Source organism: Arachis stenosperma, chromosome 3 (assembly GCF_014773155.1).
Source record: "Arachis stenosperma cultivar V10309 chromosome 3, arast.V10309.gnm1.PFL2, whole genome shotgun sequence".
Lineage (NCBI taxonomy): Eukaryota > Viridiplantae > Streptophyta > Magnoliopsida > Fabales > Fabaceae > Arachis > Arachis stenosperma.
Window position 1 is genome coordinate 12,937,433 of NC_080379.1, and position 72,089 is coordinate 13,009,521.

General features: G+C 35.3%; 2 protein-coding genes, 1 non-coding gene and 1 pseudogene across 4 annotated transcripts; 2 read left to right on the top strand and 2 right to left on the bottom strand.

Moving 5' to 3' along the window:
- The first annotated feature begins 18,129 nt into the window (after positions 1–18,129).
- TRNAN-GUU (transfer RNA asparagine (anticodon GUU)) lies at positions 18,130–18,203 on the top strand. Its single transcript has one exon. It is a non-coding gene; the product is annotated as a tRNA-Asn (tRNA).
- Positions 18,204–21,197: 2,994 nt separating this feature from the next.
- Positions 21,198–24,084, bottom strand: LOC130970420 (transcription factor MYB101). 2 transcript variants are annotated; one of them, XM_057896504.1, is made up of 4 exons: positions 23,614–24,084; positions 22,471–23,337; positions 22,314–22,385; positions 21,305–21,630 (listed from the first exon to the last, which is right to left on the bottom strand). In XM_057896504.1, exons 1-4 carry the CDS (start codon positions 23,971–23,973, stop codon positions 21,463–21,465), a joined length of 1,467 nt encoding a protein of 488 aa, XP_057752487.1. In that variant the 5' UTR covers positions 23,974–24,084; the 3' UTR covers positions 21,305–21,462. The 2 variants fall into 2 exon arrangements, with proteins under 2 accessions (XP_057752486.1, XP_057752487.1); XM_057896503.1 differs by having other exon boundaries at positions 21,198–21,630; positions 22,314–23,337.
- Positions 24,085–31,632: 7,548 nt separating this feature from the next.
- Positions 31,633–35,985, top strand: LOC130965512 (uncharacterized; annotated as a pseudogene).
- Positions 35,986–37,613: 1,628 nt separating this feature from the next.
- On the bottom strand, positions 37,614–39,314 carry LOC130970758 (membrane metalloprotease ARASP, chloroplastic). Its single transcript, XM_057896936.1, has one exon. The coding sequence runs from the start codon at positions 39,210–39,212 to the stop codon at positions 37,842–37,844; it is 1,371 nt and encodes a 456-aa protein (XP_057752919.1). The 5' UTR covers positions 39,213–39,314; the 3' UTR covers positions 37,614–37,841.
- Positions 39,315–72,089: the final 32,775 nt, after the last annotated feature.

Sequence of the window (72,089 nt, forward strand, 5' to 3'; positions counted from 1 at the left end):
AAATAAATTCTCCAAGACAAACATGAATTAAATTCCACTAATTTAAATTATACAATAAAAAGCAAGTAAACTTGTAAGAAGATAGCTAATGAAAGCAGGGAACATAAAATTAAGTACTAAACTCTCACTGGTAGTGTATATCACTCTAGTCTCTCAAGTGTATAGGGTACTTCACTATAATCTTCTCTAATCATGCTTTCTAAACTTTGTTCTTCAGCTAACCGATCAACAAATATTTAGTATACCAATGCAAACATCATGAGGTCTTTTCAAGGTTGTAATGGGGCCAAGGCAGGGGTGAGGATATATGTATGGCTAAGTGAGCTATAAATTGAATCATTGAATAGCCTAAGCTCTCACATAAACACACACACACACTCTGTATAACTCCAAATTCATGTCTGACTACCCATAATTTCCACTTTTGTATCACATACTCATGTACCAAACTTTTGATATTTCTGTACTTTTATCACATGTGCATTGATCTTTCTATTAAAGCTTAACATTGGGGTAATTTTGTCCCCTTATTTATTGAATATTTTTTTTTGAATCATAAAAATAAACATAACATTGTCAATGCACATGGATTTTTTTTATTGTTTTTTTATTTTTTTCTATTTTAGTTTTTCATGAGTAGGTTCCCAAATTCCCAATATTTAAATAAATTAGAAACATGATACATTCCCTTATTAACCTATGTTTCCACAGTTTCCCCACACTTAGTTGATACACAATCTCTATCTTAAACTAACCAAAGATTCAATTGGGATATTTAATTTGTTTTTCTGCTTAAGGCTAGTGATGTGGTTATAGAACAGAAGGAGATTAAAAAGCTCAAAGTGGCTAACAAGGGTGATGTAAAAGGTAGGCTAATTTGGGAGTGGTGAGCTAGAATCAAACAATGGCCTCAATCATATGCAAGTATGTAAATACACTAAATATTGGACATATAGACTGGAACAAAATACAGATTGCAATCATAGAGAAGTAAAACACACAAGAATAAAATATCATGGTTAAATAATGTAACCATATAAATAAGCTCAAAATCTCACGGGTTGTGTGTTCTTTGGCTCAAAAACCATGTTCCAAATACAACTTCAAACAAATTTAACAAAAAATTTTCAATTTAAATTAGTGAAATACTATAAAAATTTCTTGAAAAAGAAAATATTACTTCAACCAAGTAGTGACTAAATGCATAAAATCAAACAAACATGCAAATGCAACAATTAACAAATTAACATTGGTGTTGAGAAGGGACTAACTAACCCGTGGAGATCGGTATCGACCTCCCCACACTTAAAGATTGCACCATCCTCGGTGCATGCGGAGATGTGCAGGTGGATGGGGGTTGTGGTTCCTCAGCTGGTGCTCTGTTTTGTTCCTTTCCTTGCCGGTGGTTTGGGAGTAGCTTTCTCTTTACCTTTCTTGGTGGCCATCCTGAAAGAAAACGAGGAAAGACATTAGCATTCGAGGGTTATAGCAAGGAAAAGAATAGGAAAGGTGGTAATCAATGCACATGTATGGATAATGATGTGAACACATGGTCATGACTACATGTGGCAAAATCAACAATGGAAATATAGCAAGTGCATGGAAGGAAAATTGAATGCAAGGTGTTTATTGGCATGCCGGCGAAGGGCATGAGTAGCATAGGTCAAGCATTCAATGTCCAAATTAGATTACCAAGTCTCTCAAATTAATAATATGTTTGTAAAAATAATTATATTTAAATAATAAAATAGAGAAGGGATTATGTGAAAAGCAGGCATTTAGAGTAGTAGATTTAAAAGAAATCTAAAAATAGTGCAAAATGCCATATGGGCATTTTCACAAACACAAAGCATGCATATTAAATAAGGTATGGAAAATATTAATTAGAACATGCAAGCAACCCTATAAAAATAATATATAATTGTCAAATAATTTCTCAACAATCCACAAAATAAATATCAACACCAATAAAAATATGTATGAATGCAATGAATGAAAGTATGCAGATAAAGTAAGTAAAATAGAAAGAAGGAAAAGAAGGATGAGAAGTTAAAGAGATGAAGAGAAAGGAATGAAGAAAGGAGGAAGGGGGAAGGAAGAAAGAAGAAAGGAAGAGAAAGAGTAGGATTTGGGGATGAAAAAATAAGATATTTTGGCAGATTAAGATAAGATGTGCGCTGCTAGTGACGCGAACGTGTGAAGCACGCGTTCGCGCGGGAAGCACGTAAGTGAGGTGACGCGGGAGCGTCGGTCATGCGGACGCATGACATGGTTTGTGTTAGTAGCGCGAGGGCAGCCGCGCGCTCGCGCAACTTTCTGTTTGAAACTCATTTTGCCAAAATTTAGGGTGACGCGGTCGCGTGGTTGACGCGATCGCGTGGATGGCCTGAATTTGAAAACGGCGCGGACGCGTGGGGCACGTGTACGCGTGGCAAGGCTTGTGCTTCTAGCACGAGTCCAGCCCAATTCTAGCTCAACTCTCGGCCATACACCCTTTTTACGTCGATTTTAAGGCGCGCGTTCGCATGGGTGACGCGGACGCGTGGGAGGCATTTTTCCCACATGACGCAGACGCATCAGCGACGCGGTCGTGTGGATCAATTTGTGCCAAAGGCACGCCTCCAGCCATGCTTTCACGTGACTCTCTGTTCAATTTGCTATTTTCCCAACGCACTTGTGACGCGGACGCGTCAGCGACGCTTACGCGTCGCGTGTGTGCTATTATTTTTTTCTATGCAGTATGCAGAATGCAAAATACAATGAATGTCATGCAAAAATTGCAGGTTCAATAAAAATTCAAAAACAGACTAAAATTAAAACTAAAAAGAGAACGATCATACCATGGTGGGTTGTCTCCCACCTAGCACTTTTAGTTAAAGTCCTTAAGTTGGACATTTGATGAGCTTCCTGTTATGGTGGCTTGTGCTTGTATTCATCCAAAAATCTCCACCAATGTTTGGAGTTCCAGTAGCCTCCGGGGTCCCAAACTAGGCGTAGAAAGCCTTTAAGTAAGTTAAAGCAAGTGACAAGGCCCCACGAGTGTTGATTGTTGGAATGAATTCCGGAGTCCCAAACCTTGCTTTTGCACCCGTCTTCTTGTTGAGCAATATTGTTCCATCCGGGTGGCAAGCAGTCTGAATTCTCACTGAAGCAGCCAAACAACTTCCTAGACCCATTTAGCTAAGCTCTATACCAACCTTTGCGTTTAAACTTTGAGCTTCTAACCATAATAAACTTTGCAGGATAATTCTTACCACTGATCATCTTCCTCCTGCTCTTAATGCCACAAAGAGCTCTAAGTTGACCATCCGTCTCCAGTAGCCTATATTCAAGTGGAATTAGAAAGCTAAGGGATATGAATTTTACCCACTTGAATGTTGTGAAGGATGATGGCAACTTAGGGAGAGGTGTTTGGAATGAACATGGAAGCTCCACTCCCTTGTGCTATTCTCTGACAACTTCCACCTCTTTGCAATCTTCTTCAATATCAACCTCTTCCTCTTGGTGGCTTTCTTCCAATGTAATCTCTTCTTTATTGCTCACCAAGGGCATGGGAGGTTGTGCCTCTTCTTCTTGAATCTCCATCTCTTGATTAACCTCTTCCAAGTCTTCTATTATAACATGCCTTGGAGGTTGTACACCCTCCTCAACATCAATTTCAAATACCTTGGAAGGAGGCTTTATGACTTGAATTTCCCATGGAGGTTCTGCATCTCCTAAGTCTTCAACAACTTCTTCCTCTTTAATGATAGGCGCAGCTTCTTCCAATTGTTCCAATACAAAATTGTGCTGCTCACTGTCCACCAGAGTTTCTAACTTCTCCTCCATGCTACGTTCTTCATTAGATTCTCCACATGAAGCCATGGGGGTTTCCTGAGTGTCCGAACGTCTGGAAGATAATTGATTTATTGCTTGCTTCAATTGATGAAGAGTTGCATGAAATTGATCTACTGATTCTTCGAAGCGAGCCTGTGATTCTTGGGTTGATGAATATGGACATGGTGTATATTGAGGTGGTGGTTCTGGGTATGGATCATATGGTGGTTGGTGTGGTGAATAAGGATTGGGGTCATTTGGAGGTGAATGGTGGAAAGGGGGCTTGTGAGTGTGGTGGTTCATAGTTATGTTGTGAGGATGGTCTCTGAGCATACGGTGGGGCTTGTTGGTAGCTACTAGGCGGTCTACCATATCTATCAGCTTGGTATGCATTGTAGAATGGTCTTTGTTTGTGATATCTAGGAGGGTGTTGTTGCCTAAAGGGTTGATTAGATCATCTTGGCTCTGTCCATCTTTGATTGCTTTGACCTTGATGCATATTCCTGTTATAGCTTCCTCTTCCTGCAACATAGTTGTAACCAGACTCATAGTCAAAGGGGTGAGAGTTCATAGTAGTGTGAGAAAATAAAAACAAAAACTAACAAAAAGAAAATATTTTGAAAAAGATATAATTTTTGAAAAAAAAAATAAGATAGGATTTTGAAAAAGATATGATTTTTTTAAAAAAGTATAAGATAAGATAAAAATTTTTAAAATCTGAAAAAAAAATTTTGAAAAATATTTACAATAACCAATAATAAGGCACACATTTGCAATTTCCCGGCAACGGCGCCATTTTGAAGAGAGGATTTTTGCGTGGTCTAGAATTCAGAATAAATTCCCGTTGCAAGTATAGTTTCCAGACCAACAAAAGTCCTTTCTTACAAACGTTTTGGTTGTCACAAGTAACAAACCCTTTTAAAATTGATAACCGAGTATTCAAACCTCGGGTCGTCTTCTCAAGGAATTGCAGGGAGGTATGTTCTTATTATTGGTTATGGGTTTTTGTAAATTGGGGTTTTGAAGGTGAGGAACAAGTAAATTCAATGACAAATAAAATAAATAATTAACTATAAAATAAACTTTTGGGCAAGATATGAAAATTCGAAAGTCCTATCCCAGTTACTCCTATGAAAATGAAAATTAATCCCACTTAGTTAACCTTTGCGTAAGCAAGGGAAAGTCAAGTGAACTAATTGGTTAGATTTCCCAAGTCCTAGCCAATTCCTAAGGAAAGACTAGAGTTAGTGGAATTCCAGTTAATTAGCCGACATAAAAATCAATCATGAATAGTTGATAACTCAAGAGCTTCCAGTTAGTCAATTAAAGCCAATAATGTGGAAAGCTAAATTGAAATCATAAATATCTGGAATACCTCAAGTAACATTCATTCAAAGCAGTAAAATCTAACATGGAAAAGTTCATAAGCCAATTGGGCAACATAAATCAAATACAAATAAAAGTATTAAAGTATCTCAAAGTAGAAGAGAAGTCAAAATAAAGGAATATTGAACCTGATGTGAAGATGAGATAAATTTCTAATTTCTAAAAATCCTAATCATAAATCCTAAGAGAGAGGAGAGAGCCTCTCTCTCTAAAAACTACATCTAAAACTAAAAATTATCAATTATGAAAGCATAAATTATGAATGGATGCATTCTCCCACTTTATAGCCTCTAATCTGTGTTCTCCGAGCCAAAAATTGGATCAGAAACAGCCCAGAAGTCGCTGATTGTGCAATCTGGTCCGTACAGGTTGCGGCAAAGTGACGCGGAGGCGTCGTCCACGCGTCCGCGCGGATTGAAGTTCGCAGATGCGACGCATCCGCGTGGAGCGCGCGTTTGCGTCGCCTATCTGTACGGCCACTATAGCGAATTATATATCAAATCGAAGCCCCGGATGTTAGCTTTCCAACTCAAGTGAAACCACGTCATTTGGACCTTTGTAGCTCAAGTTATGATCGTTTTATTGCGAGAGGGTCAGGCTGACAGCTTTGCAGTTCCTTCAACTTCTTGTATTCCTTCCACTTTTGTATGCTTCCTTTCCATCCTCCAAGTCATTCCTGTCTTATAATCTCTGAAAACACTTAACACACATATCAAGTCATCTAATGGTAATAAGAGAGGATTGAAGTTAGTAATTTAAAGGTCAAAGAAGCATGTTTTCAATCATAGCACAAAATCAGGAAGGAAAACGTAAAACATGCGAATAGTATGAATAAGTGGGTAAAGAGTTGATAAAAACTACTCAATTAAGTACAAGATAAACCATAAAATAGTGGTTTATCAGCTCCCCATCTTCCATAGTCTTCTATTCAGATTGCGCCATTGGGTTGGATTGGGCTGCAATCAGGGCCAAGAAAAGAGCTTCTTCCATCTTGAATGCAACATCACGGCAAAACAGGGATTCCGACGGCTCTTTGTTTTTGCGCGGTGATTCCACAAGATGCAGGTGAGTTATGGACGAGAAGCAAAACCGACACGAAGAGAAGATGCAAAAATGTGAAATCGTTCGTTTCCACGAGTTGAAACGCGATTTTGAGTTTTTGACTACCTTGTACGTATGTGTTATTTTTCTTTGTATATACTTATTTATATTCTAGTCCAAAAATATAGTCAGATCCAAAATGAATGAATTTTAATTGTAGAATTAAACTCGGTCCACATCCACCCGACCTTATAAAGGTCGGATACAGCCACTAGAGAATGGTCCTATTTATTCGAATAAGTAATCAACTTCTAAGATATCTCTCACTCATCTAAAAGGGAGATTTCAACAACTCCTTAATAAAAGGAATGGTTATTCACCATCAAAAGTAGAACTACTCTAAAAGGTAGTTATCAATTCTACTATAAATACAATGACACCCTCAGGTATATTCAAAATCCAATCTACTAAAAACCTGCTTAAAACCATTGCTAACTTAAGTATTAGAGTCCCTTGTAAGTACCACCTCCTACCTCCTCACGAGGAACTCGAACGGTGGCACCTCGGTACCAACAAAAGTCGGACACTATCCAAAAGGAGTCTGGACATCACGTTCAGTTCCAAAAGCAACCCAATTTTAGGTAACCCTCGGAATATTGGCGCCATTATGGGAGATCTAGAAGTCTATACCCAAGCATGGCGGGCAATCATCCCAAAGATGGACATACAGTGTTCGAATATGAACCAGAGTACCATAATGAAAACCGATCACTCATGATACTCCCTTGACCAGATAGAGCAACTGACCCTAATGGGGATGGAATGTCGGAAAACCCTCAACCCAGGAGAATCAACTCAGAGATGCATCCACCGGAGAATGAGGAACTCCCGCACCCAACAGAGAATATGGGACTCAAACACGGGCACCAAGGACGACAAGAGCAATTCGAGCAGGAGATAAAGCGACAAAGAGAAGCTGAAGGAGACTTACGAAGAGAGGTGCGATGAAGGAGAGAATCAGAAGAAAAGCTTTTGAAGTTAGAAGCTGACCTTCGAAATCGGAGCAACCATACAGATCGAGAGGAAAGTCCTTTTGGAGGAGAAGATCCGTTCAAAGAAGAGATCAAGTGGGCTAGGGTTCATAGGAACTTCAAAAGCCCCAACATGGACCTCTATGATAGAACAAATGACCCGAGACACCATCTCAGTAACTTTAAAAGTTGGATGTATTTGGCTGATGCGTCCGATGCGACCCGCTGCAAAGCCTTCCTGACGATATTAACCAAGACGTCGATGAAGTGGTTTGATAGTTTACCACCTAGGTCAGTGACCTGTTTCGATGATCTTGTAAGAAAGATTCAAGTCTCCTAAGGGTCAAGCAAGAGGTTGAGAAAACTCTCTGAGCTTATATGGAAAGATTGAACAAAGCTTGCTTGGAAATTCAAATTTTACCTCAAGAGGAAGTAATAATGGGCTAGTTAATGGCCTCAAAGAAAGACCATTTTCTCAATCCATATCAAAGTGACACTTGACCTCCTTATACGAGGTACAAGAGCGGACAGAAAAGTATATCAATAAGGAGAAAAATGTCTGACTCAGAGAATCAGCTCCAAGATAAAATCCTTCTTATCAAGCTCGGGATAAGGAGAAAGAAACAAATAAAAATATTAGTGCAACCAGGATAAACCTCGAAGGTATCATAACTATACTCTTGTGTGAGTTTTCATTATTGATATCTACAGGGAGATCTATCATACCGAAAAACTTTCACCTCTTTGTCCTATCAAGAACAAGAAAGGTGGAAGTCAGACGGAATACTGTGAGTATCACAAGCTATATGGACATTCCACCAACGATTGCTATGACTTAAAAATGTGATAGAAAAACTGGCCAGAGAAGGTCGGTGAGAAAGATGCCTTCTAGAAAGGTCAGACAATTCGAGAAAAAGGAAGAGTTGCGATGAAGATAGTGGTCGACGAGATCAGCCACTACAAACCCCTAATAGACATATTCATATGACAGCTGGAGGTTTCGCAGGAGGCGGGGTAACTAAGTCTTCTCATAAAAGATATTTGAAAGAAGTCTATCAAGTCGGGGAAGAATTCGAAGTTTCCGACTTACCCACAATCTTATTCACTAAAGAGGATGCTCAAAGAGTGACACCCAGCTATGATGATCCCATTGTGATTACAATGATACTCGCTAATGCAAACCTCCACAGAACTCTGGTAGATCAAAAAAGCTCGGCCTCTTCGATAAGCTCGAGTTAGAAGAGAAAGAGCTAAGAGCATATCCCGACACTCTTTTCAGGCTAATAATAACCAGCCCTAACGAGCTTTCAGGATAAGGACTAACTTCTGATGTGGTGCCCACAACATCCCTTATGGACCTCTTTCAAAATGTACTCCGTCTGATCAAGTCGCAAACATTTCAGCAAAGGTTGATTGAGCCCTTTCTTGTATAGTTGGTCCTGAACCACCATGTATTTGGCGGCTTCCCTTTTCACGAGCTTCACTTCTTTCGCATTCCCCGATAATTCAACTCCTACCAGGAATCGCTGGATCGGGCCAATCGAGGAAGGTGGTTCCTGGTAGCCTTGTGTTAAGCACAGGATTATTGATGGCTCTTTCACTAGGTCCTGAATGAGAGATCGATTTTTTGCTCCGGCCTTAATGCTAGCCAACTTCAACAAGAGGTCGGGCTTTGGTGTTTTTCTCCTTAGGGACATGTTGAACAATCACTTCTGCAAAATCCCCACACAACTGCCTAGTTTTTTTCAAGTACTTTGCAGCAATGGATCCTGAGTTTGATACGCCCGTTCACCTAGGCTATTACCATTTGGGAGTCGCTGTTGATTTCAAGTCTTGCCACTCCTACCTCTTTCTCTAGAATTAATCCCCTAATTTAATGGATTGCTCGTAAGTCACTCCTTCTGAGCTTTCTAATATTATCCCAGCCCCCCAAATGCTTGGTTGGATGCTCCGTCAACATGAAGCTTCCACTGTGAATCCGGGGCCTCGGGTGTTTTGCCGACCACCTTTACCAAAAAGTTGACCATTGCTTGGGCTTTGATAGCGTGATGGGGCTCGTACTGAATGTCGTACTGAGACAACTCTATCGCTTAGTCATTTCTCACCGTGATCGGGTGTTCCTGGAAATAATGCCTTAGCCTCTGGGAGGATACCAACAAAGCGAAAGCCACCTTTTCCAGCCTCGTGTACCTCGACTCCACCCTTTGGAGCTCTTTACTTACGAAGTACATGGGTTGCTGCTGTTTACCTTCTTCTCGTACTAAAGCGGCAGCCAAAGCTTCTTCTATTACTACTAGATACAGGTATAAGGGCTCTCCTTCTTTTGGCTTTCCAAAAACCGGTGGCTCCGACAAGATCCTCTGAAAATGGTTAAAGGCCTCGTTGCAAGATGGGACCCATTCAAAGGCCATTCCTTTTTTTTATGAAGTTGAAGAATGGCAATGCTTTAGCGGCCGACGCGCCGAAGAAACGGGATAAAGCTATCAACCTCCCTGCAAGTCTTTGCACATCTTTTACACACAAGGAACTTGTCATGCGAAGGATGACTTCGTATTTGTCTGGGTTAGCTTCTACTCCCCGGCCCTCTGAGTGATCATGAATCCCAAGAATTTCCCTGCTTCCATGGCAAAAGCGGATTTCAAAGGATTCAGCCTCAAATTGTGTTTTCAAAGGGAGTTGCAGATGACCTACAGGACGGCTACCAGACTGTCCCGCTCAGCCGTTTTGACTAGCATGTCATCAACGTAGACTTCTACCGACCTACCTATGTGGTCCTTGAAGACTTTATTCATCAACCTTTGGTAGGTTTTTCCCGCATTTTTTAGGACGAACGGTATGACCTTGTAACAATACGTTCTCCCTGGCATTATGAACGCCATCTTCTCCTCATCAAGTCGGTGCATCAGGATCTAATTGTATCCTTAGTAAGCGTCCATAAAGCTAAAAAACTTGTATTCTGCTGTTGTGTCCACTAGGGCATCTATGGTGAGGAGGTGAAATGAGTCCTTTGGATAGCCCTTGTTAAGGTCCGACTAGTCCACGCATATTCTGCATTTTTCATTTGCCTTTTTCATGAGAACTACATTCGAGATCCAAGTAGAGTAGTCTAGTTCCATGATGTAACTGGCTTCCAATAAACTAGTCGTTTGCTTGGCTATTTTGTTTGCCCTTTTTGACGACATTTTCCTCTTCCTCTGCACGATAGGGTGCACCTCCTGTCTCACAGCCAGCTGGTGGAACATGAAATATGGGTCTATCCTAGGCATGTTGGCTGGAGTCCAAGCAAATAAGTCTTTGTTGGCTCAGATGGCTTCGATCAGAGGTCATTTCACTTCGTATGGTAGGTTACAATTCACGAATGTGAACTTGTCTTTTGTCTTCCCTACCCAAAACCTTTCCAGGTCGCCCTGAGGATCGGGCCTTAGCTGCTCATCAATCCTAGCGTCCAGGTCTGCCAAGAACACATTGGCTGCTTTATTGGACCTCTTTCGTAAAGACAAGCTGGCGTTCTCGAGCGACAACCATCTCCAGATCTCCTCGGATCATCCCTACAGACCCGTCATCTGCTACAAACTTCATTGTCAATAGCTTGATACAAATGATTGTAAGTAGGTCGTTGATTATTCTTCTCCGAAGGATGACGTTATTCATCGTAGAGTCTCTCAGGACTACGAACGCAACCAGTGCGGATTTTCTACTTGCTTCGAAACTCACAAAGATCGGTAGAATGATGGAGCCGTCGGGCTTGATGTAGTTGTCACCCATGACGGTGGTCCTTGAGGTCACTTTCCTTCAGTCCTAGGGCGTCAAAAATGTTTCAAAACATAATGTTCGAGTCTGCTCCTATGTTGACTAAAATCCACTTGACCAAGCCTGTCCCGATTCTCGTTGTGATAACCATGGGCAAATCTTTTAGGAGGTCGTCACACCACTGATCTCCCAGGCCAAATGATATTTTAGGGAGCTCTTTGGGAGAAACCCTCTCCCCAGATGCCACGGCCAGTATCTTATCATCTTTTCTTACTATAGACTTCAACTTTGATAGGACATCCCTGCCAAATACTACATTCACTACCACTATAGGGGTTGAATCCAGGTTCTCTGGGGGGGTCTTGCTTCGGCTTGACCACCCGAGCACGATCTTACTCGAAATGTTCCCTTTCTTTCTTCTCAACTCCCGAATGAACCGCGAAAACTCACCTAGTTTTCTTTCCCAGATAGCTTAATCCAGGGCATCCTTCAAATTAAATCAATCCTATGTCTTATATCTGAATCCGTTGTGGTAGTCGCAATAGAGGTTCTTATTGCCTCCCGTCCAGTCCTTCAACTGCCTTAGTTTAGGCAAAATGCCCCTATCCGCGATTTGCAAGAATATTTCCACTATCGGGGCAGTCAATAGGGTGTAATTTGTGAACTTGCCTATCCAGGGAAAAGGCTTGAGCTATATCCCAAACGCCATTTCTCTCGGGGTGTCCCTCGGCTTCTCTGGGTTGACAGCCTGGCGAGTGGGCGGGGGACTAGCTGCCGTTTGTTAGTGGCTACCACATGGCTGACCTCATCATCATTTATATACTCTCTTGCCATGCACTATATCTCCTGCATTGTCCAAATAGGCTTGGTAGTCACGTGTTTTCGGAAGTCCTTATTTACTAGGTCGTAGGGGTGTTCAAAACCAAGCCAATCCGAACAAAACCGATCAACCGAACCGTAAAAACCGATAACCGAATAAACCAAAAATAAAAAAACCGAAAAAATAAAATTTTGCAGTTTTTTATTCGGTTTGGTTCGGTTTTCGGTTCTAACACTAAAAACCTGAAACAAACCGGTAAATACATATAACTATATAAGTTAGTCTTATCCAACTCAACTTAAACTAACCCTAAAACACTTTACAGATACACTACTCTCTCTCTCTCTCTCTCATTCAGTCACTCATGCCGCAGAAACCAGAAAGCCAAAAACTCCTCTCTCACCCTCTCTCAGTCCCAGTCCTCTCTGTCGCCGTCCGTCGAAGCCTCACGCCGTCCAGCAGCAGCGTGTGCTCCGTCGCAGTTCGTCAGCCTCCATCCATTCTCACTTCTCAGTGCCGTCATGCTCTATCGCGGTTCGTCAACTGTCCAATCGTACAACGTCCAGCCTCTCCGCCACCGTCAAGTTTCTCTGCGTTGCTGCATCTGTCCTTCTCTTAGGGTTTTTGATTTTTTCTTAATTCTGTTTTTAAATCCTTTTTATTTGTCATAATTTGTTGTTATGATTCTGTTTTAAAAATTTTTGTCTTAGGGTTTTATTTTTTAAAATTTAGTTTATTTCTCACAATTTGTTGTCATAATTCTATTTTTAATTTATCATTTGTTACTTGCTAATTTTTGTTAGGATTATTTGCTGATTGCTCTGATTGTTTAATTTCATTGTTTTTGTTTTTGTTGATTTTAATCTGATTATTTGTTAGGTTTATTTGTTGATAATTCTGATTGTTTAATTTCATTGTTTTTGTTCTTGTTAATTTTAATCTGATTATTTGTTATGTGTAGTTTTTGTTCTTGTGTCTGTTTTTATATAGCCAATTCTAACCGCTTACTTCTCTCCCTTTTGTTATTCATTTTTTGTTGTATTCAGTTTTATATGTATTCGTAAATGGGGTTCTTTTAATTTGGTTGTTTTATCTTTTTGGTGGGTTGAATTTTTAAGCTTCTGTTGACGACACAAAGATGAAGGGGTTGTGATTCTTAGAGTAATGAAAAATTGGGAATATATGATATAAATAATTTGAAGGATTGGGCAAAAAAAATATAATGGTACAAATCCATACTTACACAATGCCAATGTTTCCTTTGATTTGTTGAACTTTGACTATCTTAGTTTTTCTATTGTATTATTGCAGACTATTTTAGCTATTTTGCTCCACTCTCAGCCCTCAGTCTTAACTATTTTCATGATTAATTAAATTTGATTTTTACTAAATAAGTTCCACTAATTTGTCATGAATGTCACACAGCCTTCATAACAATTTTACTATTTTTTTTATACTTCGGTCTTGGCTTTAACGGTTCTTGCAATTTTTAAACTTTTTTTTTCTGAAATTAATTGAAAAATCGAATAAATCGAACCAAACTAAATCGATTTTAATTGGTTTGGTTTGGTTCGGATGGTTTTGATAAAAAAACCGAACCAAACCAAACCGGAGTTTAATTAATTGATTGGATCAGATGACTTTTCTCTATAAAATCGAACCAAACCATACCGCGAACACCCCTAATAGGTCGTTCGTGAGGCACAAACTGGCCACGGAGTTCGTGAGGCCATCAATCTCCAAGCATTCGTCATTGAAATGGTCTAGATACCTTCTAGTGTGCTCACCTATCTGTTGTGTTACCCATAAGCGGTTGATTGGGTGTTTTGCCTTGGCTATTCGAGTAGTGAACTGGGCCAAAAATTTCTGAGAGATGTCTGCGAAGACGGTTATAGACCCTTGTGGGAGAGAGTTGAACCAGTGGATCGCCGCCCTGCTAGAGTTACAGGGAAAGCGCGGCACCTGATCGCGTCTCCCACGCCTTCCAGATTCATTCTGGCTCGTCATGTCCATCGGCTTATCAAAATTCTTAGGCAGTTAGACTTCGGGGGTGGAGGAGTGAAAAGGAGTGGTGCTGATCACAACGGGATCTCGGCATTTCCTTTTCCGCTCTTTCCTGCGATCCCGAAACTTTGACTTATCTCGGGAGTTAAGGAGGGTGTGACCGTTAGTTTGGTCGTATCCATAATCCTTTTCCTCATTGTGTCATCAGTCTTTCAATCTCCTCAACGGGGACCGGATGCGAGAATGGCTTGGATGAGCCTTTGCGCCCAAACGGGAGTTTTGACTATGCTCAGGGTGGTAGCGGTCTCATGCCGCCAACTCCCTGTCGAGGTTTTGGACCTTGTGTCTGAGTTCTTGCATGATCCGGGAGTTGTCGCTATCGGTATCCTCGGACAGACGCTTTTCTCGGGACCGGTCATGGGAGTTATCTTGGCCAGAAGGGGTTTGTCGGTGCCTCCGAGAAGTTTCCGTCCTCACCTACCCATGAGGTGACCCCCTTGGCATTCGTTGTCCCCACCCTCTCCTAGCTCGTCCTCTGGGTGAAAGAAAGCCTCCATAATCAGCTCGTGTTAGGTCCTCATAAATGGCGCCAATGTTTGTGAGTTCGTCAAGTCGGTTGAGGAGAGGTCGTTGCAAGTGAGGATCAGGACCTGAATGCATGAGCTGAGATGAGGAATTGAGTGTCTAAGGTGTCAAATGGTCGGTGGATGGGGCTAACTTTAAGGACACTCCGATGTCAAAGTAAGAGTCTGTACAATGAGGCGACTAATTAGGGTTGTAGTGATGTACCTTGGGAGAGCGGTAGATCCCTCTCCTTTATTACTATCTTCTCGGGTGGGCCTTCCTCGTGCCAAGACCCAACCCTTTAGATGCTTCTGCCAGAAAGCAAAATCTGTTGAGGAGAGCGAAGCACGTGCAGGGCGTTACGCTGTACGGATGAGGAGTAGGTCTGCTTGGTAGACCTTCAGCTGTTGGGCTGGGCTAGAATAGTTTGGTAAGCTGGAAAAGATAAAAGAAAACTTTCGAAGAAAGAGAAAAGTCGAGTTCACGGCAAAGCAGCTGATAGATTTTAAGAAAGCTCCAAGAATTGGGATGGAGTTGAGAAGGGAAACTTTACAAAGACCAAGAATCTCATACTCAAACTCGGTAAAAGGAAGGCACACCCCTAGCCCGGTGAAAAAACACTCATACATGTAAATAAAATGGCTTTCCGACTTGTCAAGTCAGGGAAAACAGATTCTCTCCTCAGGATCAACTACTACAATCACATATTTATTTTCATCTTTCTGATCTCTACGCAACCTATACTATCTACAGAAGGTCTCGGCATATTCATGATCAATAATAGGGAGAGAAAAAAGTACGATTATATCTACCCAATCTAGGTCAGACGGGACTTTTGACGACATGTTGAGTATGACTAAATGAGACATAAAGTTATACCTACAAATACAATAAAATAAAATCATCACTACAAGTCGTCAAGACAAATAAAACCATTCTGATAAAGCTACAAGAGGTTGAACCAGTTCTAACAGTCACAAAAGAACTTCAAAAGTTCTTAAAACCTCTTATGAACCAAAGCATCAAACAACAACACTACAAGATGAAAATGACACCATTTTTGGAAGGAAGAAACAGAACCATTTGGGGGCACCACAAGGCAAAACCCCTACTCAAATGCACAACAAAGAAATAAAATATTCAAAAAAGGAAAACAACAAAGCAATCACGAAGAGCATATGAACAAAAAGTTATAATCACTTACATAAAAGAGATGGTACCAGAAGCATGTCACCCAAAACACAGATACAAAAAATAAAGTTTAAAAAGTAAAAGAACCAACCTTAAAGGAATACGTAGCAGAAAAATGTGCAAAAACAACAAATGCACGTACGATCTAAACCCCTTGAGAAATTTCGAACGAAAGCAGAAATTCAAATTAGAGAAATCTTGAAAATAAGAATGGTTGCAGTGAAGATGATGAAAAGCTTGAAAAAAGGAGAGTGATGATCAAAAAATGTTTCAGAAGAAGCGAAAAAGAAGAAAGAAAACAGGTTTCGGGTATTTATAAGGTACCAGGGGCAAATAGGTAGTTTTTCCCCTCCTCATTAATGACGTGTGCGGTTACCAAAGTAACCGTAGAGAAACGTGTAAATGACTATAGAAAAACGTGATGCTACGAGTTCGCAAAAACATGTTAAGTATCCCAGCTAACCCTAAGAAGGCGGCGTGCTCGACGTGATGCACTAAAACACAAGAAATCATCCTAAAATGATCGACAAGGGGCACTATTCATACCCTAGCCCAAAAATATTGCCAGACCCAAAATGAATAAGATCCAATTAAGGAATCAGACTCGGTCTACACCCACCCGACCTTATAAAGGTTGGACATAGCGACTAGAGACTGGTCCTACTTATCCGAATAAGTAACCAACTCCTAAGATATTTTCCACTCATCTAGAAGGGGGATCTCAACAACTCCTTAACAAAAGAGAACGGTTATCCACCATCAAAAGTGGAACTACTCTAAAAGGTGATTATCAATTCTACTATAAATACATCGACACCTTCAGGTATATTTAGAACCCAATCTTTTAAAAACTTACTTAAAACTCTTGCTAACATAAGTATCGGAGTCCCTTGCAGGTACTACCTCCCACCTCCCCACGAGGAACTCAGGCTGCGGCACCTCGGCACGAACAGATGTTGGACGCTGCTCAAAAAGAATTTAAACCTCACATTCAGTTCTAAAAACAACCTAGTTTCAGATAACTTTTGAAACAATACCCTTTGTTATTGTCTTTTTTTTTTTAATCATTTCTCTTCTTTTTTCTTCGATGCATTATAATTATTATCTTTTTTTTTTGTTGTTTCTCTTTTTTTTCTCTAAAAAAGAAACAAATAAAAAAGAAGGGAAACGGAAAAATGTATTGCAAAAACACAAAAAAAAAAACAAAAAAAAAAGAAAAGCAAAACAAATCGTAGCAATAGAAGAAAAAATTGTTTTTGCATCCAAAATATTTTGTTTCACAGCTAAAAATTTCTGTATTTTAAAATTTTTTTATAGAGAAGGAGAAAAAGAGATAATAAAAAAAAGAAAATATGTAATTTATACGCGTTTTGTGTAAATGATTTTTGTTACACTAATTATTAATTAAGTCAATTTGATTAGACTTAGATTCAATTTGGTAAACAGTTTAATTAAATTTCTTTTGATAAAATAATTTAAATAATAAATAGCTATATTAAAAGTAATTTATAAATAAGTTATTTTGTATTTGGATTTTTAGCTCTAGAAGTGCTTATTTTATAGAAATGTGATAAAAAATAATAATATTATGAGAGAAATAATTTTTTTTAATTTCTCTATAAACTCTTAAATAACTTTTTAAAAAGCTGTAATTTAATTTTAAAAATTGTACTAAGCATTAATACTACTATTTTTCATAAATAAAAAACTCAAAAAAATTACTTTTAAAATTTTTTAAACGACCTTATTATTCCAAATGCTTATATGTGTAGCAATATCAAAAACTTGTTTTAGCTACGTAATTGTACAATTTACAGCCACCAAACTATTTTCCTCAAAGGAAGGAAAAAAATCAGAAAAAAAATCCGTAATTAATTTAGCTACATTTGAGTCGAAAATCCAACTCATCCAAACAATCTTTATTAGTTCGTTTGAAATTAATCAAATAATAAATTTTCATTACGATTAAAAGTATTTTATTGGGGAAGAGTTTAGATAATATAATGTACAAACATACGGTCTTGTCTCTGTATTTTTTTTTTCTCAAAACAAAATTCAAACATGACCTAAAAAAAATATAGACAATTAATTTAGTTAGCTAACTTTAATATTTAAAGTTAAAAATTTATAAATTAAATTCTAAAATTTAAAATAATTTTAAAAAATGGATTACTTAACATTACTCAAACCTAAAATATCTTTTTTATACGTCTTTTATTTCACATTTTTTTTATAATTATTCAAACGGATTAATCCCATATCAAAACAAACAAGTTCAAATCAAACTTCCAACCTCACTAATAAAGCTTTTGGCACAAATTAATAAGTGTCGTCTCTTGTATTATAAAATCCTTGGACAATTGATACCCTTATAAAAGCAAAACATCAACAAAAATAAAACATAATGTGGCTTGGTAATCGTATTCGTATCATATAATATCAATTAGGATGGATTAGACATTTCGGATCTTATACTTAGTCATATGTAAGTGTTATTTATAAAACAGGAATATTTTAAAATTAATTGCTGGAATAGCTCAGTTGGTTAGAGCGTGTGGCTGTTAACCACAAGGTCGGAGGTTCAAGCCCTCCTTCTAGCGTTTTGTTAAATTTAAACATGTCCAAGTAAACTCAACAAAAACTAAAACTTTTAGCCATGAAATTAGCCCAACCAGTCAAACCCAAAAATTAAAATAACATATTTTCAAGTAAAAAAGACAGTGGGCCCATTAAAAAATAGACTTCAATGTTCAATCACACCTATTAGCCTCTCTCTTGGATGAAATTCATAAAATCCTAACTGAATTCTGAATACAACGTAGAATGGAATGAAGAATGACTACTCAATAATAATAGACATCTATCGATGATGAATGGCAATGTATGGATTGATTTTAGATTGTATGTTTCTAGGGAACCGATTAAATGCTCTTTGTAATTTTTGGAGCATCAAAACTCCACAAAGAAAATAGTAAAAGAGTTGTATTTTATTTGTTTTAATTTTATTTTTTTTATTTTTATATTGGGCTAGTATACTAAAATCAAATGAATTTGGACTAAGACTTTTTCATATTTTGGTCCAGTAAAACAATCTGGGCCATTCTCAAATTAAATTACATTACTTTATTTGGAATTAATATTAGATTACATAAAATTATAAAAAAATAAAAAATTAAAAAATGAAAAGACAAGAATATTCTTTTAGAATTAATATTAAAGATTAAAATATCTTTTAAAAGTAACTAAAAAATTAATTTAATTTCAAAAAGAGTAAAACAAGTTTGTAATAAATTTTAAAAAGACAAAAGTACTTTTTTAAGATTAGAGTTATTCAATTATTTTAAAAATTAAAAATTTATATTAAATTTAAAAAGATAAAAGTATTCTTTTTGAAGAGTAATGTTAAAATTTAAAAGTCTAAAATATCTATTTAGTATTAATGGTCTTTAAATGCTTTAAAAATTAAAAATTTGTCCTAGATATTAAAAAAATAAAAATATACTATTTAAGATTAATTTTGAAAAGACGAAAATATCTTTTTAAAATTATTGTTGTTTAATTAAATTACAATGTTAAAATTCAAATTTAATTTTAAAAAAATTACGATACACTTTTAAATAATTTTAAAATTAGTTATCCAAGGGATTTTTTAAATAAATAATTTAATTATTTTAATTACCAAAATATGTAATTTGTAGCGTATTTATTAATTTACATCACATTGATTTATCTTGTTTACATTGTAAATACGATAATTATGAATGCATCTCGTTTATAAATAAAAATAAACGAGAATAATAAAAATATAAAAATAATAAAAATATTAATAATTTAAATTAGACCAAATTCTTAAAAATGAAATGTTTCAAATAATAAAAAAGATGAACGATTTCAAATAATAAAAACGATAGACGGTTTTGATTTACTGATAAATAAACATATCACATAATTTAAAAATTAAAAAAACTGCCCATTTAAAATTAGCACATTATTTTTTTTTTAGAAACTAACTCATTTAAATTAATATTTATGGAATCTATTATTTTCAAATTTATCGACAGTATTTATTTTTATTAACCAACTCTTATTTGTTGGCTTAGTGATTGAGGGTGGGATGGTCTGCAAATTAAATGGCACCGACCCCCTTTTATACCTTTTTTAATAGTTTTTTTTTTTATTTTATTTTAGTAAAAAAATTAACTCTAATAAAACACTAAAATTAGAAAAAAACGTTGCTTAATAAATAAATAAATAAAGATGAGAGATTAATATTTTATAATTATTGTATGTTTTTTATTTAAAAGTATAATTTGAAGTTAGTGTTAATTTTTTAAATATTAACTTTTTAAAAAAGTATAATTTTTTTGGCATTAATTATTTAATGATGTTATTAATATATAATAAAAGCTCCATTAATATAATATCCCTTAAAATACCGCGTTAATATACATTATAATATTAATAATATATAGGAGTTTTAAAATTTAAAATAATTTAGGAGTATTGTAACATCTCTTATTTCTTTGTTTGAGAAATTGCAAAAGATTTTTATTTTATACAAATTTAAATATTATTTTATTTCCTTTTTATTTGCTCTTATAATCATTTTTTACAAAATAAAAGTTCTTTAACATATTTATATTTTAGTCTACCACTTAATAAAAATATATAAATAAAAATAAATATACATAATATTTAAATATAAATTATCTTTTGTGAACAACCATGACATGTATTCATATATTTATTTTTTTAATTTTGTGTTAGTTAAAATGATATTATCATGATTATTTTTTGGATTATGTTATTTTTAAATAGGCATTATATGTATTTTTTATCATTTTATTATTGTCATTGACTATTTTATATGATTATTTTGATTTGAATATATAATCTTAGAAAAAATTTAAAATATTCAACTTTAACAAATAAAAAAAATGCTAGTTGTCCTTTAATTTTTAATCTTTAATCAGTCTTTTAATTTAAATAATATTATTTAATAGAAAATTAACTAAACAGATATTACGCTAGTATTTATAAAAAAAAAATTCAATACCTCACCAATAAATATAACCATTCAGTAAAAAACAATTTATGTAAAAAATCCCACATAATGATAATTGATTACAATATCATATTTAAAAGAAGACGTGCAGCTAGAAGCACCAACACTACACCCAAAAAATTCTACTTCTAATAAAATGTTCTAATAATTAATTAAAATTCATAATTTTCTCTTATGATAATAACATTATGCGGGGGAAGAAAAAGGTATAATAAATTAATAATAAAGTTGGCTCGCTATAACAAAATACTATCACAATTACAATTTAGTCCAATATTATATATAAATTCTATTCATCACATAAGATATATCAGAATTTGTTCATAACATAAATATACATTGAAGAGCATTATTTTGCTCTTTAATTTAATTTGCGCTATACATGTATAGTTCTAATGCACGATTCTAATACTAAAAATACAAACGAAGAACTTGACCAAAGTCCACCTCTTGACACCACACCTTAGGTTTTTTTTTTTTTTTTTTTTTTGTACAATGGTGGTGATATTTAGTCAAATTACTTCTAACTTAATCTCTAACAATCCAAACCTAATTGTCTCTCCTATATGTACTATGCTATTCTAGTTCAATTCAGGAACTCATCAATTAACACTAAAGTCTAATGCTATACATCTAACATGCATATCAATCAACATTCTCTTAGTTTGATATCCACTTCCCTCTATGCATTCTCAAGCAATAAAAACCTTTTGGTAAAGTAAGAAGCTATGTATATTGTATTCAATATTTGGGCATGTTTCTCCAAAAACTGTCATGAGTTGAAAATGCTTGATCTATGGGGCCCAATGAAGCATCTTGTTGAGTTTCAAGTTCCAATGGTTGTCCTCTTTTCTGGTACCAATCTGGAACTGGCATTTCTTGAAAGTTTTTAAGTAGGCCAAATAAGTCATCATCCATAGTATTGATTTCCTCCAATTCATCTTCAGTTGTTTGTTTATTCCCTGTATATAGACAATAAAAATATCACATATATATCCTTTTATTTTATCATTGTCCTTATTAATTATTAGATAAGCACAGTAATAACATTGATGTACTGTAAAAAATAATAAAGAGGATTAGTAAACATTGATTTGAATGTTTAAATTGTGTTTTATTTTAGTACTAAAAATTTTAAAGATATTAAAGTAGTCTCTAAAATTATATTTTGGTAAAATTTTCAACTAATCCTAAAATATCGATCTTTTAATAATTTTAATTAATATATATTATATATATCTTTTATAATTAAAATTGATAGCTAAAAACACAAAAGTATCATTATTTTTTAAACGGTGAAAACTCAAGTGCAGTCGACTTCACGTGAAGTTGATAACTGAGAGCTATTAGATGAAAATTTAGTCAAATTAATCAAATTATCTAACGATTTTCAATTATCAACTTCACGTAAAATCGACTGCAACTGAGTTTTTACCCTTTTAAATACTTAAAATTCTTCCAATACTTTATATATATCATATCATCAATGTCCAACAATTAAAGTATTCTACAAAATAAAAGCTAAATTGAGACTTTTAAAATTTTAAAAGCTATAAAACAATGTTTGATTTTAATTTTAGAGACCAAATCATAAAAAATTTACATAAAGAAGATGATTAATAGAGGAAGAATTTAAGAGTTTTACCTGTTGAAAATGGAGAAGAGTACAAGTCAACCTTGTGTATTTTATTGAAGGTATTTCCATTGCTTTTGGTATCTGACTCCACAACCACATTATTAGTCTCTTCTTCTTTTGTACATTCCTCAGTAGTTACTATGTATTTTCTTTTATGAGATAAAACCTGTGATGCAGTTGAATCCTCATTGTCACTCTTAGACTTGTCATTATTGGTACAAAGACTTTGAGCTTCTACCAAAACTGCACCCAACAAGCCACCACCACCATTTTCTTGAGGCGGCGAAAGCGGCGCAACTCCGGAGCGGCCGCCGTCACCATTTGTAGCCATGTTTGAAGCTCCTCCTCCTATTAAGTAGCCATTATTACCGCTAGCATGAGATGAAGTAGGTGTTGTTGAGCTAAGTGGTGGTGATGATTGGCTTAAAGAGGCTTCATTATTATTATTTGAACCTTGAATCAAAGGAGGAAGTGCTTCAAATGGTGAATTTGGCATTACTTTAACATTATTATTATTAATGTTATTATTATTATTAGTATCACTATTGTTGGAGTGGAACCCATAGTTATAGCTTCCTAAATGATAATAATCATTATTTGAGTTATTATTTACATTATTATAACTTTGGTTAAACAAAGAGGAAGTTATGGAAATAGGAGATAATGGGAACCCTAAATTTCCACTATTTGTAATATTAGGGTTTTCATTTGGAAACTTGAATTGTGGGTATGATTGTGGATTATTATTTGATAAACAAGAGGAATGGGGTGGGTTTTGTTGATTTGTAGAAGGGTGGGCTATTAGCTTTAGTTGATTGATTTCTTGGTGGTTAGAGGAAGACATAAATAATGGAGAAAATGAGAAAGATGACGATGAAGATGATGAAGGTTGAGGTTTGAGATGTTGTTGTAGATGGTATACATTGGCTTCATGCAACACTTGTGGGGGATAAAGTGGCAACCCAGCTCTTTGGCATCTTTTTACTCTAGTGTTCCAAAAGTTTTTTATTTCATTATCTGTTCTCCCAGGTAGCTGAAAGGAAAAAAAAAAAGAACATAATTGGAATTGATAAAGTTTTAGTTATTTGAAATATAATAGGAAAATAAAAGAATTAAATCAAAATTTTGAAAAAGAAAATATAACAAAAAGAAAAGTATAGATAAATAATAAAACTACTAAACAACGTGAACAATAAATATATCAGATATTTATTTTACTAGATGTACAGATGGTTACGGTGTGTTTTAATTTAAAAGAAAAGAAAAGAAAAATGTTCAAGATCATGTTAAAGAGAATTGTTCCAAATACCTGTGCGGCCATTCGAGCCCATTTGTTTCCAAGCTTAGCATGAAGTTGAACAATTAAATCTTCTTCTTCTTTAGAAAATGAACCTTTCTTCAAATTAGGTCTTAGATGATTGGCCCATCTAAGCCTACAACTTTTGCCACACCTTGCCAACCCTGAATTCTTTTGCACACAGTTCCAATTCCCTTCACCGTACTTCATCACATACTCTCTCAACATTATATCTTCCGAAACTGTCCATGGCCCTTTCTTTGTTTTCCCTCTCAAACTCTTTTCACCACCATTCTCCTCTTTTGCTACTACTCCATCGTCACGGTTGTTGTTGTCGTCGTCGTTATTGTCCTTGTTGATTTGTCTCGGCATCTTTAGAAAAACAGCCTTTTTTGTTTTAAGAAAAATAAATTAAAAAAAAAAGAGAGAGAAAATTAAATGTCTGCTACTATGGTTTGTGTTGTGAAAAATTGAATGTAAATGAAAATGATGATGGGGTTGGAGTTTTCTCTCCTCTCTCTAATTAAGGTGAGAGAAATGATGAAAAGAGAGGAGAGACAAATGGAAAGAGAAGAAACGAGAAGAAAATGAGAGAAAGACAAAGGATTAAGAGAGAGGTAAAAAGGAACAAGGCTTGTCCTCTTTTTACTTCTCTTTTTTTCTTTTGGCTTGAAACAAGGTTGGATTTTATGGGAAGAAAATTAAAGAAACTCTAAAGCATGTAGAGAAAACGGGTTTAGGAGAAAATGGTTTGTTTGGTTTTGGTTTTGGTTTTAGTGTTTAGGATGAAGAAAGAGAGAAGAGAAAATGGCAATTTTCACAAATAGAGGTTTGAGCATCAATTTCGGCCCCGATTTGCATGCTTCTTGCTACGTTCATCAGCGTCTTTATCATCTTCTACGTACCTCGTTTTTTTATTCATAAACGCGTTTTCCCCCCCTTTTTTTGGGTGAACATAAACGCGTATGTATCTCCCTCTTTTAGATATATATATATATATATATATATATATATATTTATCAACTCGAAAAAATATGTATGAAAAAAATTTGGAGAGAAGTCGAAAATTAATTTCACAATATAAAAAAATAAAAATTATAAAAAAATTTAAATTTAAATTTATGCATAACTTATAAAAACAAATCGAACTTTAAGGGAAGATTGCCTCTCTTAGTAGATAGTACATTAGACTATGAGAAGTTTCCGTGCGCGTGTCTTCCATAGCTAATTAATGACTTTTTTGAATAATATGAACAGCGAAATTTAAAATTGGTCCAATTTAAGTAGGGAAATGTTAGGGGGACAATAATTTTTTTTAATATTAGAATAATCATTCGTACACTTAGTAAATTGAACATCTGATACGTCTATTGTTCACATTGTTTAATATTTTCATTGTTTATCTATACTTTTCCTCTATATATATATATATATATATATATATATATATATATATATATATATATATATATATATATATATATATATATATATATTAAAAGATGGTTTTGTTAGGTAGACCATATATATATATTAAAAGATGGTTTTGTTAGGTAGACCATGACTTTTATAAATAATGTGAATAATGATCTTTAAAATTGGTCTAATAAAATAAAAATACACTATATCTATATAGAAATCACAAGTGAATAAGAGATGTTACTAACTGCATTATTATTCACTAAACTCATTGTCTTCCTATACTTTTTTATTAAAAGATGAAAAAATTTTAGAGTAATTAATTTTAGTATTTTTTAGTATAAATATTAAATAATTTTTAATAAATAAATTTTATTAATTTATGTGTATAAATTTTAAAAAAAATATAAATACAAATCGTAATAATTCATGTATGCAGATTTTGATAATTATAAATATAAATTATATACTTATTTATACAAAATTTTTATAAATATGAGTATAAATTATTATTTGTCAAGTACGGATTAAAAATGATAATATTTACCGACCATCTTAAACATTTTAAATTTTGAAAACATACATGAGATCAGACTCAAGCTCAAGTGAGATGCAGAAAATTTAGTTAGTGTGTGCATATATAAGGGTTTCACTTACATCAGTTGTAACTCTTGTTAATTTAAATCGTGTTGAAAACTCTTTTATGCGTGATGAATTTTATCAATTCAATCGCTAATCATGTCATATATTATGTTGATAAATAAGTTTATCAAATTTCAGAAAATTTTGACATCAATAAATATATCAATGTAATGAGTATATATATGTTATGAGAATTTTTTAAAATCGATAATATATGTAAAAATAAAGTATTGTGATAAACATATATCAAATTGAATTGCGACGAAAATGTATTCCAGGAAGAAGGATCGGCAGAATTTGAATGTGTTTTTCGCGGTGAAGATAACATTTCACGGTAGGTCCAGCAAGATATTTAGGATTGATATGATAAAGTTTTTTGAAGAGCGACATATTTGTGTTTTTTAAAAGTACCTGTTTTTTATTTTGGTTTAGTAAATCAAAAAGACTATGTGTTTGTATTTATAATTTGTAAAAGATTATGATACTTTTAAAAGTATATTAAGGTGGAGTTTTTCAAAATTAATTTATACTTTTTAAGTTTTAAAAGCCTAATATAATTCTATATATTAACTAATTTTTAAATTTAACGCTTAAATTTATGTCTTTTATAGTAATTTTAAATTTTAAAAATTATTTTACCAAACGTAATTGTTGTTGATTGTGTTTATTAAAAATTATTTTTAATTTGATTTATCAAATATAAATATTATACTTTTAAAAAAGTTATCTTTTAAAAGTTAATTTTTATAAGTTATTTTTAAAAAGTAAAAATTTTACTAAACTAAGACTTAAAGTGAGTATTTTTCGTGATAAATTTAGGTGATTTGGTGTGAATTGTTGTTGGTTTCAAAAATTAATGCCAAACAGATTATTTGTGAAGTGAACTCAATGGTTGTAATTCTTTTTGTTAGTCATTGGTGTTTTCCTATTAAACATAAAGAAAAGAGTTTGCTACAAAAGATTTTTGAGCACAAAAGCAACCAAAGTTAGGAATTGCGTTTTCTGGTGATCCCACAAAATGCCAATGTTGTGGCTAACTAGTTGAAAAAATTTAAAGATCGAAGTAACTGTAAAATAGGAGATTGGTTGCAACCATCATCTTTACTGTTTTTTTTTTTTTTCAAAGTTAATTATATATTCATTTATATTTGTAAAAATGGATATACAAAAAATGAGGATCCTATTTGGACAACCAATAAAAAGAAAAGATTATCCATTAACACATTACAAACATTAAAACATGCCAATTTGAACCTATCTACTATAACAACTACTTTCAATTTCTCTTTCCAACTTCTTCAAGAAGTTTCACGGCGGATAAATATAGCACGTTAGTGGAGGGATCCTTGACTTCAAAGGTTTTAAGGTTTCGTGCTATCCAGTTCTTCCAAGCGAGAATTGCAGCAAGAGCAGTAGTGTTTGTCTTTCAATTGGATCTTCTCTTTAGTACTTCCATAAGCTTCGTTCACTGCCTCCAGAAATCTTTAGAGCTGTTGGAGGTGAGAAAATTCTCAAATTCAATTTTTTTCCCCAAATTTCTCTTGCAAGCTTACAGTTTAATATGCAATGATTTGCCATTTTTCCTAATTCTTGGCACATAGGATAGACGTCCGCTATCGTAGGCAGCCTACTGTGTAATTAGTGTTGGACAGACAGACCATCGTGGAGAGTTTTTCAGAGGAAGACTTTGATTTTTGGTGGACATCAAAGTTCCCACAATCTATTTCAGACTCTCTTCTCTCTGCACACTTATGGAAGCTATTGGATTGGAGGATGAGAAAATTTGAAAGCAGTACGGTATCCAAAAACTACCGAGTAGTGTCTGTTTCGTTCCCACTTTCAGGTAATGCCATTTTTCTCATCTTTTGAAATAGATGTTTGTAGAATCTCAGTAGTAATATCGGTTCTAAATATGATTTTGACTAATTTTTTTGTCACTGTCTTAAATTGTTGATGAGCTGATTGACCCATACCATGTTTGGATTGTGATTGTTTTGCTGGTAGTCTGAAATATAATTAAAATTCCTTAGCCATGGGTCTTTAAATATCCTAATCCGATTGCCTCTTCCTACCTTCCATTCAATTCCTTCCTCCAAAATTCTCCTCCCATGATAGATGCTAACCTATTGAGGCTGGTAGAAAAAAAGAATATTTGAAATATCTGCTTTTGTAGATTTTGCTTATTAGGGACTTAGATTTTGTAAGAATTCTCCAGCTTTGCTTGGTTAGCATATCTAAATTTAACATTTCTAGATCCTTAAAACTTAACCCTCCATACTTCTCTCTATAAATTATATCCCATCTCACCCACTTTAGCCTCTTTTCTGAGCCTCTCTGACGCCACCAGAAACTCATAATCTTCTTTTGTATTTTCTCAAGCAGCGAATCAGGGAGCTTAAAGCAGCTCAATGTATAGATAGGCATTGCAGTAGCTATCGCCTTCACCAAAACTTCTCTACCACTAACGGATAAAAGAGATCTCTTCCATGTTTGCAGCTTCCTTTCCACCTTTTCTTTAACAAAATTGAATGTCTGCCTCTTAGATCTATGTACAACTACTGGAAGTCCCAGGTAGATATTCTGTCTGCCCACATATAGAATTCGAAGAGATTCAGCTAGGGCATCTCTAGTCTGTGTTGGGGTATTTTGTTACAGAATACCGAAGACTTCGAGAAGTTAGTGAGTTGCCAACTAACTTTTCTATAGTCTTCCAAAATCTTTAGCAATCTCAGGCATTCCTGCTCATTAGCTTTGCAAAAGAGGAGAGTCATCTGCAAAGAATAAATGACTAATCGTAGGACATCTACTATTGAGTCGTAGACCTAAGATCTCTCTCTTCTGTTCTCCTCTGTGGAGCATATGGAAAATTCCTTCTGCACAAAGAATGAAAAGAAAGGGAAAAGGGAATTGTCTTGCCTCAATCTCTTGCATGGTTTAAAGTAACCATGAGGTTGACCATTCACACTAACAGAATATGACACAACGATAACACACTCCTTGGTCCGTCAATCAATTTAGCGCAAAAGGCCAACTTTTCCATGACTTCCCAAACAAAACACTGTTCAATCCGATCGTAAGCCTTGCTCATGTCAAGTTTTACTACTATCTCATGACTACCATGGTTCTTGTTTTTCAAAAAATGCATAAGCTCATGAGCTATTAATATATTATCACTGATCAGACAACCTTTAATAAATGCACTCTGGTTAGCACTTATGATTTTATCCAAAATATCCTGCATCCTGTGGGCAAGAATTTTGGATATAATTTTATAGAGGACAGTGCTGAGGCTAATGGGGCAGACCTGGCTCATGGTTTCTGTGCCTTGCACCTTTAGAATTAGGCAAATATTAGTGTGATTGAATGCCCTTAACATTCGACCTCCAGAGAAAAAGCTCTTAACAACACTACATAGATCACCCTTAACAATTCTCCAGTAATGTTGATAAAATTTTACAGTGAATCCATCATCTCCTAGGGCTGAGAAAGGATTAATGGAGAATGTACCTTTCTTGATCTTTTCCTCCGAAACACTTCTAGTAAGTATTCGATTAGTATTATAATCAATTTTCTCTCCAGAGATTGCAGTTTTGCCAAAGAAGTATTGGGGTTAAAGGAAGTGAACAACTTCTTAAAGTACTCAGTGGCAATTCGGTCAATGCCTCCAAAATTTGTGCTAAAATTATCCGAGCTGTCTTGTAGTCTGAAAATCTTGTTTTTCTAATTTTTACTTTGGAATTTAACGTGAAAAATTTTTATGGTTTGGTCGTCCCATTTCAACCATTGAATTCTAGATTTTTCCTTAATACCTCTCATTCTATAAGTAGGCTTCATCTAATTCTTCCTCCAGCTGTAAAATAATTGATCTTGTTGCCTCTGTCCCCTTCATTTTTTCCAGCTCCAATCAATTTTTTAGATTAGAGATTAGCTTTTGTGAATTGCTAGAGCCGGACTTCTGCCATTCTACCAAAACATGCCTACATTTCTTCAATTTAGAGAACAGTTTGAACATTAAAGAGCCATTAAATTCAGTCATCCATGCTTCTTTCACCATATTAAGAACTTTTTCACTATCACACCATCTTTCCTTAAATCAGAATCTTCTTTTTTCCTTGTGCTCCTCCCTGTCCGCTTGTAGAATCAAAGAACAATGGTCAGAATCTATATCATCTAAATGAAGGAGTGTTGCTCGTGGATAATTTGCTCTGAAATAATGTGAAGTGAGGCATCTATCCAATTGCTCCCTAATTAGGTTGTCACCGTATTGTCTATTGCACCAAGTGAATTTTTTCCCTTCGAAACCAAATCCACCAAATTACCATCATTAATGAAGTTGTTAAAAGCCTTTATTGATGAGTCTGACTTCATTCTTCCTCTGATACGAGCCTTGTGGGACAAACTGAGAACTGTGATATGCCAATTGGTCCAATTACAAGAGCAACAACTAAGAGAATAAAATAAGGTTTTGCAAACAAGGCTAAATCATGTGTTCAGGAGATGCATCAAGAATTGGGCAAGATAATAATTAACGATTATCAAAAGTCAAATGTCTTACTATTTTACAAGATGCATTGAAGACTCTCATTAGTCAAGATGAATTAAAAGAGACATCACTTTCTTAGAATTTATTTTATGTTTATTTTATTTTTGTTGTTTGTTTGTTTTAGGGCCAGTTATGATTTGGCCCTTTTTTTTATTCTAATGAACTTATGAGTTAGGGTTTTAAATTTAAGAGGTATAAAAATCCTCTAAAACCTGGTAGCCACTTTTTTTTCCTTAATTTGATGAATGAAATTTTCTTTGAGTTTTTTAGAGAAACTCGGGTGTGAACAGGTGAGGTAGAGTGATTCTCTTAACTATTGCATCAGAAATCAAATTGAGGTAGAGGATTCCCTTTTTTTATCTTTCATCTTATCCTGGGTACATTTCATATCATTTGGTATCAGATTTCAGGTATTAGATTAATTTTTATTAGTCTACGTTTACCCTTCTTGTGTTCTAAATAAATTAAAAAAAAAATTTTTCCAACCACGCATAGTCAATTTATCCTTACGTCTTGTTCTTTTCTTGTTGATTGGCTTTTTAATTCCTTTCTCTAAGATTATTTTCTGTCCTTTCTGCTTTTGTGTTCATCATTATTCTTTCCATTCTTTCTTTCTTATTAGTTTATTATCTTTCTTCTCATTATTAGTAAAAAAAGAGTACGCACTTTAAAGTTTCTTCTTATTATTAGTAAATTTTTATTTTGCTAACACATCTTGAGTACCCAAAAAAAGGGAGAGTACTACCTTAAAGTTTACACAGTAGCACTTAAGTAAAGTAAAAAAAAAACACACAAAAAAAGCGTTGTGTTCTTATAAAAAAACAAAGCAACAATCTCAAAAAAAAAAAAAATCATTACATACGTTGTTGTTGTTGTTATTATTGTTATTGTTATTGTTATTGTTATTGTTATTGTTATTGTTATTGTTATTGTTATTGTTATTATTATTATTATTATTATTATTATTTTTATTTATTTTTTTATTATTCTTATCTTTTTGTCTTTTGTGTTTTTGTCCCTTTTTATTATTCTTTCCATCTTTTTCTCTTATCGTTGCGTCGGATTTTCTCTATCTTTTATTTTTATTTGATTTCTAAAGTGCAACAGTCAAAGAGATTCAAGAGTGGTAAAAGGCAAAAGTGGTAAGTTCAATAAAGGGTAAAAGTCAATTTTGAGAATAAACACGAGTGATTGTGAGATCCTTTCTATAATATTTTTATTACAGGTTCATTGTTATGGCAGCTCATTTCGAAGATACTTTAGGTGACATGGAGTTGATGCAAGAGGTGACACAGACACTATCCAAGAATACTAAACAAGGACCTTTCTGGAATCGGCGTCAGAATCATGTACCTTCTGACGATGACTCTGATGGGGTTATAACACCTTGACATAAAAGTCAAGATAGCAATATCAACGCCATCAAGATGCAAATACCACTATTCAAAGGGAGAAATGATCCTGAAGTTTATTTGGAGTGGGAACGTAAGGTGGAAAGAATTTTTGCTTGTCATAATTACTCTGAGGCAAAGAAGGTTCGCTTGGCAGTAGTTGCATTCTATGACTATGCCTTGCTTTGGTGGGATGAACTAGTAAAGACAAGACGGCAGAATGATGATCACCATATAGAGTCTTGGAATCTTATAAAGCGCCTCATGAAGAAAAGATTTGTGCCTTCGTACTACTACAAGGAAGTGCATCAGAAGTTACATTGGCTTACTCAAGGCTCCAAGTCTGTTAAAGATTACCATAAGAAAATGAAAATACTTATGATTACTGCCAACATAGAAGAGGACACTGAGGTTACTATGGCACGATTTGTAGGTGGTTTAAACGAAGCGATTACTGATGTGGTGGTGTTACATCATTATGTGGAGATGAAAGATTTGGTCAGTATGGCAATGAAGGTGGAGAGAGAACAACAAAGAAGAGAACCAAGAGGATTATCTCATGCTAATTCAACGTGGGAGTCTTGTAGTGCTGACATAACAAAGACTAAGGGTGTAAACCCAATGCATTGTTTGATGCTACGAAGAAGAAAGGTAATTCTAACTCTTCTTCTGCTACTTCTAAACATCGAGATATTAAATGCTTCAAGTGTCATGGTATGGGTCATAATGCTAGTGATTGTCCAAACAGGAGATTGATGGTTATTAGAGGAGATGATATTGTGTCTAATTTTGATCATAATAGTATGCCATCTTTGGAAGATTGTTCTGATGGTGATGTTGAATATGCAGTCCATAGTGAATCTTTTGTTGTTAGACGTGCTTTGAATTTGCAGGTGAAAGAAGATAGCCTAGAGCAACGCCAAAATCTTTTTCACACTAAATGCTTGGTGGGTGAAAAAGTGTGTAGTCTGATTATTGATGGTGGGAGTTGGACTAATGTGGCTAGTACACTTATGGTGGAGAAATTGGGTTTGACATGTGTTCGACATCCTAAACCATATACGTTGCAGTGGTTGAATGACAATGGAGAGATCAAGGTTGACAAACAGGTGACAATTGCATTCTCTGTTGGAAAGTATGTTGATGAGGCATTGTGTGATGTGGTGCCAATGCAAGCTTGTCATTTGTTATTGGGGAGACCTTGGCAGTTCGACTGTCGAGCATTTCATGATGGTCACACGAATCGGTTCTCCTTTGATTTTAATAGTCGCAAGATCACTCTTGCTCCTTTATCGCCTAAGGAGGTTTACCTTGACTAGTTAAAGTTTCAACAGGATACCAAAGGGAACATGGGATGTGAGATCACAGAAAAATATGAGAGAAAAGAGGCTATGAGAGAAAAGAATATAGCAAAAGGTCCAAAGGTGAGTGAAAATAAAGAAAAGAGTCAATGTCATGAGAGTAGTGCAAATACAGAGAAAATTGAGAAAATTGAGAGCAAATTGTGTTTCTTTGCAAAAGAGAGAGATTTAAAGAGTGCTTTAATAGGCAAGAAAGCTTTGTTTATGGTTTGGTTTAGATATACTTTATTCTCTGACACTAACCTTAATCCAAATTTGCCAAATATATTTGTCTCTTTGTTGTAGGAATTTACTAATGTCTTTCCTACTGACATGCCACGTGGTTTGCCTCCATTACGTGGGATTGAGCACCAAATTGATTTTATTTCTGGTGCTAGCATTCCTAATAGACCAGCCTATACGAATAATCCTGAAGAGACAAAGGAGCTTTAAAGGTAAGTGAAGGAGTTATTAGCCAAAGGTACATCAGGGAGAGTATGAGTCCATGTGCTGTACCAGTTTTGTTGGTTCCAAAGAAGGATGGTACTTGGCGAATGTGTGTGGATTATTGTGCAGTCAATAAAATTACGGTAAAGAATCGTTATCCTATCCCTAGGTTAGATGACATGCTTGATGAGTTATATGGTGCATGCATATTCACTAAAATTGATTTAAAAGTGGGTATCATCAAATTAGAATGAAACCAGGGGATGAATGGAAGACTGCATTTAAAACAAAACATGGGTTATATGAGTGGTTAGTAATGCCTTTTGGGTTAACTAATGCACCTAGTACTTTTATGCTTTTAATGAACCATGTTTTGCGAGAATTTTTGGGTAAATTTTTAGTTGTTTATTTTGATGATATTCTCATTTATAGCACTTGTTTGGATGACCACTTGTCATATGTTTTAGCTGTTTTGGAAGTGCTTCGAAAAGAAAAATTATATGCCAATCTTAAAAAGTGCACTTTTTGTATTGATCGAGTTATATTTCTGGGTTTTGTTGTGAGTGCGAATGGAATTGAATTTGACGAGGAAAACGTAAAGGCTATTCGTGAATGGCCAACGCCTAAAAATGCTTCTGAGGTACAAAGTTTTCATGGGTTAACTGAGTTTTACAGAAGATTTGTAAAAAAAATTTTCTACTATTGCTGCGCCTCTCACAGAGGTTATAAAAAAGATGTTGGATTTAAATGGGAAAGGGAACAAGAAATTGCATTTCATACCCTAAAAGACTGTTTGTATTCTGCTCCTATTCTTGTTTTACCTAACTTTGATAAAACCTTTGAGATTGAATGTGATGCTTCTGAAATTGGTATAGGTGTTGTTTTAATGCAGGAAAAACGAGCCATTGCCTTCTTCAGTGAAAAGTTGAATTTAGCTCAGCGTAAATATTCAACATATGACAAAGAATTATATGCTTTGGTTCGGGCTTTAGAGGTTTGGCAACACTACCTCTTACCTAAGGAGATTGTGATTCACACGGATCATGAATCTTTGAAGCACTTAAAAGGACAAGGTAAGCTTGATAAAAGACATGCTAAATGGGTGGAATTTATTGAAATATTTCCATATGTGATTGCCTTTAAATAAGGTAAAGATAATGTCATTGCTGATACTTTATCTCGGAGGTATGCTTTGATTATTACACTACTTTTAAGTTATTGGAATTTGAGTTTTTAAACGAGTTGTATATAACTGATTCTGACTTTTCTGCTATTTATGCCTCTTGTGAACATAGTGCATTTAACAAATTTTATAGACATGAAGGTTTTCTGTTTTGTAGACTTAGAATTTGTGCGCCTGCTTGTTTTATGAGGGACTTACTTGTTCTTGAATTACATAATGGGGGTTTCATGGGTCATTTTGGTGTGCATAAGATATTAGATGTGTTATCTGAATATTTTTACTGGCCACACATACGTAGAGATGTTGAAAAATTTTGTGTTAAGTGTATTGCATGTAAACAGGCTAAATTTAAGTCTTTACTACATGGTTTGTATGTCCCTTTACCTGTTCCTATACATCCGTGGGTTGATATTTCTATGGATTTTGTTTTTGGTTTGCCTCGAACTAAAAAATGTAGAGATAGCATTTTTGTTGTGGTAGACAGATTTAATAAAATGGTTCATTTTATTGCATATCATAAAACTGATGATGCAACAAATATTGCTGATCTGTTATTTAGAGAGATTGTGCGCTTACATGGTGTTCCCCAAACTATTGTTTCTGATCGTGACGTAAAATATTTGAGTCATTTTTTGAAAGTTTTATGGGGTAAATTAGGCACAAAATTATTATACTCTACTACTTATCATCCTCAGACTGATGGTCAAACTGAAGTAGTAAATAGAACATTAGAGACCTTATTACGTGCTGTTGTTGGTAAGAATTTGAAAACTTGGAAAGATTGTTTACCTTTTATTGAGTTTGCTTATAATAGAATGATTCATTCTTCTACTGATTTTTCTCCTTTTGAATTTGTGTATGGTTTTAATCCTTTAATTGTTTTAGACTTATTACCTTTGTCTTTGAGTGATCTTGTTAGCTTGGATGCAGAAGGTAAAACTGAAAAGGTTAAAGCAATACACTTAAAAGCACGTGAGTTGCTTGAAAAGAAAAATAAGTTGACAGCTCAACGGGTGAATAAAGGTCGAAGACAACTTGTCTTTGAACCTGGTGACTAGGTATGGGTTTCATTTGAGAAAGGAGAGATTTCCTACTCAAAGAAAATCCAAATTAGACCCTAGAGGTGTTGGTCCATTTCAAATGCTCGAAAGGATCAATAACAATGCTTACAAGATTGACCTTCCAGGTGAGTATAATATATCAGCTACTTTTAATGTCTTTGAACTATCTTCTTTTGATTTGGATGCAGATTTAAGGATGAATCTTTTTCAAGAGGGAGGGAATGATACGAGCCTTGTGGGACAAACTGAGAACTGTCATATGCCAATTGGTCCAATTATAAGAGCAACAACTAAAAGAATAAAAGAAGGTTTGCAAACATGGCTAAATCATGTGTTCAGGAGATGCATCAAGAATTGAGCAAGACAATTATTAACGATTATCAAAAGTCAAACGTCTTACTATTTTACAAAATGCATTGAAGACTCTCATTAGTCAAGATGAATTAAAAGAGACATCACTTTCTTAGAATTTATTTTATGTTTATTTTATTTTTGTTGTTTGTTTGTTTTAGGCCCAGTTATGATTTGGCCCATTTTTTTATTCTGGTGAACTTATGAGTTAGGGTTTTAAATTTAAGAGGTATAAAAACCCTCTAAAACCTGGTAGCCACTTTTTTTCCCTTAATTTGATGAATGAAATTTTTTTTGAATTTTTTTTGAGAAACTTGGATGTGAACAGATGAGGTAGAATGATTCTCTTAACTATCAGGAAATCAAATTGAAGTAGAGGAGTCCATTTTTTTTATCTTCCATCTTATCCTGTGTTACGTTCCATATCATCCTCCTTCTTTCTCATGATAGGCGAAGATGGCATTGAAGTCGCCTATCACAAGAAAGTAGGGACTAACTGTCATTTTGAGCTCAATAATTTTTCAATATTGATTAAACCGAAGGTTGTCATCACAATGTAAATGAACAACAACTACTTCCCATTTCTTTTGATTGATAGGATCTGTCCACTCAAAGAAAATAAAGAAATCATCTGCTTAGAATAGTGTCATATTTTCAAAGTTTAAGTGGGATATGGATTGTATGAGCTGAAATTTCTAAGCCTTGCATACACCTCTAAAGAGCATTTCCTCCGTTCATTTTCACACTCCTTCCTCCTACTTAGAATATACATCTTGGAAAAGCAATTTCCACTTTCCACTTTTTGAATCCTTTCTTCTCTGCTTTCTCACCTTTATTTTGTGTTTGTACATCTCTGAGACAGAAATGAAGAGATAATAGAAACATAAATTTGTTTGGTTGTAGAAATAGTAACAAGTTTCGATAGAAAATTCATGTACTTTTTTTTTGTAATTTTTGAGAGTGGGAATATCGGTCGTCAAACCACTCTAGTTATTGGTTTATTAGTTTAGTGGCTCAACCTATTCAACAGCAATTCAACCGAAATATCCGTCTTTGTCTATACATCTTTGTGCAATATTCAAATGTAACATAAGGTTTTCATAGTTGTTCCATTATAGCTTTTTACAAGTTCTGATTTTTGGAAAAGTTGAAGATCTTCTATTCTTCAAATCCTTACCGTCGCATCATTTTCCTTCCAAAACTTGACTCTAATCACACCCTAATTGGTTAGCTAACCAGACAGATGAAGGAAACTCAGTATGTTTGTTCCAGAGTTCATTTCATTTAACAAGAAAATTACACACTAGTTGGAAATGTTCATAAAGTTGAGCAGCATATGTAACGTGCTAACAAAGTTAATTCTATTAGGTCAAAATAAATTAATTAAGCAGAAAATAAAATTCAGCAGTTTGCATCAATTCAAAAAGAAACTAGATCAAGATCATTATTAAGAACGGATTTCACTCTCTATTGATTAAGGCTTACCAAAGCATAAGCAAATAGCCAATTCAATCATATCTACATATGCAGAGAATTTGGATATAAAATAAGCAAGGGAATTCGTGCAGAACCATACTACTAATGATAAACCTCATGAAAATCCAGAACTGCAGTGAGGTTCATAAACAAAGCTAGTATCTGTAACTTGTAAGTTTATATTCCAGGATCACAAATACAATCCTCAATGAATTAGTGACAAAGAGATCCCACTCTCAAATAACATCTTTGGTGGAATAAACTTACCTCAAATCATTTACAATGATCTAATCTTCCACTATATGGATACATCACTAGCTTCAAACCTGGTCCAACGGCATGTGCCAAAGAAAATCATGAAATGACTTTTTGAAGGTCCACAAGTAATTACAAGATATCTTTGATAATATCAAGGTTTAAGGTATCGCGAACAATGAGGAATAACCCCAGAAGTATAACAAACATGATTCCGGACGACATTATCCGTTGTTCCACTTCCAAAGGTAGCTTCCTCCCACCCCTGGCCGCCTCGATAAAGATCAATGCCAACGAACCCCCATCCAAAGCAGGCAAGGGAAGGAGGTTAATAACAGCAAGGTTAATGTTGAGTATGGCAGCAAATTGGTAAAGACCATCAATGTTTGACCTCGCAACTTCAGCGCCGACAGCAATAATCGCCACAGGACCTGAAACCTTACCAGCAGACTGTGAAAAGTTCAAGAATGTCTGCTTCAATCCATCTAAAACATTAGAAGAAAGACCCCAAAATTCTTTCCCAGTAAAGTTCAAAGCTTCCACAAGATTCTTTGGCCTAACTTTTTCAATCTTCACATTTGGTGATAACTGAACACCAATTTTACCAGTCCCATCAAAATTCTCATCTGGGGTGACCCTAATTTCAAAGTCCTGCATCCCCCTCTTAACCTTAAGCAAAACATATCTCTTGGGGTTCTTCTTGATAACATCAACAACCTTAGTAACAGAACTAGGACCCGGTTTTGGAAACTCACTACCATTAACCTGAAGAATCAAATCACCAGGAAGCAATCCATCTCTAGAAGCAGCTGAAAAGGGTTTCACATCAGGAACCATAACACCAGGGAAAACCTCTTGAACAGGCAAACCAACAGTGAGAACTTGAACAAAGATTATAGCAATTGCAAACACTATGTTGGCAATAACACCCGCTGAAACAACAAGAACCCTATCCAAAATTGGCCTGTTCTTAAGCAAATTCTCATCATCAACAGGGATATCACTTTCAGGATCATTATCAGGGAACCCAACAAATCCACCTAGAGGGAAAGCTCTAATAGAATACTCAACATTCTTTGAATTGAACTTAGCTAGAATTGGACCAAACCCAACAGCGAATTTACTCACATGGATACCTTGAAGTGAAGCAGCAAGGAAATGGCCACTTTCATGAACAACAATGATTGCTGTTAGAACAGCAGCAGCTTCAAGAACAGATTGAGGACCTTCAAAGTTTCCATAGTCAAACCCAGGAATAGCCAAAGTCCTGAAATCAACCCTGTTTCCATGTGTGAACCGGCCACTACTATTATTGTGATTCAATAACTGCTTCTTGAATGTTAAAGTTGAAAAATTGGAGCCAAAAGAGTGAGAAAAAAGTGGTATTGAGAAATGGGGTTTGGGCTTCAAGGAAGAATCCGAAATGGGTGTCCTTGAGTTTGAGAATCTGAGTATGGAAGTGGAAGAATGTGAAGGAGGAGAAGGAGACAGGTATATGACCATGGCTTCTGTGGAATTTGGATGGTGTAATAATAACGAAGAAATAAAAAGGAATAAAAAAGCTTGGTTCTGGTGCCAGGAGGCTGGTGAACATGTTTGGATAATTCATGCTCTTTTTCTTTTCTTTTTTTTTTTTTTCCCCCGTGTGTTTTCTTGACCTGTGGATGAGAAGTGAGGGACATGTCTTCCTCCTATTTCCCACAAGTTTGTTTCTGTCGTTTCCATTCAAGGTTTTTTCTTTTTTTTTTTTTTAACGTCAACTCTAATTTTTTGTTACGGGCTGAATTTAATCATATCAGTTTTATGTCCACGATTAGAAGCTAAGCCTTTTTCTGTATTTGGATCGCAATTAGTAGGTAAGCCTAAAATATAGTAGGTCCAGGTCCGATATTTCTTTTATCACTATTATTACTAGTATCTCAATAGGCATTGCTGTACTTGTTCAATCATTTTTTTATTAAAGTAAAAAATATTTTTATATTTTTATTTTAAAATTATAAATTTAATATTAATAATTAAAAATTAATTATAAAAAATAAAATATTTAAAATTATATAAAATATGTAAAAAATATAAAATAATTAAATTTAAATAAAAAAACTTATATTATTATTATTATGTATAATGAAATTAAGTTAAAGATTTACTAACATCGTTCACAAATTTGTTATTTATATATTAAATTTATTTATTTTTTTAATTTTATTTAATTTGAAATAAATTTAAAAATTTATATTCAAAACATTCTGTATATTTATGCATAATTCTAGTAGATAAAAAAAGGGTTAAATTCAATTTTGGTCCCTAACATAGGGGCCAAAAATTTGTTTCGTCCCTAATTTTTTTTTTAAACAAAATTGTCTTCAAAGTTCATATTTGTATTAAAATGGTCCGGCGAACAATTATGCCCCTGAGTTTGTTACTCTCTTTAACTGTTTGTTAATCAAATAATAATAATAATAATAATAATAATAATAATAATAATAATAATAATAATAATAATAAAAGGGAACATTGTGTGAGAGGGAAGAGAGGATGGTGTTGTATCGAAGGCTCAGAGGAAGAAAGCTGCGCTAGGGTTCGAGGAAGTGGAGGAAGGGACAGAAACGCTGATTGGATGGCTTCCCAGACTTTCAGAGCGGGTCGAATTAGATCACATGTGAAGGAGATGGTATGTGGACATGGAGAGAGGCCAATTCTGCGCACCTCAACGACGACGGACAACCCAGGCCGACGATTTTGGGGTTGTGTCTACTATGAGGTATTTTGTTGGCCTCTAATTTGTGACAATTGATTTTCTCCATCTGGATTTTCTTCATCTTATGAATTCTATGTGGTGATAGGTTCAGGATGCCTGTGATTTCTTTAGGTGGGCAGACCCCGAAGCTGGAGGAGTGCAAAAGGATTCTGAGATTGCAAGAAGCAGGAAGAAAATTACAACCTTGAAGACAAAGTTGAAGGATGTCGAATGGAAGCTGAGGATTGTAGCTACTTTAGGGGTAGTTGGGTAGATTGGATTTTTGTATTTGTTGCTACATAATCCACACAATTTAAGGCAACCATATGGAATGCAGTTAATCAGGAGGTGATTAGAACATTATTTGTAGGATTTTTTGTGGTCTTTTGGTTAGTTGATAGGGTTACTGTTAATGTTACAATGATCTTATGTGTTGTATCCTTTGTGAACATGTTTGAATGTATGAATGAAAGTGTTGTGCTGATTTCCAATGATGAAGCAGATGTTATGTGTTGAAATACAGTAAAGTAGATATATGTGCACCAGGATAAAACACAAACCAATGAACCATATTAAAATTGACAATTAAAGTCATACATAAAGCCATCTATAAGCCAAAATGGCCGATTACAGAGCTATAGTTGTCACTTAAACAGAAAAACACAGACCAACATTGTTCATAAACAAAATGAAAACCAGTTAACCACATAGTTCAAAATAACAAAATAGCAAAATAACAACATAACAGTGTTTGAGGCCCAATGAAACAGCATAACTAATCCTCTTTAAAGATTGCCCCATGCACTAGGAGGCAATTTTGCCATTAGCTTCAGTTTCTGCATTGGGATATGAGGTGCACTAGTCTGGATAACAGAAAAGCGCCTCTTTCTCTCAGTTGGTTGACTGTGTGAGTCCTTCTTGCTAGTGGAGGAAGCTGCTGCACTGCTCTTACTAGGCAATGCTTGAGATGAAGGAGCTTTAGGGTTGGACTGAGGTGGTGCAGGCCCTGCTACTTTTTTATTCTGGTTCTTGGGCTGAGTTGATTGTTCAGTGGGCCTAGATGCCAACTTCCTAGGCCTGGTTTCTGGGGCTGAGTTGTTGCTGTGTTGGAATGAGTTCTTGCAGGGCTGGGTTGTGAGCATGATTTCTTACTAAGTTTCCCTCTTTGAACTATTTTGGCCAGGGGGTTGTGAGCTTGCAACCTTAGTACCTCTCTTTGGACCCTTGCCAGATTGTTGAGATGCATGCTAGACCTGTGAGAAAAGATAAAAAAGTTAGGAACATTTTTAGCACAATAAACCAAACTAAACACTATAGCAGAAAGGTACATGCCTTCTTGATAAGCTTTGTGCAACCTGATTTCTTGTGACCTAAAGCACCACAGTTAGAGCACCTCTGTGTTTGGCCCCTACGGGAGAGGTGAGTTTGGCTTCTGTTATCTTCATCCCCAGGTCCTCACTTCCTCTTCTTAACTGGCCGGTGACTTGGCCTCCGATATGGTGGTGGCATGACATCATCATACTGGGATCTCTCTCACAAATTTGGCCCATTTAGAGGATGTATCACTTTCTGGTAGCACCTCAGGTAAGTATCATTTTTGTAATGGTCATCCACAAACGACTCCAACTCCAAGCCCTTGAATGTTATGCAGCTAATGGCATGAGGACAGGGTAGCCCGCTCATCTGCCACCTCCTACAGGAACACTCACAAGCATCCAGATCTACAACAAATTTGTCTAATCCACACATAACCTCATACTTACTAGCAGCTGACCAAAATGACCTCCAGTCCCTAGCATACTTTGCCCTTTTCTCTAACTTCTTCCTAATTGTTGGCATGATGTTACCCTGGTACTTGTGAATCCTATCTCTATTGGTAGCCCATCTAGTCATTATATATACCCTAATGTCCTCTAACATTGTGACAATTGGTTTTTCTCTAACCTCAACTATGACAGCATTAAAACTCTCACTCATATTGTTAACAAGGGAGTCATACTTTGAATGAAATGAAAAGCGAGAACGGGACCAGAACCTGGGTGGAATGCTGTTCAAGTGTCAAAATACACCCTCACTCTTGAGTCTCAGTGTCTTCATCTCCTTCTCCCAATCTTTCCAGTGCATAGACTTTGCACATCTCCACATTTGATTCTTCAGCTCCAATCCAGGGAATTTCTTCCTGAAGTTATTATAGAGATGCCTCACACAGAATCGGTTGTCCACCCCTGAAATGACTTCATCAAGAGCTGGTAACAAGCCCTGCATTAAAAAGGTAACCCACCTTATAGTATAGTGTTCAGCATAAGTCACAAATTTAGAAAACAATTTCAAATTAATGTTCATCTTCTGTTGATCCGACATGAATGTGCACTTTCCAATTTTTCAGCACCCAAATCATCAGCTAAGTGTCTCAGAAACCAAACCCAGGAATCCTTCGTCTCAGCTTCAACCACCGCATAAGCAATTGGAAGGATCTGGTCATTAGGATCTCTTCCAATTTCAGTCAATAACTGGCCACCCTGAGGAGTCTTTAAAAAATACTCGTCCAAACTGATAAAGGGTCTGCAATGTTAGAAGCTCTTCTTGCATGCATTGAAGCAGACATACAATTTCTGGAACACACAATAGTTCATCAATTCGGAATTCTGGACCTCCTGGGCAAAATCTAGGCTCCTAATCACTTTCAAACTGACTGATGAACCTGGATTGGCCCTTAGCATCTCCGCACAGTAATCATTAATCCTTCTATACTGATCCCTAAATGCACCCTGGATTTGACTTAGTGCCTCTTGCTTCGACTTGGCTGCCATGGACTTGGTCACAATTACATTCTACTTATTGTGTGCCTTTGCTTGTAACTCCCTTATTTTAACCCTAGGATTAGACTCTACCTTCTTCTTAAACTGGGCTCCAAACCACTTAGTGTGCAGTATCCCAACCCTGTGTGTTTGCATGCAGGTGTGTTGGAGGTTCAAGCTTCTAAACAGCCAGGTGGATTCATCCCCAACCCTATGTGCATAGAGCTAGAACAGACAGTTCTTCTGACAAACAGCTCTAACCCTGACCAAATCACACTTCTTAAATTTGATGCTCCTAGCCGTATGAACTGCATATGCCAACACAGTCTCCTTAAATTTTTGTCTAGATGCATAAAGTGTTCCTACCTCCCATCTATAGCTGCTCATATCCTTCAATGGTTTATGAACTGGAAACCTTTGACCCCCACGATCTGATACATCATCGGCATCATTCTCAGCATCGTCATCATCCCCCTCATCTCCACCAATCATGTGGTCCCTCTCCAACTCATCACTATCTGATCCATGCTCATCACTAAATTGATTTATCTCACTCCCCTTTTCCTTGCCAGCAGTTGCTTCCTTGGGCACAGAATTATCCTCATCAAATCCACTATCACCCTCATAATCCTCATCACTATCAGTGAAGTGCACGTCTCCTGCACTGTCCCCCTCCTCATCAGATGGCATATACTCAGGGTCCTCACTATCTTCATCATTCGAGTCACTTCCATCTACTTGAAACTCATCCCCCACATCTCCACCCTCGGTTGCCTTATTAGGACCCCTACTTGCCTCTGCTGCCTCAGCCCGATGCCCTTTGAAAACAACCAAGCCAAGCCCATCATCTTTTCCCTCTTCAGTAACTCTCCCAACGTCAACGTAACCCACTTCTGGAAACGGCTCCGCATTGCCCACATCGTGGACCACATACAACTTTACCAAGCCCCGTAACCCAGCAATATTGTACATTTTGATTGCTTCTGCGTCACCCTTCAGCATCTTCAGGCTAGTCTCCAAATCATCCAAGCTTGGATCTTTATACCACAACGCAACAATGTTAGTCTGCAAGTATCCAAAGTGCCTTAGCTCTTCATAGGCCTCAAACACAGACCAACGATCGATGTCAACATTCTTGATGATTGTACTTTGACCCTTCAAGTACTTAAATACCCCCTCTTCATATCCGAATGCACCCCCATGATGCACCCTCATGTTTATGTACACCATCTTATGCTCAGTCAATCCTGTTAAACAGCAGAATACATTACGCACACACATATATACAAACCCTAGCTATAGAAGCAGACTCAGAAGCCTGCATTCAATCCCGAAATGCTCGAATAGAGCAACACGGTGATGAAATGCAAACCCCCAACATGTTGTAACAGTTGATATGATTGCTTGAGGGATGGAAAATAATCATACCTGAACAATGAGTTGTTGCAGCGATGAAGATCACTCACCAATGTCTCAGCACACCTATTCTCAAGCTTAACCCCCCCCCCAATGGTGAGAATCCTTTCTGTACACCCTATTTGCACTTATGTATGAGGGTTTCACACCAACGTTTCGGTTTTCAAGTGTTTTAAGAAAGATTATGAGTTATTTCATGACCAGGAGTGCACTTCGCAGGAATGAAAATTAAGGGAGACAAACCGTAAGGGACAAAGCTGTTATTAAATTTTATTTTTGGTGCGAAAGGACCATTTTAATACAAGTACAAACTTCGGGGATGATTTTGTTTGAAAAAAAATTTAGGGACGAAACAAATTTTTTGCGCCTACGTTAGGGACCAAAATTGAACTTAACCCATAAAAAAATTATGTCTTTAATCTTATATTAAACATCTTTAATTATTTTTAATTTTATTATTATTTTAAAATTATTAATTTTTATTTTTGATTATATCATTTCATCATATTATACACTATCATTTTTTATCATTCTTTTTACATGTATAATTATTATTGTCTCACCGTCATATCATACATAACGACTGGGTGTACAAATTTTTTTTTTAATAATAAACCTCTCTCATTAAGAACAATATTAGAACTTAAATTTAAATGCTAATTGACAATAGATTAGGTAAGTACTTAGAGTATATTAAAAGAGTATGTTAATAATTTGAAGAGAAAAATTAGTCCGTGTAAATTTATTTTTTAAGAAAATTACTCTTGTTGAACTATTTTATTTTTCTTCTTTAAAAACATATCCTAATAAAAAAATCTGTAACAATAATTTACATCTAATAGGAATATCTTAATGAAATTATTGTGAAAAAATGGATAGAAATTTTTTTATTTAACGTAACTGACAAATTTTTTTTAATAATAAACCTCTCTTTAGGAGTAATATTAAAATTTAAATTTGGACACTAATTGTCATTATCTTTATCTTTATCTTTATCTTTATAGTAATACAAATGGGGAGTTCATATGCTGACGTGGCGCTCATACGTTGAGTCTGGGAGTTTATTTGCTTAGGTGTCGTCATTAGAAAATTTTAGGTTTATATTTATAAATTTTAAATTATTATTTGCTTAGGTTGTTATTTTCAAGTTTTAAATTAGGTTGTTTTACTTGTTATTTTTTTAAATTTTAGATTGTTTTGCTTGGGTAGTTATTTTTTAAATTTTAAGTTATTTATTTAGGTTGTTATTTTTCAAATTTTAAATTATTTGCTTAGGTCATTACTTTATAATTTTAACTTATTTGCATATTACTCTTTTGAATTTTAAAATTTTATTTATAAGTTATAAATTATTATTTTCTTAAGTAGCTACTTTTTAAATTTAAGTTATTTTGCTTAGGTGGTTATTTTTTAAATTTTAAGTTCTTTTGCTTAGGTAATTACTTTTTAAATTTTAAGTTATTTACAGATTACTCTTTTAAATTATAAATTATTATTTTTTGCTTAAGTTGTACTTTCTAATTTTAAGTTATTTGTTCATAAATTAAAATTTTTGAAAAAACTAATTTAAATTTATTGTAATTCATATTTTTTATTAAGATAATAAGTTCACGTAATTATTGTATGGGTCAACTCGAATTAATTCAAATTTATTCCTAAGCTAATAACGATAATAATCAATAATTATTCAATTAGTTTTCATGTAAAAATAATAATTGTTTACATTATATCATCATTTAGTTAGTTGTTAGGATTTTTATTTTAAATTCAAATAAAAATCAATTAGGTTTCAAAAAATCTTAGCTAGGAGCCACCTATAAAAGTATGAATTAGAGATGCATAGCAGCACACCTCCCTTACTTAGTACAAGTAATTACTTCTTTTAAAATTTTGTGTGTACGTATACAAGTAATAAGATTATAGACACTATCGAGTTATGAAAATTCTCTATTACCATACTCAATTGAGATGATTTGGCTCGATGAAAACGTAAGTTTCCTATCACTTTTTTAAATAATATTAAATTTATATTATTGATATTTTAAATGTGTTTATTTATCTCATTTTAATTATTTTTTGTTTTTGTTTGTTAATTATAGGGAGGAAAAAAATACATGCTTCAGTTAAAAAGGCAAGAGTGTCTTGATTCAGTGAATTTACTAAAAGAAAGAATGGCATATTATCAAACCACATATTTTAGTGTTGGACGCAATGTAGATAACTTCAAGATACATCATGAGTATGTAGTGAATTTAAACCAATGTACCAATGTGCACAGACTTCCAAAATCATCAAGTATCCCACAATATGAATTTAGTATTGTGAGTTTTAACTCTCAATGCCTCTGGATTCGATTTCATATATTTGGTTGGTAAATTTATTGTTTTAAAAAAAATTAAATTCAATTCTTTTTGGATTCTTTAGCTATATATTTAAACTTTTTATTTTCTATAAACATAATTTTTGGCGAATCAATTCAATTCCTTTGAAAAAATTGCGAATTGAGTTCCTAAAAAGATAATCGTTCATAAGTAGTTCATTTGAATTAATCCGGATAACGTGCAAATAAAATACACGTAAGCTAAATGCATACAAATTAGTTTGTTTGGAACATTTTTTAAGAAAAAGATATTTTAATATTGTAATATTAACTTTTTAACTGAATTTTTAAATTTTAGTTTATAATAAATTACAATATTTTATAATCATAAATTTTTCTGTACTTAATCTTAGTAAAGTTATCTATATTTTTATTTGTTCATAGATTATTTTTATTTGTTTTATTTTATTTATTTATACATTTTTTATATTTAAAGACTCACCAAATCAAGAAATTTATTTTTTATATTCAAATCAAATTAAATTTATTGTTTAAGTCATTTAATAGGTTGTTTTGTTTAGATAGTTATTTTTTAAATTTTAAGTTATTTGCTTAAATTATTTTACTTAGGTTGTTATTTTTTAAATTTAGATTTTTTTTGCTCACATATCGCTGACACATTGAATTTGAAAATTATTTTCTTAGGCATTGTCATTAGAAATTTTTAAAATTTTATTTATAAATTATAAGTTATTTGCTTAGATGGTTATTTTTTAAATTTTAAGTTATTATTTGTTTAAGTTTTTTTCTTAGGTTGTTATTTGAAAATAACCAATGAGATTGCAAACGATAATGGAGTTGAAGTATTGAAAAATACTATTACACCAATCAAACGACTATTCTTGGAGTCCGAAGATTCGGGGGCAGAAGGAGATACTTCAACTTACAAGATGATCAAGATTGAGAATAAAAATTGAGATTTTGAATGGGCATATTTTAGAATCTCCTTTTTAAGTCTATCTAATAGAATAATGCCAAACATATTTTTGTTTTGGTGAAAATATTATTTGTTCTTAAGTTGTTTTTTTTTAATTTTTATGTTTGGAATTTAGAATTTTTTTAATATAAGTTAATGTTATTTGGTTATTATTTTTGTTTTTTTTTTCAATTTATATTGTTGATATTTTGTTAATTTCTAATTTAGTATTTGATATTATAAAATTTTATATTTCTAATATGAAAAACTGTTAATATAATTAAGTTAGTTATTAATTTTTAATGTGTAATTATTTATAAAAATCCTAATTCTAATTTCTAATTGCTAACTAAAACACTTTGTTTAAACTTTTTAATTTAAAATATAATTTTTTTTAATTCTTAAGTAAGCAAATGTCTTTAAAAATATCTTTTTTTATTTACATAATTTATAAGCAAATTTGCTCACTACAAAATATTAGATTAAATTGAATGAAATAACTTATTTTCTTAAAATGTGAGGTTATTGATACTATTTAAAAAAATTAATATATATATTTCTATATTTATTTTTTTTTATCGTTCATAAAAAATTGAACTAATTTAGTAGTTCGAAAAAAATGGAAAATTTTTTGGTGATGTGACACTAATATATTAAGTTTGGAAATTATTTGCTTAGGTGTCGTTATTAGAAATTTTTAAAATTTTTTTTATAAATTGTAAGTTATTTGTTTAGGTGGTTATCTTTTAAATTTTAAGTTATTTGTTTAAGTTTTTTTGCTCAGGTTGTTATTTTTTAAAATTTAAGTTATTTGCTTAAATTGTTAATTTTTAAATACACTTTCTTAAATTGTTAGTTTTAGATATTTACATAATTTATAAGATTATTAATTTTTAAATTATAATTAATTTTTTATTTTTATTGATAAATAATAGGATAAATATAATTTATGATGAAACTAAAACAATTATTTCTAATTTCTATTTTCTGATTAGATTAAAAGAGTTTTATATTTTAAAACAATATTGAACTTTAATTTTTCTTATGCCATTATTTTGAAAAGAGCATAAAATAAAAATGTTATTTAATTAATTAATTAATTAATTTAATGATAAGATCAAGAGTGATATATATAAAGGGTTAGGATTTAAGATATAATTGTTAGGAATGAAATTCGTGCTTCTAAAGCAGATAAATGTGTCATTCTAGCTATCTGCATCTTTCACAGGTAGCATGAAATACATGTTTAATAATTATCAAGATATTCTAGCCATTTGTAAGAAATATATAGATATCCAAATCTCTTAATCACAATAATATGTAACTCGAATTGGCAAGAGATTGGTAGAGTTAATAATCCAAAGAACTAAAGGTTGAAGACCGACCAGATATATTATGTAGAGTGTTTAAAATTAAGTTTGATATGATAACATCGATCTTAAGCAAGGGATTTCATTCGAAGTGCTAGATGTAAGTATTGCTCATTATTTAACCTTATTTTTAGGAAAATTTTTTGTTAAATTATTTGCACAGTTATATATTTATCAAAGCATATATATAAAATAGATAATTTATTTATAACATATTATTTTTTTATTTTTTTGTTATATTGATGTACATGAAAGAATTTTAAAAAAGAGATCCACCGCATATTCATATTCTTTTGTGGAGTGGAGACCATAAGATAACAAACACAACTTAAATTGACCGGTTAATATTGTTAGAATTATCCGATCTTGTTCGATACCCAAAATTATTTAGAGATGTGTCTATATATATAATTCATGTACCATTTGCTCAAAATCTCCTTGCATGAAAGATGGGTACTACACCAAATATTATCCTAAAATATTCAATAACACCACATTTATTAACTATGGTGGATACCCATCATATAAAAGATAAGAAACAAGAGTAGTTAAAGGAAGGGATTCCATATGGATAATAAGAATGTAATTTCTTATAACGCATATCTGCTAATGTCTTATCAAGCGCATGCTAGAGTACTACAACAAGTCAAATATTATCAAATATTTGTTCAAGGACGTGAATAAATGTTCAGATAAGGTGGCAGTTGAGGTTTCAAAGGAAGCTTTCAGTGGAGAAGATGCTCAGATTATTATGAGATCAAACAATTATATGATTGCAGGTATTTGTCTGCACGTGAGGCTGTGTGGAGAACTTTGGCTTATGATATTCATTGGAGATGACCTGCAGTGATGAGATTAACCTTCATTTATCTGGAAAGTAAAATATCATCTTTAAAGATAATGATAATCTTGAAAAAATCATGGAATAAGAGAAAGGAAGAGGTACGATTTTCTTAGCATGGATGGAGGCCAACAAAGAATTTAAAGCAAGTCAAAGTTAAATGTATACTGAGTTTCTAAATCAATTTGTTTATGATAGAGAAAAAAGGGAATAACATTCACACAAGAGAGGGTATTCTATTATGAGGTTAAACTATGTTCCACTGAGTACAGGTGATATCTAATATATAAAAATTTTGTTAACTGTTCAGAAAGGTTGCACAATATGAGTTTATTAGGACAGTTATAGGATTACATGTCCTAACTTTCAAGATGCTTTTTATTCATTTGGACTATTGTATGATGATAGAAAATTCATTACAGCTATTTGGTCATCAATTGAGAAAACTATTTGTGATATTATTAATATCTAATTGTGTTAGCAAACCAAATTCTATTTACAATGCAACTTGGACATTATTAGCTGACAGGATACTATATAAGAGGAGAAAAATATTGAAAAATCAAAGTATTTTATTATGTGATAAATCATTATCACATGTAGGACTTTACTTGCCAAAATTAGTATTCACCTATGGACAACTTTTTAGGATAAGATAGCAATCCAAAGTCATCAACAACAAATATCATGTTCAAAGAAGTTTTTAATAATATTTAGGTAAGAAAAATAGTATTTTCATTTTAATAACAGGTTATGATTTACACTTTTGTACGAATATTTGTCGTAAATTTAACTAATTTATCTGTAACTATACTTTCAGACTTGAAATGAAATGTGTAACATAAAGCACAACATCATATGGCAATTGTTTATCTAATGATGTTAGTAAAATATTATATTGTCGATAAACTTTTGTTAGTTTTTTGATATAAAGTTTAGTGCACAATTGATATGCTACCAATATAGCTATATATATTCTTATCTTTTCATGTCTTTTTTTTTATGGTTCAAGAATATTATAAATTTCAAACGGTTCTATTTGTATTTTATTTTAAATAAATATAAAATAACATATTCAATAAACTTATTATATAATGACAATATATAATACTAAAGTTAAAAAAATTATAATTATAAAATACTATTTTTAATTTATCATGTCAAATTAAAATATAATCTCGTGCATCAGGTTTAACACTAGTAGTAATACAAATGGGGAGCTCATATGCTGACGTGGCGCTCATACGTTGAGTCTAGGAATTTATTTGCTTAAGTGTCGTCACTAGAAATTTTTAGATTTATATTTATAACTTATAAATTATTATTTGCTTAGGTTGTTATTTTTAAATTTTAAATTATTTATTTGGGTTGTTATAATTAGGTTGTTATTTTTAAAATTTTAAATTATTTTATTTAAGTTGTTATTTTTTAAATCTTAGATTGTTTTACTTAGGTTGTTAGTTTTTAAATTTTAAATTATTTTACATAAGTTGTTATTTTTTTAATTTTAAATGATTTGGTTGTAATTATTTTTTATTTCTTTTGTTATAAAAAATATATTTAACATTAAACATTCTATTTGACATAAAAAATAATGGAGTGTGCATTTTTTTGCAACTATGCACATGAATTAAATGCTTTTTTGGGATCCGGCAATAAAGATAAAATTGTTGCCGTATTACAATTTGTTATAGTAAAGTTATATAAGGGTAATATTTATTCATAATTATGTGAATTTTTATATGTGAGCTTTTACTCATTCTTTATGTGAGTTTTTACTCATTTTATATTAAATTAAATTTTTTAGAAAAAATTGTTTTACAGAATTTCATGTATGGCAGAAAGATGTTCTTCAATCTTAAAGAAGTAAATGTCATCCAATTTAAAAATAAGTGGATATATATATTTTTTAATTCTTTATTTTAATATTATATGTATTATCTAACTGATAGGCAAAATTGTGATTTACACTTTTTATAACTCAAATAATTCTTAGTAATGGCTCCAAAAACTTAGTGCACACTACTATGGTTCATTCACATTCTTCACAACTTCGCACAACTAACCAGCAAGTGCACTGGGTCGTCCAAGTAATAAACCTTACGTGAGTAAAGGTCGATTCCACAGAGATTGTTGGTATGAAGCAAGCTATGGTCATCTTATAAATCTCAGTCAGGTGGATTCAAATGGTAATAATAGTTTTCGAATATAAGGATAAATGAACAGAAAATAAAGATAAAAATATTTATGTAAATCATTGGTGAGAATTTCAGATAAGTGTTTGGAGATGCTTTGTCCTTTCTGAATCTCTGCTTTCTTACTGCCTTCCTTCGATCCTTCTTACTCCTTTCCATGGCAAGTTGTATGTAGGGCATCACCGTTGTCAATGGCTACTTCCCATCCTCTCAGTGAAAATGGTCCAAATGCTCTTGTCACAGCACGACTAATCATCTGTCGGTTCTCGATCATGTCAGAATAGAATCCATTGATTCTTTTGCGTCTGTCACTACGCCCAACAATCGCGAGTTTTAAGCTCGTCACAGTCATTCAGTCCCCGAATCCTACTGATGAGCGGATAATTTGTACCCTTTTTGGCATTGTTTTTAGTATGTTTTTAGTATGATCTAGTTAGTTTTTAGTATATTTTTATTAGTTTTTAGTTAAAATTCACTTTTCTGGACTTTACTATGAGTTTGTGTGTTTTTCTGTGATTTCAGGTATTTTCTGGCTGAAATTGAGGGACCTGAGCAAAAATCTGATCCAGAGACTGAAAAGGACTGCAGATGCTGTTGGATTCTGACCTCCCTGCACTCGAAGTGGATTTTCTGGAGCTACAGAAGCCCAATTGGCGCGCTCTCAACGGCGTTGGAAAGTAGACATCCTGGGCTTTCCAGCAATATATGATAGTCCATACTTTGCCCAAGATTTGATGGCCCAAACCGGCGTTCAAAGTCACCCTCAGAAATTCCAGCGTTAAACGCCGGAACTGGCACCTAAATGGGAGTTAAACGCCCAAACTGGCATAAAAGCTGGCGTTTAACTCCAAGAAGAGTCTCTACACGAAAATTCTTCATTGCTCAGCCCAAGCACACACCAAGTGGGCCCGGAAGTGGATTTTTATGTCATTTACTCATCTCTGTACACCTTAGGCTACTAGTTTTCTATATATAGGACCTTTTACTATTGTATTTTCATCTTTGGACATCTAGTTCTTAGATCATTGGGAGGCTGGCCATTCGGCCATGCCTAGACCTTGTTCTTATGTATTTTCAACGGTGGAGTTTCTACACACCATAGATTAAGGTGTGGAGCTCTGCTGTACCTCGAGTATTAATGCAATTACTATTGTTCTTCTATTCAATTCCGCTTGTTCTTTGTCCAAGATATCACTTGTTCTTCAACTTGATGAATGTGATGATCCGTGACACTCATCATTATTCTCACTTATGAACAAGGTGACTGACAACCACTTTTGTTCTACAAGCAACCAAGGCTCTAGTGTTTATCTCTTGGATTCCTGATACACGATGCATGGTTGATCGCCTGACAACCGAGTGCTCGCCTGACAAACGAGCCAGCCATTCCGTGAGATCAGAGTCTTCGTGGTATAGGCGAGAACTGATGGCGGCATTCAAGAGAATCCGGAAAGTCTAACCTTGTCTGTGGTATTCTGAGTAGGATTCAATGATTGAATGACTGTGACGTGCTTCAAACTCCTAGCAGGCGGGGCGTTAGTGACAGACGCAAAAGAATCACTGGATTCTATTCCGGCCTGACCGAGAACCGACAGCTGATTAGCCATATGCTGTGACAGAGCATAGGAACATTTTCACTGAGAGGATGGGAGGTAGCCACTGACAACGGTGAAACCCTTGCATAAGCTTGCCATGGAAAGGAGTAAGAAGGATTGGATGAAGACAGTAGGAAAGCAGAGAGACGGAAGAGAAGGCATCTTCATACGCTTATCTGAAGTTCCTACCAATGAATTACATAAGTACCTCTATCTTTATCTTTATGCTTTATTCGTATATCACTATACCCATTTGAGTCTGCCTGACTAAGATTTACAAGGTGACCATAGCTTGCTTCATACCAACAATCTCCGTGGGATCGACCCTTACTCGCGTAAGGTTTATTACTTGGACGACCCAGTGCACTTGCTGGTTAGTTGTGCAAAATTGTGTAGTGAATCACAATTTCGCGCACCAAGTTTTTGGCGCCGTTGCCGGGGATTGTTTTGTGTATGGACAACTGACGGTTCATCTTGTTGCTTAGATTAGGTATTTTTCTTCAGAGTTCTTAAGAATGAATTCTAGTGTTTCATGATGATCTGTTAAAATCTGGCTGGCTGAGAAGCCATGTCTAATCTTATTGGATCGAGGTTTCAACTGATCATCACAAGAGCTTGTTGATCTCCATCAATCTTGCTATTGGAGCAATGATCTGCTAAGGCTTGGCTGGCCATTGGCCATGTCTAGTGTTTTGGACCGAAGCTTTCTTTGAAAGCTTGGCTGGCTGTGAAGCCATGTCTAATTCCTGGACCGGAGTCTTAGACTAGCATTGCAATGATTCCTGGAATCCAAATTAAGAATTCTGAAACTTTTATTTTCTATTCCCATATAATTTTCGAAAAAAGCACAAAAAAAAATTTCAAAATCATAAAAACCAAAAATATTTTATGTTTCTTGTTTGAGTCTAGTGTCTACTTTTAAGTTTGGTGTCTTGCATGTATTGTTTATTTGATCTTGGTTCTATTTTCAAGTCAATAGTACAGGGAACTGAAGATTCAGAACATGCAGCAGAGGAATTACACAGAAAAAGCTGGGCGTTCAAAACGCCTAGTGAAGAAGGACAGACTGGCGTTTAAACGCCAGCCAGGGTACCTGGTTGGGCGTTTAACGCCCAAAAAGGTAGCATTTTGGGCGTTAAACGCCAGAATGGATACCATTCTGGGCGTTTAACGCCAGGATGGCACAAGGGGGAGGATTTTGTTTTCAAATCAATTTTTTTTTCAAGTTTTCAAAGTTTTTCAAAATCAAATCTTTTTCAAATCATATCTTTTCAATCAAATGTTTTCAAAATCAATTTCTTTCCTTTTTCAAAGATACTTGCTAACAATTAATGATTTGATTGAACATTTCAAGTATGTTGCCTTTTCTGTTGAGAAAGGTTTAATGTTTGAATCATATCTTTTCTTGATAGCCAAGTTATTAATTTTTAAAATCAAATCTTTTTAAAATTATTTTCAAATCATATTTTCTCAATCACATATTTTTAAAATCAATCATATCTTCTTAACCTCATCTTTTTCAAAATAGTTTTCAATCAAATCTTTTTGACTTCTAATTTCAAAATCTTTTTCAAAAATCACTTGATTTCTTTCCCACTCTTATTTTCGAAAATTAATTAGTGTTTTTCAAAATGTTTTCAATTTCTTTAACTTAATTTTCGAAAATTCTCTTCCCCTCTTCCCACATCCTTCTATTTATGGAGTACCACTCCTTCTCAATGCACAATTCGAACTCTCTCTGATTAAGTTCGAATTCTTCTACCTCTTTCTTCTATTTTTTTCTTTTCTTCTGACACCTCAAGGAATCTCCATACTGTGACATAGAGGATTCTACATTTTCTTGTTCTCTTCTCTTTCATATGAGCAGGAGCAGAGACAAAGGCATTCTTGTTGAAGCTGACCCTGAACCTGAGAGGACCTTGAAGCGAAAGCTAAGAGAAGATAAGGCACAATTCTCTATAGAGGACCTAATCGAATTCTTCAAAGAAGAAGAAGACATGGCAGCCGAAAATAACAACAATGCCAACAATGCAAGGAAGGTGCTGGGTGACTTCACTGCACCTACTCCCGACTTCTATGGGAGAAGCATCTCTATCCCTGCCATTGGAGCAAACAACTTTGAGCTTAAGCCTCAATTAGTTTCTCTAATGCAACAGAATTGCAAGTTTCATGGACTTCCATTGGAAGATCCTCATCAGTTTTTAGCTGAATTCTTGCAAATCTGTGACACTGTCAAGACTAATGGGGTAGACCCTGAGGTCTACAGACTTATGCTATTCCCTTTTGCTGTAAGAGACAGAGCTAGGACATGGTTGGACTCACAACCTAAAGAAAGCCTGGACTCATGGGAAAAGCTAGTCAATGCCTTCTTGGCAAAGTTCTTTCCACCTCAAAAATTGAGTAAGCTTAGAGTGGAAGTCCAAACCTTCAGACAAAAGGATGGAGAATCCCTCTATGAAGCTTGGAAAAGATACAAACAATTGATCAGAAAATGTCCATCTGACATGCTTTCTGAATGGAGCATCATAGGTATTTTCTATGATGGTCTCTCTGAACTATCCAAGATGTCTTTGGATAGCTCTGCTGGAGGATCTCTTCATTTGAAGAAGACGCCTACAGAAGCTCAAGAGCTAATTGAAATGGTTGCAAATAACCAATTCATGTACACTTCTGAAAGGAATCCTGTGAACAATGGGACAAATCAGAAGAAAGGAGTTCTTGAGATTGATGCTCTGAATGTCATTCTGGCTCAGAACAAGATATTGACTCAACAAGTCAATTTGATCTCTCAAATTCTGTCTGGAATGCAAAATGCACCAAGCAGTACTAAGGATGCTTCATCTGAAGAAGAAGCCTATGATCCTGAGAACCCTTCAATGGAAGAGGTGAATTACCTAGGAGAACCCTATGGAAACACCTATAATTCTTCATGGAGAAATCACCCAAATTTCTCATGGAAGAATCAAGAGAGACCTCAACAAGGTTTTAACAACAATAATGGTGGTAGAAACAGGTTTAGCAATGGCAAGCCTTTTCCATCATCTTCTCAGCAACAGACAGAGAATTCTAAGCAGGACCACTATGACTTAGCAACCATGGTCTCTGATCTAATCAAAACCACTCAAAGTTTCATGACTGAAACAAGGTCCTCCATTAGAAATTTGGAGGCACAAGTGGGACAGCTGAGCAAGAAAGTTACTGAACTCCCTCCTAGTACTCTCCCAAGCAATACAGAAGAAAATCCAAAAAGAGAGTGCAAGGCCATCAACATGGCCGAATTTGGAGAGGAAGGAGAGGAAGTGAACGCCACTGAGGAAGACCTCAATGGGCGTGCACTGACCTCCACTGAGTTCCCCAATGAGGAACCATGGGAATCTGAGGCTCAGAATGAAACCATAGAGATTCCATTGGACTTACTTCTGCCTTTCATGAGCTCTGATGAGTATTCTTCCTCTGAAGAGGATGAGTATGTCACTGAAGAGCAAGTTGCTAAATACCTTGGAGCAATCATGAAGCTAAATGACAAGTTATTTGGAAATGAGACTTGGGAGAATGAACCTCCTTTGCTCACCAAAGAACTGGATGACTTGTCTAGGCAGAAATTACCTCAAAAGAGACAAGATCCTGGGAAATTTTTAATACCTTGTACCATAGGCAACATGACCTTCAAGAAGGCTCTGTGTGACTTAGGGTCAAGTGTAAACCTCATGCCTCTCTCTGTAATGGAGAAGCTAGGGATCTTTGAGGTGCAAGCTGCAATAATCTCACTGGAGATGGCAGACAACTCAAGAAAACAAGCTCATGGACTTGTAGAGAATGTTTTGGTAAAATTTGAAGACCATTACATCCCTACTGATTTCATAGTCCTAGAGACTGGGAAGTGCATGGATGAATCCATCATCCTTGGCAGACCCTTCCTAGCCACAGCAAAGGCTGTGATTGATGTTGATGGAGGCGAACTGATCATTCAAGTGAATGAAGAATCCTTTGTGTTTAAGGCTCAAGGATATCCCTCTGTCACCATGGAGAGGAAGCATGAAGAGCTTCTCTCAATTCAGAGTCAAACAGAGCCCCCACAGTCAAACTCTAAGTTTGGTGTTGGGAGGCCACAACCAAACTCTAAGTTTGGTGTTGAACCCCCACATTCAAACTCTAAGTTTGGTGTTGGGAGGTTCCAACATTGCTCTGAGTATCTGTGAGGCTCCATGAGAGCCCTCTGTCAAGCTACTGACATTAAAGAAGCGCTTGTTGGGAGGCAACCCAATGATTATATTTTATCTATTTCTCTTTGTTATTTTATGTTTTTTGTAGGTTGATGATCATAAGAAGACACAAAATCAATTGAAAAAGCAAAAACAGAATGAAAAACAGGAAGAAAAACAGCACACCCTGGAGGAAGAACCCACTGGCGTTTAAACGCCAGTGAGGCTAGCAATTGGGCGTTTAACGCCCAGTCTGGCACCATTCTGGGCGTTTAACGCCAGAAAGGGGCACCAGACTGGCGTTAAACGCCAGAAAAGGGCAAGAACCTGGCGTTAAACGCCAGGAATGGGCACAAGCCCGGCGTTTAACGCCAGAAATGGCTCAAAACGTGATTTTGAAAGCCATTTGGTGCAGGGATGACTTTTCCTTGACACCACAGGATCTGTGGACCCCACAAGATCCCCACCAACCCCACCACTCTCTCTCTTCTTCACTCATTCACCAATCACCTCAATACCTCTTCCCCAAAAACCCTTCACCTATCAAATCCCTTCTTTCTCTTCACCATTCACATCCATCCTTCATAAAACCCCACCTACCTCACCATTCAAATTCAAACCACTTTCCCACCCAAACCCACCCTCACTTGACCGAACTTTACCCTCCCCCCTCCTATATACCCTTCTTCACCCCTTCATCTTCACACAACCTAAACACCACTTCTCCCCCTCTTTGGCCGAACACAAAAGCCATTCCCTTCTTCCTCATTTCTTCTTCTTCTACTCTCTTCTTTCTTCTTTTGCTCGAGGACGAGCAAACCTTTTAAGTTTGGTGTGGTAAAAGCGTTGCTTTTTCGTTTTTCCATAACCATTTATGGCATCCAAGGCCGGAGAAACCTCTAGAAAGAGGAAAGGGAAGGCAAAAGCTTCCACCTCCGAGTCATGGGAGATGGAAAGATTCATCTCAAGGGTGCATCAAGACCACTTCTATGAAGTTGTGGCCTTGAAGAAGGTGATCCCCGAGGTCCCTTTTTCACTCAAAAAGGGTGAATATCCGGAAATCCGACATGAGATCCAAAGAAGAGGTTGGGAAATTCTTACCAACCCCATTCAACAAATCGGAATCTTAATGGTTCAAGAGTTCTATGCCAATGCATGGATCACCAAGAACCATGATCAAAGTGTGAACCCGGACCCAAAGAATTATCTTACTATGGTTCGGGGGAAATACTTGGATTTTAGTCCGGAAAGTGTAAGGTTGGCATTCAATTTGCCCATGATGCAAGGAGATGAACACCCTTACACTAGAAGGGTCAACTTTGATCAAAGGTTGGACCAAGTCCTCACAGTCATATGTGAAGAGGGCGCACAATGGAAGAGAGATTCAAGAGGAAAGCCGGTTCAACTGAGAAGGCATGACCTCAAGCCCATCACTAAGAAAAGGATGGAGCAAACAAGAGACCCCTCTCATCATGAGATTCCTGAGATGTCTCAAGGGATGCACTTTCCTCCACAAAACTATTGGGAGCAACTGAACACCTCCCTAGGAGAACTGAGTTCCAACATGGGACAACTAAGGGTGGAGCACCAAGAACACTCCATCATCCTCCATGAAATTAGAGAAGATCAAAGAATCATGAGAGAGGAGCAACAAAGACAAGGAAGAGACATTGAGGAGCTCAAGCACTCCATAGGATCTTCAAGAGGAAGAAAGAGCTGCCATCACTAAGGTGGACCCGTTCTTTAATCTCCTTGTTCTTTATTTTCTGTTTTTTCGAAAATTAATGCTTATGTTTGTCCATGTTTGTGTCTTGTGATCATTAGTGTCTTAGTGTCTATGCCTTAAAGTTATGAATGTCCTATGAATCCATCACCTTTCTTGAATAAACAATGTTCTTAATTGAAAAAGAAAAGAATTGCATGAATTTTGAATTTTATAACAGTTTAATTATTTTGATGTGGTGGCAACACTTTTGTTTTCTGAATGTATGCTTAAACAGTGCATATGTCTTTTGAATTTGTGGTTCATGAATGTTGGCTCTTGAAAGAATGATGAAAAAGGAGACATGTTACTGAGGATCTGAAAAATCATAAAAATGATTCTTGAAGCAAGAAAAAGCAGTGGATACAAAAAAAAAGAGAAGCAAGCAAAAAAAAAAAACGACGAAAAAAAAAAGAAAAAGAAAGAAAAAGAAAGAAAAAGAAAGAAATAAAGTTGTGATCCAAGGCAAGAAGAGTGTGCTTAAGAACCCTGGACACCTCTAATTGGGGACTCTAGCAAAGCTGAGTCACAATCTGAAAAGGTTCACCCAATTATGTGTCTGTGGCATGTATGTACTGGTGGTAATACTGGAAGACAGAGTGCTTTGGGCCACGGCCAAGACTCAATAAGTAGCTGTGTTCAAGAATCATCATACTTAACTAGGAGAATCAATAACACTATCTGGATTCTGAGTTCCTAAAGAAGCCAATCATTCTGAATTTCAAAGGATAGAGTGAGATGCCAAAACTGTTCAGAGGCAAAAAGCTAAGAGCCCCTCATCTAATTAATGCTGATCTTCATAGATGTTTTTAGAGCTCATTGCATATTCTCTTCTTTTTATCTTATTTGATTTTCAGTTGCTTGAGGACAAGCAACAATTTAAGTTTGGTGTTGTGATGAGCGGATAATTTATACGCTTTTTGGCATTATTTTTAGGTAGTTTTTAGTAGGATCTAGCTACTTTTAGGGATGTTTTCATTAGTTTTTATGCAAAATTAACATTTTTGGACTTTACTATGAGTTTGTGTATTTTTCTGTGATTTCAGGTATTTTCTGGCTGAAATTGAGGGACCTGAGCAAAAATCTGATCCAGAGACTGAAAAGGACTGCAGATGCTGTTGGATTCTGACCTCCCTGCACTCGAAGTGGATTTTCTGGAGCTACAGAAGCCCAATTGGCGCGCTCTCAACGGCGTTGGAAAGTAGACATCCTGGGCTTTCCAGAAATATATGATAGTCCATACTTTGCCCAAGATTTGATGGCCCAAACCGGCGTTCAAAGTCACCCTCAGAAATTCCAGCGTTAAACGCCGGAACTGGCACCTAAATGGGAGTTAAACGCCCAAACTGGCATAAAAGCTGGCGTTTAACTCCAAGAAGAGTCTCTACACGAAAATTCTTCATTGCTCAGCCCAAGCACACACCAAGTGGGCCCGGAAGTGGATTTTTATGTCATTTACTCATCTCTGTACACCTTAGGCTACTAGTTTTCTATATATAGGACCTTTTACTATTGTATTTTCATCTTTGGACATCTAGTTCTTAGATCATTGGGAGGCTGGCCATTCGGCCATGCCTAGACCTTGTTCTTATGTATTTTCAACGGTGGAGTTTCTACACACCATAGATTAAGGTGTGGAGCTCTGCTGTACCTCGAGTATTAATGCAATTACTATTGTTCTTCTATTCAATTCCGCTTGTTCTTTGTCCAAGATATCACTTGTTCTTCAACTTGATGAATGTGATGATCCGTGACACTCATCATCATTCTCACTTATGAATAAGGTGACTGACAACCACTTTTGTTCTACAAGCAACCAAGGCTCTAGTGTTTATCTCTTGGATTCCTGATACACGATGCATGGTTGATCGCCTGACAACCGAGTGCTCGCCTGACAAACGAGCCAGCCATTCCGTGAGATCAGAGTCTTCGTGGTATAGGCGAGAACTGATGGCGGCATTCAAGAGAATCCGGAAAGTCTAACCTTGTCTGTGGTATTCTGAGTAGGATTCAATGATTGAATGACTGTGACGTGCTTCAAACTCCTAGCAGGCGGGGCGTTAGTGACAGACGCAAAAGAATCACTGGATTCTATTCCGGCCTGACCGAGAACCGACAGCTGATTAGCCATATGCTGTGACAGAGCATATGAACATTTTCACTGAGAGGATGGGAGGTAGCCACTGACAACGGTGAAACCCTTGCATAAGCTTGCCATGGAAAGGAGTAAGAAGGATTGGATGAAGACAGTAGGAAAGCAGAGAGACGGAAGGGAAGGCATCTTCATACGCTTATCTGAAGTTCCTACCAATGAATTACATAAGTACCTCTATCTTTATCTTTATGCTTTATTCGTATATCACTATACCCATTTGAGTCTGCCTGACTAAGATTTACAAGGTGACCATAGCTTGCTTCATACCAACAATCTCCGTGGGATCGACCCTTACTCGCGTAAGGTTTATTACTTGGACGACCCAGTGCACTTGCTGGTTAGTTGTGCAAAGTTGTGTAGTGAATCACAATTTCGCGCACCACCTACTTAGAATACCACAGACAATGTTTAGACTTTCTAGATTCTCAAGAATGGCCACCAATATTTTAGCTTATACCACGAAGATTCTGATTAAGGAATCCAAGAGATACGCGCTCGATCTAAGGTAGAACGGGAGTGGTTGTCAGGCACGCGTTCATAAGGACGGATGATGATGAGTGTCACGGATCATCACATCCATCAGGGTGAAGTGCAGTGAATATCTTAGAATAAGAATAAGCTTGAATTGAATAGAAGAACAATAGTAATTTCATTAATTCTCGAGGTACAGCAGAGCTCCACACCTTAATCTATGGTGTGTAGAAACTCTACCGTTGAAAATACATAAGTGATGGTCCAGGCATGGCCAAGAGGCCAGCCCCTAAAACGTGATCAATAGTCTCCTAAGATGAAAAATAGATTAAAACTGAGACCAAAGATTAGACGTGGTCAAAAGACGACTAGTACAATAGTAAAAAGTTCTATTTATACTAAACTAGATACTAGGGTTTACAGTAATAAGTCTAAGTGCATAAATCCACTTCCGGGGCCCACTTTGGTGTGTGCTTGGGCTGAGCTTGAGCTTTACACGTGCAGAGACTTCTCTTGGAGTTAAATGCCAAGTTGTAACGTCTTTTTGGCGTTTAACTCTGGTTTGTGACGTGTTTCTCGTGTTTTACTCCAGAATGCAGCATGAAACTGGCGTTGAACGCCAGTTTGCGTCATTTAAACTCGAATAATGTATGGACTATTATCTATTGCTGGAAAGCCCTGGATGTCTACTTTCCAACGCCATTGAGAGCGTTCCATTTGAAGTTCTTTAGCTCTAGAAAATCCATCTCGAGTGCAGGGAGGCCAGAATCCAACAGCATCAGCAGTCCTTTTTCAGCCTGAATCAGATTTTTGCTCAGGTCCCTCAATTTCAGCCAGAAAATACCTGAAATCACAGAAAAATACACAAACTCATAGTAAAGTCCAAAAATGTTAATTTTGCATAAAAACTAATGAAAACATCCCTAAAAGTAGCTAGATCCTACTAAAAACTACCTAAAAATAATGCCAAAAAGCGTATAAATTATCCGCTCATCACAACACCAAACTTAAATTGTTGCTTGTCCTCAAGCAACTGAAAATCAAATAGGATAAAAAGAAGAGAATATACTATAAATCCCAAAATATCAATGAATATTAGTTCTAATTAGATGAGCGGGACTTGTAGCTTTTTGCTTCTGAACAATTTTGGCATCTCACTTTATCCTTTGAAATTTAGAATGATTGGCATCCATAGGAATTCAGAGTTCAGATAGTGTTATTGATTCTCCTAGTTGAGTGTGTTGATTCTTGAACACAGCTACTTTTATGAGTCTTGGCCGTGGCCCTAAGCACTTTATTTTCCAGTATTACCACCGGATACATAAATGCCACAAACACATGACTGGGTGAACCTTTTCAGATTGTGACTCAGCTTTGCTAATGTCCCAGTTAGAGGTATCCAGAGCTCTTAAGCACACTCTTTTTGCTTTGGATCACGACTTTAACTACTCAATCTCAAGCTTTTCACTTGGACCTGCATGCCACAAGCACATGGTTAGGGACAGCTTGATTTAGCCACTTAGACCTGGATTTTATTTCCTTGGGCCCTCCTATCCATTGATGCTCAAAGCCTTGGATCCTTTTTACCCTTGCCTTTTGGTTTTAAGGGCTATTGGGTTTTTCTGCTTATTTTTTTTTTCTTTCTTAAAATTTTTTTTTGCCATTTTTTTTTTCGCAAGCTTTGTTCTTCACTGCTTTTTCTTGCTTCAAGAATCATTTTTTTTTATTTTTCAGATCATCAATAACATTTCTCTTTTTCATCATTCTTTCAAGAGCCAACAATTTTGACATTCATAAACAACAAGATAAAAAATATGCAATGTTCAAGCATTCATTCAGAAAACAAAAAGTATTGTCACCACATCAATATAATTAAACTAATTTCAAGGATGAATTCGAAACTCATGTACTTCTTGTTCTTTTGTATTAAAAACATTTTTCATTTAAGAAAGGTAAATGATTCATGGAATTATTCATAGCCTTAAGACATAGTTACTAAATACTAATGATCATGTAATAAAGACACAAACATAGACAAACATGAAGCTCAAAAAAAAATAAAGAGATAAGAACAAGGAGATTAAGGAATGAGTCCACCTTAGTGAGGGTGGCACCTTCTTCTTGAAGGACCAATGGTGTTCTTGAGCTCTATATTTCTTCCTTGCCTCTGTTGCTTGATCCCTAGTGATTTTGGTGCTCCTATCCTTAGTTGCTCCCAATAATTGTGTGGAGGAAAATGTATTCCCTGAGGTATCTCAGGAATTTCTTGATGAGGGAATTCCTCATGCTCTTATTGAGGTCCATGAGTGGGCTCTCTTGATGTGCAGTCAAATGCTCTACTACTGAGCTATAGACCCTTGAGATAAATCTCTCCATCTCCCATGACTCGGAGGTGGAAGATTTTATCTTCCCTTTCCTTTTTTCTAGAGGTTTCTCCAGCCTTAGGTGCCATAAATGGTTATGGAAAAACAAAAAAGATATGCTTTTACCACACCAAACTTAGAATGTTGCTCGCCCTCGAGCAAAAGAAGAAAGAATAGATGAAGAAGAAGAAGATATGGAGGAGAGGGATAGATGTGTGGGTTTCGGTTTTTTAGGGGGGTTTGGGTGGGAAAGGGATTTTGAATTTGAAGGTAGGTGGGGTTTATGGGGAAGAGTGGATGGATGTGAGTGGTAAATGATATTTGGGGAAGAGTGTTATGAAAAGGTATGAGAGAGAGGGAAAAGGTAGGTTGGGATCCTGTGGGGTCCATAGATCCTGAGGTGTCAAGGATTAATCATCCTTGCACCATTTAGGCGTATAAAATGCCATCTATATGCAATCCTGGCGTTTAACGCCAGATTGATGCTTGTTTCTGGCATTTAACGCCAGCTTTATGCTTGTTTTTGGCAATAAATGCCAGCTTGGTGCTTGTTTTTGGCGTTTAACGCCAGCTTTTCTCAGGGTGCAATCCTGGCGTTTGAACGCCAGCCTGCTGCTTGTTTCTGGCGTTCAACGCCAGCTTCATGCTCTGTTCTGGCGTTCAACGCCAGCCAGATGCACCTTACTGGCGTTTAAACAGTGTAAGCTCTTCCTCCAGGGTGTGCTTTTTCTTCTACTGTTTTTTATTTTGTTTTTAATTTTTGCAATTGTTTTGTGACTCCACATGATCATAAACCTAATAAAACATAAAAGAACAAGAGAAATATAGATAAATAAAGATTGGGTTGCCTCCCAATAAGCGCTTCTTTAATGTCAATAGCTTGACAGTGAGCTCTCATGGAGCTTCACAGATGTTCAGAGCATTGTTGGGACCTCCCAACACCAAACTTAGAGTTTGACTGTGGGGGCTTTGTTTGACTCTGTATTGAGAGAAGTTTTTCATGCTTCCTCTCAATGTTTACAGAAGGATAACCTTGAGCTTTAAACACAAGGTAGTCCCTATTCAATTGAAGGACTAGTTCACCTCTGTCAAAATCAATCACAGCTCCTACTGTGGCTAGGAAGGGTCTTCCAAGGATGATGCATTCATCCTCATCCTTCCTAGTGTCTAAGATTATAAAATCAGCAGGGATGTAAAGGCCTTTAACCTTCACTAACACGTCCTCTACCAATCCATAAGCTTGTTTTATTGACTTGTCTGCCATCTCTAATGAGATTCTTGCAGCTTGTACCTCAAAGATCTCCAGCTTCTCCATTACAGAGAGTGGCATAAGATTTATACTTGACCCCAGGTCACACAGAGCCTTCTCAAAGGTCATGGTGCCTATGGTTCAGGGTATTAAGAATTTACCAGGATCTTGTTTCTTTTGAGGTAGAGTTTGCTGAACCCATGTATCTAGTTCACTAATGAGCAAGGGAGGTTCACCTTTCCAAGTCTCATTACCAAACAACTTGGCATTCAACTTCATGATGGCTCCTAGATATTGAGTAACTTGCTCTTCAGTTACATCTTCATCCTCTTCAGAGGAAGAATAGTTCTCAGAGCTCATGAATGGCAAAAGGAGGTTCAATGGAATCTCTATGGTCTCTAGGTGAGCCTCAGATTCCTTAGGTTCCTCAGTCTGGAACTCCTTTTTGTTCAGAGGATGTCCCAGGAGGTCTTCCTCACTGGAATTCACGTCCTTCTCCTCCTTTGTGCATTCGGCCATATTGATTATATCAATGTCTTTGCACTCTCTTTTTGGATTCTCTTCTGTATTGCTTCGGAGAGTACTAGGAGGAGTTTCAGTGATTTTCTTACTCAGCTGGCCCACTTGTACCTCCAAATTTCTAATGGAGGACCTTGTTTCACTCATGAAACTTAAAATGGCCTTAGACAGATCAGAAACTATGTTTGCTAAGCTAGAGGGGCTCTGCTCAGAATTCTCTGTCTGTTACTGAGAAGACGATGGAAAAGGCTTGCTATTGCTAAGCCTGTTTCTTCCACCATTATTAAAGCCTTGTTAAGGCTTTTGTTGATCCTTTCATGAGAAATTTGGATGATTTCTCTATGAGGAATTATAGGTATTTTCATAAGGTTCACCCATGTAATTTACCTCTGCCATTGCAGGGTTCTCAGGATCATAAGCTTCTTCTTCAGAAGATGCCTCTTTAGTACTGTTGGATGCATTTTGCCATCTATTCAGAATTAGAGAAATCATGTTGACTTGCTGAGTCAACATTTTGTTCTGAGCCAATATGGCATTCAGAGCATCAATTTCAAGAACTCCCTTCCTCTGAGACGTCCCATTACTCACAGGATTCCTCTCAAAAGTGTACATGAATTGGTTGTTTGCAACCATTTCAATAAGTTCTTGAGCTTCTGCTGGCGTTTTCTTTAGGTGAATGGATCCACCTGCAGAATGGTCCAGTGACATCTTAGAGAACTCAGATAGATCATAATAGAATATATCCAGAATGGTCCACTCTGAAAGCATGTCAGCAGGACACTTTTTGGTCAAATGTTTGTATCTTTCCCAAGCTTCATAGAGGGATTCACTATCTTTTTGCTTGAAGGTCTGAACATCCACTCTAAGCTTGCTCAGCTTTTGAGGAGAAAAGAACTTGGCCAAGAAGGCCGTGACCAGCTTATCCCAAGAGTCCAGGCTATCTTTAGGTTGTGAGTCCAACCATGTTCTAGCTTTGTCTCTTACAGCAAAAGGGAAAAACATGAGCCTGTAGACTTCAGGATCTACTCCATTAGTCTTAACAGCCTCACAGATCTGCAAGAACTCAGTTAAAAACTGGTAGGGATCTTCTGATGGAAGTCCATGAAACTTGCAGTTCTGTTGCATTAGAGCAACTAGTTGAAGTTTCAGCTCAAAATTGTTTGCTCCAATGGCAGGGATTGAGATGCTTCTTCCATCAAATTTGGAAGTAGGTGTAGTATAGTCACCAAGCATCCTCCTTACGCCTCCACCATTGTTATTGGGTTCGGCCATGTCTCTTTCTTTTCTTGTTCGAAAATTTCAGTAAGGTTGTCTCTGGATTGTTGTATTTTAGCTTCTCTTAATTTTCTCTTCAGAGTCCTTTCAGGTTCAAGATTAGCTTCAACAAGAATGCCTTTTTCCTTATTCCTGCTCATATGAAAGAGAAGAAAACAAAGAAAATCTGGAATCCTCTATATCACAGTATAGAGATTCCTTTATGTGAGTAGAAGAATAAAAGAATAGAAGAAGGATGAGAAAAATTCGAACACAGATAGAGGAGAGAGTTCGAATTTTTAGATGAAGAGAAGTGTTAGTAAATGAATAAATAAATAGAAAAGAGATGAGAGAGAGGAGAAAATTCAAATTTTAACTAAAAGAGAAAAAATATTTTTGTTTTTATTTTAATTATTATTTAAAATTCGAAAATTAAGAGAAGAGGTAAGATAAAATTAAAATTTAAAATAATTAGTTAATAAAAAAGAATTTTGAAAAAGGGGGAGGTTGATTTTCGAAAATTAGAAAGAGAAAAGTACTTAGGTGGTTTTGAAAAGATAAGAAACAAACAAAAAGTCAATTAGTTAGTTGAAAAAGATTTGAAAATCAATTTAGAAAAGATAAGAAGTTAGAAAAGATTTTTTAAATTGATTTTGAAAAAGATATGATTTGAAAAGATATGATTGAAAATATATTTTGAAAAAGATTTGATTTTTAAAATTAAAATTAATTGCTTGACTAACAAGAAACTAAAAGATATGATTCTAGAATTTAAAGATTGAACTTTTCTTAACAAGAAAGTAACAAACTTCAAATTTTTGAATCAATCACATTAATTGTTAGCAAAGTTTATGAAAATTTGAAATGAAATTAAGAAAAATATTTTTTTAAAAAAATATTTTCAAATTTTTGAAAATCATAAAAAATGAAAAAGATTTGATTTTTGAAAAAAGTTTTGAAAAGATAGGATTTTTTAAAATTGAAATCTTGACTTGACTAACAAGAAACAACTTATTTTAAAAATTTTTGACTAAGTCAACCCAAAATTTCGAATTTTATGAGAGAAATAAGGGAAAGATATTTTTTTATTTTTAAATTTTTAATGAGGAGAGAGAAAAACACAAAAATGACTCACAACATAAAAATTATGAATCAAAACACATGATGCATGCAAAAACACAATGAATGTCAAGATGAACACCAAGAATACTTTGAATGTCAAGATGAACATCAAGATTTTATTTTTGAAAAATTTTCAAGAAAATAAAATATGCAAGACACCAAACTTAGAAATTTTTCATATTTAGACACTAAGAATTCAAAAATGCATATGAGAAATAACAAAAAACACAAAACAAGAAAATATCAAGATCAAACAAGAAGACTTACCAAGAACAACTTGAAGATCATGAAGAACACATGCATAAATTTTAAAAACAAGCAATTGACACCAAACTTAAAAATTGACACTAGACTCAAACAAGAAACACAAAATATTTTTTATTTTTATATTTTATTAATTTTTTTATATTTTTATTTTTTTTTCGAATTTTTTTTTTGAAAAACGAAAACAAAGAAAGAATTTTGAAAGATTTTTGAAAACTTTTTGAAAAGAAAATAAGAAGAAAATTACCTAATCTGAGCAACAAGATGAACCGTCAGTTGTCCATACTCAAACAATCCCTGGCAACGGTGCCAAAAACTTGATAGGCAAAATTGTGATTTACACTTTTTATAACTCGAACAATTTTTAGTAATGGCTCCAAAAACTTGGTGCACACTACTATGGTTCACTCACATTCTTCACAACTTCGCACAACTAACCAGCAAGTGCACTGGGTCATCCAAGTAATAAACCTTACGTGAGTAAGGGTCGATCCCACGGAGATTGTTGGTATGAAGCAAGCTATGGTCATCTTATAAATCTCAGTCAGGTGGATTCAAATGGTAATAATAGTTTTCGAATATAAGGATAAATGAACAGAAAATAAAGATAAAAATACTTATGTAAATCATTGGTGAGAATTTCAGATAAGTGTATGGAGATGCTTTGTCCCTTCTGAATCTCTGCTTTCTTACTGCCTTCCTTCGATCCTTCTTACTCCTTTCCATGGCAAGCTGTATGTAGGGCATCACCGTTGTCAATGGCTACTTCCCATCCTCTCAGTGAAAATGGTCCAAATGCTCTTGTCACAGCACGGCTAATCATCTGTCGGTTCTCGATCATGTCGGAATAGAATCCATTGATTCTTTTGCGTCTATCACTACGCCCAACAATCGCGAGTTTGAAGCTCGTCACAGTCATTCAATCCCTGAATCCTACTCGGAATACCATAGACAATGTTTAGACTTTCTGGATTCTCAAGAATGGCCGCCAATAATTCTAGCTTATACCACGAAGATTCTGATTAAGGAATCCAAGAGATACGCGCTCGATCTAAGGTAGAACGGGAGTGGTTGTTAGGCACGCGATCATAAGGACGGATGATGATGAGTGTCACGGATCATCACATCCATCAGGGTGAAGTGTAGCGAATATCTTAGAATAAGAATAAGCTTGAATTAAATAGAAGAACAATAGTAATTGCATTAATTCTCGAGGTACAGCAGAGCTCCACACCTTAATCTATGGTGTGTAGAAACTCTACCGTTGAAAATACATAAGTGATGGTCCAGGCATGGTGGTGCGCGAAATTGTGATCACTACAACTTCACACAACTAACCAGCAAGTGCACTGGGTCGTCCAAGTAATACCTTACGTGAGTAAGGGTCGATCCCACGGAGATTGTTAGCATTGAAGCAAGCTATGGTCATCTTGTAAATCTTAGTCAGGCAAACTCAATTGTTTATGATGATGAACGAAAATAACATAGAAGATAAAGATAGTGATACTTATGTATATCATTGGTGTAGGAGCTTCAGACAAGCGTATGAAGATGCCTTCCCTTCCGTCTCTCTGCTTTCCTACTGCCTTCATCCAATCCTTCTTACTCCTTTCCATGGCAAGCTCATGTAGGGTTTCACCGTTGTCAGTGGCTACCTCCCATCCTCGCAGTGAAAGCTAATGCTCAAGCACTCTGTCACAGTGCGGCCAATCACCGGTTCGGTTCCCGCTCCTACTGGAATAGAATCCCTCTTTTGCGTCTGTCACTAACGCCCAGCAGGTTAGAGTTTGAAGCACGTCACAGTCATTCAATCATTGAATCCTACTTAGAATACCACAGACAAGGTTAGACCTTCCGGATTCTCTTGAATGCCGCCATCAGTTCTTGCCTATACCACGAAGACTCTGATCTCACGGAATGGCTGGCTCGTGTGTCAGGCGAGCACTCGGTTGTCAGGCGATCAACCATGCATCGTGTTATCAGGAATCCAAGAGATATTCACTAAGCCTCAGATGCTTGTAGAACAAGAATGGTTGTCAGTCACCTTGTTCATGGGTGAGAAGGATGATGGGCGTCAATCATCACCTTCATCAAGTTGAAGAACAAGTGATATCTTGGATAAAGAACAAGCGGAATTGAATGGAAGAACAATAGTAATTGCATTAATACTCGAGGTACAGCAGAGCTCCACACCTTAATCTATGGTGTGTAGAAACTCCACCGTTGAAAAATACATAAGCATAAGGTCTAGGCATGGCCGAATGGCCAGCCTCCCAATGATCTAAGATAGCATAAAACGAAGATAGCTACCAAAGTCCTCTAATACAATAGTAAAAGGTCCTATTTATAGATAACTAGTAGCCTAAGGTGTACAAAGATGAGTAAATGACATAAAAATCCACTTCCGGGCCCACTTGGTGTGTGCTTGAGCTGAGCAATGAAGCATTTTCGTGTAGAGACTCTCCTTGGAGTTAAACGCCAGCTTTAGTGCCAGTTTGGGCGTTTAACTCCCAATTAGGTGCCAGTTCCGGCGTTTAACGCTGGAATTTCTTGAGGTGACTTTGAACGCCGGTTTGGGCCATCAAATCTCGGGCAAAGTATGGACTATTATATATTGCTGGAAAGCCCAGGATGTCTACTTTCCAACGCCGTTGAGAGCGCGCCAATTGGGCTTCTGTAGCTCCAGAAAATACACTTCGAGTGCAGGGAGGTCAGAATCCAACAGCATCTGCAGTCCTTTTGAGTCTCTGAATCAGATTTTTGCTCAGATC

Coding starts and splice junctions, on each gene's coding strand:
- LOC130970420 (XM_057896503.1), bottom strand. CDS start 23,973: ATGCCGAGACAAATCAACAAGGACAATAACGACGACGACAACAACAAC. Junction 23,338..23,613: donor GGGCTCGAATGGCCGCACAG/GTATTTGGAACA, acceptor TTTTCCTTTCAG/CTACCTGGGAGAACAGATAA. Junction 21,631..22,313: donor CTCTTCTCCATTTTCAACAG/GTAAAACTCTTA, acceptor GTCTATATACAG/GGAATAAACAAACAACTGAA.
- LOC130970758 (XM_057896936.1), bottom strand. CDS start 39,212: ATGGTCATATACCTGTCTCCTTCTCCTCCTTCACATTCTTCCACTTCC.